Source organism: Lithobates pipiens, unplaced genomic scaffold (assembly GCF_037356315.1).
Source record: "Lithobates pipiens isolate NorthernLeopardFrog02 unplaced genomic scaffold, aLitPip1_a1.2 Scaffold_13, whole genome shotgun sequence".
NCBI classification, from domain to species: Eukaryota; Metazoa; Chordata; class Amphibia; order Anura; family Ranidae; genus Lithobates; species Lithobates pipiens.
Window position 1 is genome coordinate 546,693,694 of NW_027507718.1, and position 63,658 is coordinate 546,757,351.

The 63,658-nt window shown below is 46.2% G+C and overlaps 1 protein-coding gene across 1 annotated transcript; it reads left to right on the forward strand.

The window, feature by feature from the left end:
* The first annotated feature begins 15,356 nt into the window (after positions 1 to 15,356).
* Positions 15,357 to 58,270, forward strand: LOC143975808 (uncharacterized). The gene is made up of 4 exons (XM_077478359.1): positions 15,357 to 15,539; positions 48,409 to 48,723; positions 53,531 to 53,800; positions 55,569 to 58,270. The coding sequence occupies exons 1-4, from the start codon at positions 15,488 to 15,490 to the stop codon at positions 55,697 to 55,699; spliced, it is 768 nt and encodes a 255-aa protein (XP_077334485.1). The 5' UTR covers positions 15,357 to 15,487; the 3' UTR covers positions 55,700 to 58,270.
* The last annotated feature ends 5,388 nt before the right edge of the window (positions 58,271 to 63,658 follow it).

Below are 63,658 nucleotides of genomic sequence, written 5' to 3' on the forward strand. Positions count from 1 at the left end.
TGTTGACATCACAGGGGCGGACTGACAACTCATGGGGCCCCCGGGCAATAGGAGATTATGGGGCCCCCAGGCAATCAGAGATTATGGGGCCACACAGTATACACAAACACAGTATACAATCACACAGTATATACAGACATGTTTCTATTGACTTAGAAGGTACTGGAGAGGTGGGACAGCTATAATCTCAGGATTTTTAGACCAAAAGGATGTCGGTAAAGGGACATTTCAGAGACAGATGTAAAAAAAACACAGATTTTTATATACTGTCCCTGGTTTTACTGAGGCTGGCAACCCTGATGGGGCCCTCGGGCACTGCCCGAGTGGCCGAATGGTCAGTCCTCCCCTGGACATCCAACAGTGTCCCAATGAGATCAAAATGTCTATTTGGACAAAAGTTAAGTTCTCTTGAAAAGTAGGTTTGTTTCATCATCATTCAAGATCCTTTTAGAAATATTAATGACATTGGAAATTATCGCTGGTCTTTGCCTCGCAACGAATAGTGATTGTTCCTTGGTGTATTTATGCCCTTCTTCCTCCTCTCCTCGTCTTTTTGTGGGTTGTTTCTTTTTTGTTTTTCTTTGGTGAATCCACAAGGGTTTCCTCAGTTGCGGCCATTGCTGGGCCGATCCGAGCTTGCCGATGTTGAGGGCCGTTCTGGTGATGAGTCTGAGGCCGTGGTGGCTAAAGTGTCATTAACTGGTTCACTTTCCTGGTCAGAAAAACTGACCTGTTTTCTTTGATACTTCCAGTACCGACCCGAGAACAATTGTTTTTTTTTCCATGTGTAGACATTGTTATTTTCATAGTCTGTACCAGGGGTCTTCAAACTATGGCTGTCCAGTTGTTCAGAAACTACAATTCCCATCATGCCTGGTCATGTCTGTGAACATGTTGACAGTGTATCGGTCCACTCTTTTTTCAGACTTTCATCAAACAGGTCCGATGGGGGGAATTTTTTAATCCTTAAGCCCCGTGGAATCTGCATCAAAGAGATGTATTCTGTCAAAAAGCTTAATTCCCAAAAAGACCTTATTTGCCTGACCATCAGATTTTCCAATTTTCTAAAAAAGACGTATTAAAGACACTTCTTTATCGTCAGAGGGTTGAAGGGTATGCGTCCGCATATTCAGTCGCAGAGGATTGTCTGATGGCACAGTTTTCTGCTGAATCTAGGTTCTCCTGTGGCTGGGGTGGATGCAATGTTCTTCATATTTGTCATGGTTTTGCAATAGAGTTTGTCTGCTTACCTGTTTCCATGTGTTCATCTAGAGACCAGCCGACCCTCACCTGACTGCTTTTGTAATCTATCCTCTGGCATGGCTCCACCCTAGCTCCTATCGGAGAACTCTATATTAACCTGTGCACTGCAGGCCAGCCCTGCTGATCAACCTTTGTGTGTTTGGCTTCCTGTTACCTGCTGTGTGCTCTGCTGTTGTTCCGTTACTGACTTTGGCGTGTCCTTGACTATCCCTGTTTTCCTGTGATCCTGACCTTTTGGCGTGTCCCTGACTATTCCTGTTTGCTTGTGGCCCCGACCTTGGCTTTGTCCCTCACCATCCCTATCCTCCTGTTGCCTACTGGGGGTGTGAGCTGGGGGACCCTGGGGGTCGCGACCTGGAGCCAGTTGCAGCCAAGTCCATCCTCACCACTAGAGGCTCTGGTGAACACCTTCTGGCTCTTAGACTCCGCGCCCCAGGGAATCTTACGCTCTAACCCCGGTGGGATCCATATTGGTGTTCTGGCAGCCCTGCCTTCCTATCACCTTGACCCCCGTCCGCAGCAGTCAGCCGTAGGGTCCACAACCTTGCGATGCACTCCTGATCCCTACGGTGTGCATCTGTCACCTGGCCTCAAGGTGACCTGACAATATTTAGGCAAGCTTCCACGAGGATAAAGACCAAAAAATGGTGGTTATATATAAGAGTTGAGATCCAAACAGCCTCCGGGCAGGCAAAATAAATGGGCAAAGTCCAGGAACAAGGGGAAGAGAGATGCGGCTCTAGGAAGGGTGTCTGGAAACGTACCTCTCCTCAGGAACAGGAACAGCAGGTGCTGGCCAAGCATAGGTAATTGGATGAAGGGAAGATTCTGGACAGCCACACTCAAAATAAAACGCCTTTATTAAAAAAAAAAAAAGGAGGTAATAATCCAAAAAGTACAAGCCACAGCAAACAACGGATCACAGGAGCTGACGCGTTTCACACTTTCAGAAGTGCTTATTCATATCTAAAGTAACCACAAACAAATAGGGTGGCACAGCGGTGTAACTGCCTGGAGTTTGCATGTTCTCCCTGTGCCTGCGTGGGTTTCCTCCGGGTACTCTGATTTCCTCCTACACTCCAAAGAGATGCTGGTAGGTTAATTGGCTTCTGTTCAAAATTGGCCCTAATATATGAATGGGGACCTTGGATTGTAGGCAACTTGAGGGTAGGGAATGATGTTAGACATGGGCGCCGTCAATAAATTCACTTCGTTCCGTTCCGTTATGGTTCATATTAGAATTAATTCGTACTTCGTATTTCGTGTCCGAAATTCAATTTTAATTCGTACGAAATACGAATTGTCGTTAGGTTCGTTAACTTGTACGAACGTTCTTTACGATGAATTTAAAGGAAAAAATATATACCTCAATATGATGTGACATCATCTGGGATGGACAAGAAGAGAGGAGGGGCCGCCAAGGAGCAGCAGAGAGAGAACTTATTACACACGCTTCCTGCGCTACTCTGCATGCTGGCTGGTAAACGCTGTGCCCTGATGTTCCCCAATGTGTCCCAATGTGCTCCAATATGCCCCGATGTGCCCCAATGTGCTCCAATATGCCCCGATGTGCCCTGATGTGTCCCAATGTGCTCCAATATGCCCTGATGTGCCCCGATGTGCCCTGATGTGCCCCAATGTGCTCCAATATGCCCTGATGTGCTCCAATATGCCCTGATGTGCCCTGATGTGCCCCAATGTGCTCCAATATGCCCTGATGTGCCCCAGTGTGCCCTGATGTTCCCTAATGTGTCCCAATGTGCTCCAATATGCCCTGATGTGCCCCAATGTGCTCCAATATGCCCTGATGTGCCCTGATGTGCCCTGATGTGCTCCAATGTGCCCTGATGTGCTCCAAAGTGCCCTGATGTGCCCCCACCATTCTTCTCATTTACACATATGACTGCTAGAACAGATAAAAAGACATTTAGGGAAATTGATCAAAATTGGAGCGAACAGAATCTGGAGCAGTTGCCCATGGCAACCAATCAGCTTCTCTTCAGTTCGTTCCGTTAAGATTTGAAAATGAAAGAAAGAAGCAGATTGTCTGCCATGCACCGCTGGTCCAGTTTTCCCCTGCTCCAGTTTTTGATAGATCCCCCACACTGTTTGGGGTCACCGGGGATGTGCGGAGAGCACATGCTTGGTAACACCAAACAATTTCCAGTGACCCCGCACATCCCTGGTGACCCCGTGCAGTGCGGGGGATCAAAACTGGAGCAGCTGTGCATGGCAGCCATGTGCTCATTATGAGGGGCTCCCACCATCCCTGTGCTGTGCTAACTTCCTCCTGGGGCTGTACCCCTGCTGTGCTCAGTATGTCATTACAGGGATGGTGGAAACCCCTCATAATGAGCACAGCAGAGGTACAGCCCCAGGAGGAAGTCAGCACAGCACGGGGATGGTGAGAGCCCCTCATAATGAGCACAGCAGAGGTACAGCCCCAGAAGGAAGTCAGCATAGCACAGGGATGGTGGGAGCCCCTCATAATGAGCACAGCAGAGGTACAGCCCCAGGAGGAAGTCAGCACAGCACAGGGATGGTGGGAGCCCCTCATAATGAGCACAGCAGAGCTACAGCCCCAGGAGAAAGTCAGCATAGCACAGGGATGGTGGGAGCCCCTCATAATGAGCACAGCAGAGCTACAGCCCCAGGAGAAAGTCAGCATAGCACAGGGATGGTGGGAGCCCCTCATAATGAGCACAGCAGAGGTACAGCCCCAGGAGGAAGTCAGCATAGCACAGGGATGGTGGGAGCCCCTCATAATGAGCACAGCAGAGGTACAGCCCCAGGAGGAAGTCAGCACAGCACAGGGATGGTGGGAGCCCCTCATAATGAGCTTAATGAGTCGTCGATGCGACGACAACTGATTCAAAATTCGTAAACAAAAGTTCGTATTGCGTACAAAATTCGGACGCATGGCAATTCGTATTTTCGGATCCTCCCGAACGTTCGAATTTAGGGAAATTCGTACGAATGTGAGATTCGTACGAAAATAATCGCACATGTCTAAATGATGTGAGTGTGCAATGTACAGGGATAGGGACAACTGTAGACACTCAGGTTGAACTGGATGGACTTGTGTCTTTATTCAACCTTACTAACTATGTAACAAACATTAACTGCAATATATATACACACTGATATCTATTGAACATGTGACCCAAACCTGTGAATACTTTACTCTAATTAGAGTTAGTTGATAGGTGAAGTGGGTTGATTAATGTAGAGATAACATGTGGTTAAATGTGAGAGCACCACTAAGTATTGTAAAAGATAAAAACAAAATGTGTAAAAGCGGATGTACATAAAAAATATATATGGATATATATAATAAAAAATATTGGAAGATGCTACCTGCAAAGACCCAAAAACATTAAGGCCCCATGCACACTATCAGTTTTTCTGCTGAGTATTTCCTTCAGATTTACCAAAACCACATAATATGAGGTCAAACCTTAGGACTTTCGCTGTGTATGCAATCAGGCCGGCCCTTCTACTACATGGTTTTGGTAAATCTGAAGGAAAAAATCATCAGATAATCTGATAGTGTGTACGGAATGAAACATCCATTGAATATAATCAAAAAAATGAAAAATACTTAACGTTGGATATTAAACAAAAGTTCATATGTGTTGGAATAAACATACTCGATATAAAACATATCCATATAGACCTTTATATAGCGTAGAATATGAAAATGAGGATATGTATTATAAATAAAGAAGTGAACTACCGTAAAGAAAAAAAAAAAAGGTGAAAAATGTGAAGTGGAATGATATAATGATAAGCGAACATCCGTGTCCATATAAACATGCGTATATCCCGGTAGGGAACACCAAGCATGTGAGTATAGACATACATGTGCGTGATTATATAACAAAAAATCTGAAAATATAGGAGCATGAAAATGCCAATGACCACACATCTACAAAGACATCTACTAAACAAAGGATGCAAATGAATTGAAGAAGTTGTCTTGTGTCTGTGGCCTATAAATCTGAAAAATTTGTTAGTAAAATTATTACTGAAAATGAGTATATATATATATATATATGTATATATATAAAAAAAAAAATATATATATATATATATATATATATATATATATATATATATGTATGTATGTATATATATATATATATATATGTATATATATATATATATATATATATATATATATATATATATATATATATATATAAATAAATAAAAGTGGCTTCTAGATGTAAACTATTCAGAAAATGGCTACTACCTATAAAATTATTATACTATTTCATACATAATTGACCGAGAGTTGACCGCTTCTTAGCCCTTGTGCACACGGTCGGAGAATCCGTCGGAATGGGTCCTATCGGACCGTGTCGTCGGATAATCCGACTGTGTGTGGTCTGCATCGGACTGATTCCGTCGGACCCAATTTTCCAACATGTTGGAAATATTTCCCGACCAACTGGGCCGATCGGACATACTCCGATCATGTGTAGAGAATTTTGATCGGACCAAGTGCCACGCATGCTCAGATCAAATTCCTACATCAAAGCTATTGGCTACTAGCCTGAATGTAGTCCCGTCGTAATGAAATTACGTCATCACGTTTTGAATGATCGGATTTTTCGACAACTTTGTCCAACCGTGTGTATGCAACAGTTTCGGACAAGATCCGACGGACAAAATCCGACAGGCAACATCCAACAGATTTGGTTGTGGAAATCTCCGACCGCGTGTACAGGGGCTTAGAGAAATTATACCGTAGTGGAGCGAGAATGCCTGGCCATTAAGTGGGCTCTAAACTCCCTATGCAAGACGTTTCGCCTGTTGTTGGACCAGGCTGGGCACCACTGGGCTGGATGAGACAGAACATACACACAAATTCCATGGAAACGAGATAGTTCTTGGCATTACAAGAGTTCAAATTTGTGGTGGAACACAGACCAGGAAAACAATACCAGAATGCGGATGCCCTATCACATGCAGGGTGACCCACAGTGCCTCTGGCACCTCAGTGTCGAGGCAGGGGGGGGTGGTGGTGGTGGTTATGCACAGCACACAAGGGATGGGTGCTGGATGGAAAATTTTTGTCCCAGTTATTTGAGTTAGGGTTCTTTGAATGCAATGTTTGAGTATTCAGAGATGTTCCCCTATGCAAGGTTGGGGGTTACGGGGTAGTCCGGTTGGAGAAGAGAGGACTGATTTACAGCGCTCTAAAGATTGATAGGTCCTCATTTGGGAACCAGACTTTGGAGGCTTTGGATGGAAAGGAGCCTACAACCCTACAAAGGGCAGTCAGGGACTTTAAAAAAAAAAAACCCTGCCAAAAGGACAAGTGTTACTATCAGTGAGCCATAAATAATTTTTGATGTACCAGAAGTTGATGGACTATTTTGTTTGTTTTTTTCCCATGCCGAGGATATCCTGTTTTCTGTTTGGCTGTTTTTGAAAATAAAAGGACTGTTTGCTTCTACCAAATTGGCTGGCTGGTGATCCCGGGCTTCCACTCATTACAACATGTACACCAACCAGGAGAATTGCTTATGGTTAAATTTGGTTAGGATAGGTTTTTTTTTTTTTTTTTGCAATAATATCAAATGGTTTATAGAAATAACAGTTGTGAGATGTCAGAAGGGATTTGGATCTCTTGGTATTTGAGGCAGGTGAAAGAAAACATGATATTTTCTTCCCGGAGAGCCGCCCTGGGATGGTGTCACGGAGATCTGTGAAGAACACAGATGTAGCCTTATTATCTTTGAAATTTCTCAGAGTTAAAACATCTGAATTTGTTAATCATGAATGGCAAAGAAATACATGTATGTGGTTGTGTTACACATAACAGGAGATCGTCTACAAACAAGGATAGTTTATTACTACTTGGTCCAGTCTGGATTTCAGAGATTGATGAATTTCGCTTCAATGCAACTGTGATGTGTTCTGTAGATATTAAGAGTGGTGGCTGGTGCTAAATATTTCCACTGCTGGGACTTCCATCTTCCATGGCCAGATGTGGAGACCAGCTTGGTCTCCCTCCCCAGAAACCCACAGTGTACCCAGCGAAGAGGGCTGATCGGCGGCTGCATGCATTAAAGAGGAAGTAAACCCTGATGAGTTTACTTCCTCTTTCATTCCCTGCAAAGGCAAAGCATAATGGACTACTATGCATCGCATCGCATCGCATAGTAGTCCATTATGTGTCACTTACCTGACACAGGAGCCAGCGAAGTCACCGCTGTCCCCTGTAGTCCGGCGCATCCATCTTCTCGGTGGGGTCTCGCAGCTCCGCCGCTGTCATTCGGCAAAGCCGCGATGACGTCCCTCCCGCGCATGCGCACGGGAGCCGACACGCGCGGCATCTCCGTCGTGGACGGTGCCGCGCTCAGTGCGCCTGCGCGCTGCTGTCTACGGCGCATGCACCGTAGACAGCGGTGCCTGTCTTCAGGCAAATATCTCCTAAACCGTATACGTTTAGGAGATATTTCTTGGACCTACAGGTAAGTCTTAATCTAGGCTTACTTGTAGGTCAAAGTGCAGGCATGTACTGGCCATTGGGACCACCGGGAGTTTCCCGGTGGGCCGATGGCTCAGTGGGCCACTCTGATGTAAGGGGGCTGGTGATGGGACACTGATGTAAGGGGGTGCTCATGGGACATTCTGATGTAAGGGGCTGCTGATGGGACACTCTGATGTAAGGGGGCTGCTGATGGGACACTCTGATGAAAGGGGGTGCTGATGAGACATTCTGTTGTAAGGGGGCTGGTGATGGGACTCTCAAAATGTAAGTGGGCCGGTCTGGATGAAGTCCAGGGCCAAATTTCTGTCCCAGTCCAGCCCTGTCAAAGTGTGTTGTAAGGGTTTACAACCACTTTAACATTGATCTGCTGCCTGAAACAGGTCCTCCTCCAGCTACAGTCTGAACACCATCCGGTAAGAGTGGCGGACGGAGGCTCCGGGAAAGTCCATGAGTAGCCCGGAAGCAGGACGACCTCTAATCAATCAGCACTCCCTCTCCTCCCCTCTGTCTATCCTCCTTTTGGCCAATCAGGTGACGGGTCTCAGGAGCGGCTTCCTAATTGGCCCGGGAAGAGAATCAGGAAGCCTGACGTTTTGGCCAATACCTGCTTCCCGATTGGCCAGGAGGAAGATCAGTGTTGCAACAGTGAAATTTGATTCGCTGTTGCAACACACCTGGATGGGCTGCAGACGAAATGCTCTGCTCCCCGAGTCCACCCAATTTTGAAGCCTATTAGAGCCTATGGCTCTAATCAGATTCTTCAAAAAAAAGAAAAAGAGCTGGCAACTCTAATTCATATGCCCGGTGACACATGAATAGGGGCGGCCTCCACGGCCGTGGCTAGATTCATGCAATGCATGAATCTATCCACTGCATATAGGGGGGTGGCGAGGAGAGAGGGGGAAGCGCCCGGGCGCCTCTAGGGCCGCCACTGATAAAATGACTCCTTTTTTAAGACATGTGCAAAAAAATGCAAAAAACGGCTCTGGCAGCAAAAGCGTCATAGTCTGGGTTACTGTAGGCGTGGCGGGAAGCATACCTTCTGCTATGATGTGTCCCTTTTTTTCTTATCTTAAAAAGTTGGGAGCTATGACATCATCTAAGGACTAGTCATATATTAACCACTTCCCGACCGGCGCACGCCGATGTACGCTGGCAGAATGGCACGGGCAGGCAAATGGGTGTACCTGTACGTCCCTTTAAATTTGCCGCTCGCGTGCTGGTCGCGACCCCCGTGAGTCCGGTCGCGAGTCCCGTGGACTCGTTCACCGCGGACATACCCGCGATCGTCTCACGGGGCGGCTGAACTGGGAGATGCCGTTGTAAACAGCATCTCCCCGTTCTGCCTAGCAACAAGTGACGCTGATCTCTGCTCCATGTGATTGGAGAAGAGATCAGTGTTTACTAAATGAAAGCCCAGCCCCCAACAGTTAGTAACACACCCCTAGGAACACTTAACCCCTACATTGCCACCCACTGGTTACCCCCTTCACTGCCAGTGTCATTTACACAGGAATCAATGCATTTGTATAGCACTGATTGCTGTATAAATGACAATGGTTCCAAAAATGTGTCAAAAATGTCCGATGTGTCCGCCACAATGTTGCAGTCACAATAAAAATCGCTGATCGCCGCCATTACTAGTGAAAAAAAAAAAGATTAATAAAAATGCCATAAAACTTTCCCCTATTTTGTAAACGCTATAACTTTTGCGCAAACCAATCAATTAAACGCTTATGGAGATTTTTTTTACCAAAAATATGTAGAAGAATACGTATCGGCCTAAACTGAGGGGAAATTTTTTTTTTATATATTTTTGGGGGATATTTATTATAACAAAAAGTAAAAAATAATGCGTTTTTTTCAAAATTGTCGCTCTATTTTTGTTTATAGCGCAAAAAATAAAAACCGCAGAGGGGATCAAATACCACCAAAAGAAAGCTCTATTTGTGGGAAAAAAAAGGACGTCAATTTTGTTTGGGAGCCACGTCGCCACGACCGCGCAATTGTCAATTAAAGCGACACAGTGCCGTATTGCAAAAAAAATGCCCCGGTCATTGAGCAGCCAAATCTTCCGGGCCATTTTTTGCGATTCGGCACTGCGTCGCTTTAATTGACAATTGCACGGTCGTGCGACGCCGTGCCCAAAACAAAATTGATGTCCTTTTTTCCCCCCACAAATAGAGCTTTCTTTTGGTGGCATTTGATCCCCTCTGCCGTTTTTATTTTTTGCACTATAAACAAAAAAAGCCACAATTTTGAAAAAAACTACAATTTTTTTAATTTCTGCTCTAATAAATATCCCCCCCCCCCCAAAAAAAAGTAAAAAAATAACGAATTCTTCATCAATTTAGGGCGATATTTATTCTACATATTTTTGGTAAAAAAAAACAAAAAAAACAATAAGCGTCTATTGATTGGTTTGTGCAAAAGTTATAGCGTCTACAAAATAGGGGACAGATTTGCGGAATTTTTAATTTTTACCCTTTTTGGAGACCAGTAACACCAATACAGTGATCAGTGCTATAAAAACGCACTGATTACTGAATAAATACACTAACAAGGAAGGGGTTAACACTAGGGGGCGATCAAGTGACAATACATGCTCATCTCCAAAAGGACGAGAGGACCACCCCATGGACAGTGAAGCCTATGTCGAGTGATATCGGACAACGACCGACCGGCTCGGAGGCTTGGCTCTACAAATGAATCGTATGTTTGTAGTAGACATGGGCGCCGTCAATACATTCGTTTTGTTCTGTTCCATTACGATTCGTATTAAAATTAATTCGTACTTCGTATTTCGTGTCCGAGATTCCGTTTAGTTTCGTACGAAATATACGTTAATATACGTTAATTTGTATGAACAACGTTCGTTACGATGAATTTAAAGGCAAAAATATACCTCAATATGACAGTCGATGCTGATGGAAGTTTGGTTTTTATCCGAAATACGAAATTCCGTCGAAGAATTTCCTATCCGAAATACGAAGTTTCATTAGATGAGAAAGAGAGAAGCGGATTGTCTGCCATGCACTGCTGGTCCAGTTTGCGCCTGCTCCTCCTGGGGCTGCTTATTATGAGGGGCTCCCACCATCCCTGTGCTATGCTGACTTCCTCCTGGGGGTTCTTATTATGAGGGGCTCCCACCATCCCTGTGCTGTGCTGACTTCCTCCTGGGGCTGCTTATTATGAGGAAGTCAGCATAGCACATGGATGGTGGGAGCCCCTCATAATAAGCAGCCCCAGGAGGAAGTCAGCATAGCACAGGGATGGTGGGAGCCCCTCATAATAAGCAGCCCCAGGAGGAAGTCAGCATAGCACAGGGATGGTGGGAGCCCCTCATAATATGCAGCCCCAGGAGGAAGTCAGCATAGCACAGGGATGGTGGGAGCCCCTCATAATAAGCAGCCCCAGGAGGAAGTCAGCACAGCACAGGGATGGTGGGAGCCCCTCATAATATGCAGCCCCAGGAGGAAGTCAGCATAGCACAGGGATGGTGGGAGCCCCTCATAATAAGCAGCCCCAGGAGGAAGTCAGCACAGCACAGGGATGGTGGGAGCCCCTCATAATGAGCACAGCAGAGGTACAGCCCCAAGAGGAGGTCAGCATAGCACAGGGATGGTGGGAGCCCCTCATAATAAGCATAATGACTGAGTCGTTGTCGATGCGACGACAACTGATCCGAAATTCGTAAACAAAAATTCGTATTGCGTACAGAATTCGGACGCACGACAATTCGTATCCTCCCGAACGTACGAATTTTGGGAAATTCGTACGAATTTGAGATTCGTACGAAACGAATCGCACATGTCTAGTTTGAAGATGGGAAGACAAACAAGGCAGAAGGAACCTACGAATGTACTACGCCTGTGCTGAATGAAGTTGGGACATGACCGACAGCAACTCGGAGGCAGGTTTTTAACGAAAGGGATGCGGGACAGGAGGCATAGCGAGTCGCAAGATTGCACATGATACGAAAAGGTTTGAATCCTATCTGCAACAGTGAGCGGGAACCGCAGACGAAGACCATGAATGGAGAAACCGCAACACACTTGCGATCGATTGCACAGACTCACGAACACGGGGTGAGCTGGGAAGAGTGTATTATCGCACACTGGAACCGACAAAGAGCATGGACGAGTGGGCTGCTTAACCTCCTCGCGCCCGCCGGCCATCGAATGACGGCTCAGCGGTTCGGCTGTCGTTCTGGACGGGCGTCGTATGATGTCCTCCCAAAAGGACCGCTCTCGCGCTCCCCTGGGGGCGTGTGCATCGCAGCGATCGGTGGTGTGGGGTGTCAGTCTGATCTCGGTAAAGAGTCTCTGACTGAGGCTCTTTACCACGTGATCAGCAATGTCCAATCACGGCTGATCACGATCTAAACAGTAAGAGCCGTTGATCGGCTCTTCCTCGCTCGCGTCTGACAGCCGATCGGTTGCTCTCCTGACAGGGGGGTCTGTGCTGATTGATTATCAGCACAACCTCCCCTTGAGTGCCCACCCAAGACCACCAGGATGCCGCCAGGACCACCAGGGATTGGCACCACCCTGGACCACCAGGTATACCACCCTAGACCACCAGGGAGATCAATCAATGCCCAGGCAGCTGCCAAACAGTGCCCATCCCAAATGCCTGACAGTGCCGCCTATCAGTGCCCAGCAGTGCTGCCTATCAGTGCTACCCATACGTACCCATCAGTGCAGCCTTTCAGTGCCCATCAGTGTCGCCTATCAGTGCCCACCAGTGCCACCCATGAGTGCCACCTATAAATGCCCATCAGTGCTGCATATCAGTGCCACTCATCAGTGCTGCCTACCAGTGCTCATCAGTACCGCCTATCAGTGCCCATTGTCAGTGCCCATCAGTGCCCCCTCATTGATGCCACCTCATCGGTGCCCATCAGTTAAGGAGAAAACATACTTATTAACAAAATTTTATAACAGAAACAAAAGAAAAAAATATTTTTTTTTTTCAAAATTATAGGACTTTTTTTTATTTGTTTAGCAAAAAATAAAAACCACAGAGGTGATCAAATACCACCAAAAGAAAACTCTATTTCTGGGAACAAAATGACAAAAATTCTGTTTGGGTACAGCGCCGTATGACCGCGCAATTGTCATTGAAACGGCGACAGCGCTGAAAGGTAAAAATTGGCTTGGGCAGGAAGGGGGTGCCTGGTATTGAGGTGGTTAGATACCCTCCAGGCTCCTCCCATAATTTCAGGCCACCATACTGGCTATATATATAATGAAATACAAAAATTATTTACAAAACTATATATTCTACCTTTCTAGTCTCTTCGGAGAAGGTGCATGCACAGGACTCTATAAACAACTTCTAATGTTCAGAATAGCTTGCAATGGGCGATTAAAGATACAAACCAAGGACAATTATTTTATTTTTTAGAAGAGCCTTAACATACTCTGTACCAGCCAAGCCTTGAGATCTTTAGCCCTAGGTACAGACAGTGCACACACCTAGTTTCCAGCTGATAAGGAAATCTGCCAGCAGAGCACAGACCGGGTTAGGTATGCTTGATAGAACTTTCCCACCCCCTCGGTAAAGTTTTTTTTTTCATTTTGGATAGAGTGGTCCCATTGGGGAAAATTCCCTTTCACTTTCTGTCCCATAGCCAAAACAGGAAGTGAGGCAATCTGGTGTCCCCCGTTGAAAGACTTCCCCTCTATTCCTGTGCTGGTGACAATTTGTTATCTGTGCTCGATTAGCTGCAGTGGGGGGCATGGGAGATATCGGGGGGGGGGGTTAATAGGACTTGTCACCTGTAGACATGTGCATTTCATTTCGTTCCGAATCGAAATTCGGATGAATTTTCATTATTCGGACATTCGGATGCATCTGAATTACCGAATTACAATGCTAACGCATTCAAACAAAATTTGAATCAAATTCGAACATTTTTCGACCCGAATTTGGGGCCACGTATCTCGGGGCCACATGCAGCTAGAAACCCCAAATTTGGTATGCAAACACAATAGAACTAGCACTACAACATCTCCAAATTTGGGGTTTCTAGCTCCAAGTGACCCCGAGTTACGGGCCCCAAAGTTCGGATCGCAAAATGTCAAGCACTTTTCTGCAGCAGAGAATGACATTTTGTGACCCGACTTTGGGGCCTCATGTCTCGGGGTCACTTATAGCTAGAAACTCCAAATTTAGTATACAAACACAATAGAACTAGCACTACATCATCCAAAAATGGAAAGAGTATGGGACAACTGCAAACCTACCAAGACATGGCCGTCCACCTAAACTGACCGGGCCGGGCAAGGAGAGCATTCATCAGAGAAGAGCCAAGAGGTCCATGGAAACTCTGGAGGAGCTGCAGAGATCCACAGCTCAGGGGGGAGAATCTGTCCACAGGACAACTATTAGTCGTCTCTCCACAAATCTGCCCTTTATGGAAGAGTGACAAGAAGAAAGACATTGGAGAAAGAAAGTCATAAGAAGTCCTGTTTGTAGTTTGTGAGAAGCCATGTGGGGGAGGGGGCAGCAATATGTGGAAGAAGGTGATCTGGTCAGATGAGACCAAAATGTAATTTTTGTCCTAAAAGCAAAACGCTATGTGTGGGGAAAACTAACACTGCCCATCCCCCTGAACACACCATCCCCACCGTGAGCCATGGTGGTGACAGCATCATGTGGTGGGGATGGTTTTCTTCAGCAGGGACAGGGAAGCTGGTCAGAGTTGATGGGAAGATGGATGGAGCCAAATACAGGACAATCTTAGAAGAGAACCTGTTAGAGTCTGCAAAAGACTTGAGACCGGGGCGGAGGTTCACCTTCCAGCAGGACAACGACCCGAAACATCCAGCCAGAGCTACAATGGAATGGTTTAGATCAAAGCATATTCATGTGTTAGAATGGCCCCAGTCACAGTCCAGACCCAAATCCAATTGAGAATCTGTGGCAAGGCTTGAAAATTGCTGCTCACAGACGCTCTCCATCCAATCTGACAGAGCTTGAGATATTTTACAAAGAAGAAGAATGGGCAGAAATGTCCTCTCTAGATGTGCAAAGCTGGTAGAGACACCCCCAAAAAGACTTGCAGCTGTAATTGCAGAGAAAGGCGGTTCTACAAAGTATTGACTCCGGGGGGCGCCATACAAATGTACCCCCCCACACTTTTTCACTTATTTATTTGTAAAAAATGTTGAAAAACATTTATCATTTCGTGCCACTTTGTGTTGGTCCATCACATCAAATCCCAATAAAATACATTTACGTTTTTTGGTTGTAACATGACAAAATGTGGAACATTTCAAGGGGTATGAATACTTTTTTTCAAAGCGCAGTATATTGTGTTTGTGTGCACTAAAAGTGTACTTTTTCCTGAAAATATGCAGTGACAAGGGACGTGCAAATATAGTTTGGTTTGACATAATAAACCCCAACTGCCACTATTTTATTCTCAGGGGCCTCTGCTATCAGGAAATATATAATGTTTGGGGGTTGTAAATAATTATTGATATTAAAAAAAAAATGCTGATTTTAACAAGTGTACCAAAAAAGAAACAAAAAAGTATGTGGTTAAAAATTGCAATAATCCAATGTCTGTAAAGGTCACTCCTGGAGCCAAGCCTTGAGAAACCCCCTGGGAAATGCCACAACATCACATGAAGATGACAAAACAGGAGCCATCAATGTATAGAGATCCACATATCTTCACACCTCTCAGAAGGAAGGTGAGATTCAACAATGACCCCTCTGGTCTTCTGCACCGTCTTCCTCTGTGTGGCCATCTCCGCAGGTCAGTGTCATATTTATTAATAAAATGATGATTATTATAGCTTAGAAGGCAATAAGGTCAGACCCAAATATAATTATCAGACTATATGTTACTCTTTTTTTATTTTTATCCACCTTTATTTTCTGTATGTGTTTATTTGTTTTCTTATACGTTTATTTCTTTCCTTATATGTTTAGTTTTATCCCCCCCCGTGTGTTTATTTTATTTTTTTCCTTATATGTTTAGTTTTATTTTTCCCCAGTGTGTTTATTTTTTTCCTCTTTATTTTTATTTTTTTTACATATGTGTTTATTTTAATTTTTAGTGTATATGTTTACTTATTTTATATATGCTTATTTTTATTCCTTATGTTTTTATTTTTATTTTTCCATAAAAGTTTATTTATTTACTTTTCCTTTTTTGTGTTTATTTTTATTTTCTCCCATCAGTGATTCTCAAACCAGGGTTCAGTGAAACTCTAGGGTTCCTCCAGCTATTGCTAGGAGTTCCTTGAGCTTTTTCCTGGTTTGACCTCCTATTTAATGGTGCCTGCGTAGTTCCAGGCCCAAATGCCACTTGGTAGAGCCAGCAGCATGGCACCAAAGATCTTTTTAGCTGCCTGTAAAGGTGGCATTCTGACCACCACGGAAGGGGGTTCAAACCTCCTACTGACCATTTGTGTATTGAGCTTCGGTGGGTTAGTTTTAGTTAGGGCTTCCCAAGACCTGCAAATTGTTTTAGGGGTTCCTCTGGGGTAAAAAGGTTGAGAAAGGCTGTCCTATGTGTTTACATTTTTTCCCCCCTTATGTTTAATTTTTATTTTTCCCCTTATTTGTAATTTTTATTCCCCCCTCTTATTTGTAATTTTTATTTCCCCCCTTATTTGTAATTTTTATTTTCCCCTTATGTGTAATTTTTATTTTTCCCATTTTAGTTTTAGTTAGGGTTTCCAGAGACCTGAAAACTATTTTAGGGGTTCCTCTGAGGTAAAAAGGTTGAGAAAGACTGTCCTATGTGTTTAAATTTTTTCCCCCCTTATGTTTCATTTTTATTTTTCCCCTTATTTGTAATTTTTATTTCCCCCCTTATGTGTTATTTTTATTTTTTCCCCTTTTCGTATTAGTTGGGGTTTCCAGAGACCTGAAAATTATTTTAGGGGTTCCTCTGGGGTAAAAGGGTTGAGAAAAGCTGTCCTATGTGTCTAATTTTTATTTTTTCCCCTTTTCGTATTAGTTGGGGTTTCCCGAGACCTGAAAACTATTTTAGGTGTTCCTCTGGGGTAAAAAAGTTGAGAAAGGCTGTCCTATGTGTTTACATCCCCCCCCCCCCCCCCTTATGTTTAATTTTTATTTTCCCCTTATGCTTAATTTTTATTTTTCCCCTTATGTTTAATTTTTATTTTTCCCCTTATGTGTAATTTTTATTTTTTCCCCTTTTCGTATTAGTTAGGGTTTCCAGAGACCTGAAAACTATTTTAGGTGTTCCCCTGGGGTAAAAAGCTTGAGAAAGACTGTCCTATGTGTTTAATTTTTTTTTTCCCCCCTTATGTTTAATTTTTATTTTTTCCCCTTATGTGTAATTTTAATTTTTCCTCTTATGTGTTATTTTTATTTTTCCCCCTTTTAGTTTTAGTTAGGGTTTCCCGAGACCTGAAAACTATTTTAGGTGTTCCTCTGGGGTAAAAAGGTTGAGAAAGGCTGTCCTATGTGTTTCATTTTTTTCCCCCCCCTTATGTGTAATTTTTATTTTTCCCCTTATGTTTAATTTTTATTTTTCCCCTTATATGTTATTTTTATTTTTTCCCCTTTTAGTTTTAGTTAGGGTTTCCCGAGACCTGAAAACTATTTTAGGTGTTCCCCTGGGGTAAAAAGCTTGAAAAAGACTGTCCTATGTGTTTACATTTTTTTTCCCCTTATGTTTAATTTTTATTTTTCCCCTTATGTTTCATTTTTATTTTTCCCCTTATGTGTTATTTTTATTTTTCCCCTTTTAGTTTTAGTTAGGGTTTCCCGAGACCTGAAAACTATTTTAGGGGTTCCCCTGGGGTAAAAAGGTTGCGAAAAGCTGTCCTATGTGTTTAATTTTTATTTTCCCCCCTTAGGTGTAATTTTTATTTTTCCCCTTGTGTGTTATTTTTTATTTTTCGCCTATTAGTTTTAGTTAGGGTTTCCCCCGAGACCTGAAAACTATTTTAGGGGTTCCCCTGGGGTAAAAAAAAAGTTGAGAAAGGCTGCCCTTTGGGGGTTATTTAGGAAAGGCAAATCCACTTTGCACTACAAGTGCACTTGGAAGTGCAGTGGCTGTAGATCTGAGGGGAAGCTCTGAAATGAGGGGAAGCTCTGCTGATTTTATCATCCAATCATGTGCAAGCTAAAATGCTGTCTTTTATTTTCCTTGCACGCCCCCCCCCCCCCCCCCCCCTCAGACCTACAGTGAATGCACTTCCAAGTGCACTTTGCACCTGTAGTTTTACATTTGTAGTGCAAAGTGGATTTGCCTTTCATAAATAACCCCCCCCCCCCCCCCCCGTGCGTTTATGTTCTTGTAATGTTTACTGGAACAGTTCAAAGGGGACGTTGTCACAAAGAGGAGGTAATAGATCTGCTGAGTTTTGGGCAACAGCGCCAACTCAGCAAAGAGATTCCTCCGAATAACACAAACTTATGTGTTATTTTTTATTTTTCCCCCTTATGTATTTATTTATTTATTTGTCCTTATTTCTTTATTTTCAATTTTTTCCCTTATGTGTTTATGTATTTATAATTTTTTTTGTCCTTATTAATTTATTTTCTATTTTTTCCTTAGGTGTTTATTTATTTATTTATTTTATTGTTATATTTTTTTCTATTTCTCTTCTTTTCTTTTTTTTTTTTATACCTCTTGTTTTATTTGATTTCTTTTTTTTTCTTTTTTTCTTTTTTTTTTATTATTTCTTTTTTTTTTTTTCTGTAGGACGTTATTATGCCCAATAAAATCACATGCTAGAGTTGTATTTGGCTTTCAGAAGTTATCACTTAAAAAATAAAAATAAAAAAATAAGTACTCGGTGTAAAAGAGAAGGGCTATTACTAACATCTGCCGCTGATCTTCAACATCCAACACTGCTTAAGCCGGCCATATACACCTATAGATTGTATGCAGATTTTCTATGGTTAGATTCCTCCATCCACACAGTTTAGCGAACATGGAGAAATCTGTTGCACTTTTTCCATCAAACCATAGAAAATCTGCAGATAATCTATAGGTGTATGGCCAGCTTTAGGGTGCTGTTGCAGCACTGAGACCAAGCATCCAAGCATTGGGACCAAGCATCCAAGCACTGGGACCAAGCATGCAAGCATTGGGAACAAGCTTCCAAGCATTGGGAACAAGCATGCAAGCATTGGGACCAAGCATCCAAGCACTGGGACCAAGCATCCAAGCACTGGGACCAAGCATCCAAGCATTGGGACCAAGCTTCCAAGCATTGGGGCCAAGCATCCAAGCATTGGGACCAAGCTTCCAAGCATTGGGACTAAGCATCCAAGCATTGGGACCAAGCATCTAAGCATTGGGACCAAGCTTCCAAGCATTGGGACTAAGCATCCAAGCATTGGGACCATGCATCTAAGCATTGGGACCAAGCTTCCAAGCATTGGGACCACGCATCCAAGCATTGGGACCAAGCTTCCAAGCATTGGGAATAAGCATCCAAGCATTGGGACCAAGAATCCAAGCATTGGGACCAAGCTTCCAAGCATTGGGACCAAGCTTCTAAGCATTGGGAATAAGCATTCAAGCATTGGGACCAAGCTTCCAAGCATTGGAACCAAGCTTCCAAGCATTGGGAATAAGCATCCAAGCATTGGGACCAAGCATCCAAGCATTGGGACCAAGCTTCCAAGCATTGGGACTAAGCATCCAAGCATTGGGACCAAGCTTCCAAGCATTGGGAATAAGCATCCAAGTATTGGGACCAAGCTTCCAAGCATTGGGACCAAGCTTCCAAGCATTGGGAATAAGCATCCAAGCATTGGGACCAAGCATCCAAGCATTGGGACCAAGCTTCCAAGCATTGGGACTAAGCATCCAAGCATTGGGACCAAGCTTCCAAGCATTGGGAATAAGCATCCAAGTATTGGGACCAAGCTTCCAAGCATTGGGACCAAGCTTCCAAGCATTGGGACTAAGCATCCAAGCATTGGGACCAAGCTTCCAAGCATTGGAACTAAGCATCCAAGCATTGGGACCAAGCTTCCAAGCATTGGAACTAAGCATTCAAGCATTGGGACCAAGCATCCAAGCACTGGGACCAAGCATCCAAGCATTGGGACCAAGCATCCAAGCACTGGGACCAAGCATCCAACCATTGGGACCAAGCATCCAAGCACTGGGACCAAGCATCCAAGCATTGGGACCAAGCATCCAAGCACTGGGACCAAGCATGGGGTGTTTTGCATGCTTGGTCCCAGTGCTGTAACAGCACCCTAAGCAGTCCATGCTACTGCTATGGGGCCTGGGATAGGAAGGGGGCCCCCTATTAGAGAGGCCGGTGCAGGAATACTAAGCTGTGAAGTCTCCAGTGTAAAAGGGAGGAAGTCAGACCTCGGGATCATGGCTAGTCACAGACCTGTGCAGTAGGAAGCATGTGATTGGCTGCCTTACTAGTGCAGATTTAGGGTACATATATTTGGAGAATTTTCCATGCACAGTAGAAATTCTCAGCACTTATGCCTCCCCCTCATCCCTGGGTGTGGGAAAGTACTGGGAACTTACGCTAGGCATGGGGAATGCCTGAAAAAAATCCCCATGTGCACCAACCCTTGTTGTCCTCTGAGCTTCTTCTACAGGCGACATTAACCCCATATGTCCAACCTTGTCAATACGAGCAAAGTCTCTCCTGATAGGACAGCGGAGGATTGGAATTCTTTTTATTGTATTAGGGATCTAGAATCATTGTGTGCGAGAGCATTATTATTATTATTATTATTATTATTATTATTATTCAGAATTTATATAGGAGGGCCATGGTCCTAAGAGCTTACAATCTAAAAGGGAAGAAGAAGTGATACAAAAGGTAATAACTGGGAGGGATGAGTGTTGATGAAGAAAATAAAAGTACTAGCGATGTGCGCGAAGGAAAAATGTGTTTCTTTTCGGATTCGTTCGTTAAGTTAATCATTTCGTTTCATCGTATTTGTTATGTTAGAATGATTGATTCATTTTCAAAATTAATTTAGTATATTCAGAATCGGTTAGTATATTCCTTATTTTCCAATCAATTCGGTTTTCGGAAGACGGCTATATTTGTTCTATTTTATTTTATTCTATTATTTTAATTTTGTATTCTATTCTATTATATCCTATTCTATTCTTTTCTTTTCTGTTTTATGTTATTCTTTTCTTTTATTTTATATTCTATTTATTCTATTCTAGTGTTTTATTTTCTATAATATTCTGTTTTATTCTATCCTATAAAGCAGCCTAAGCAGGCATCATCATCTTTTTTCACTTTTATACCTTACTGTATTTATTGCAATTTTCAAATTAATTTGTTAAGTTAATAATTTAGTTTCATCATATTCGTTACGTTAGAATGATTTGTTTTTTAATTCATTTGGTATATTTGGATTCAGTTTAGTATATTTGTTATTTTCTAATCGATTTGAATTTTGGAAGACGGTTATATTTGTTCTATTTTATTTTATTCTATTCTAATCTAGTCTATTTTTTTCCTATTCTATTCTTTTATATTTTACTCAAATCAGTTCAAATATTGAGCTTTATTCTTTTCTTTTCTATTCTATTCTAGTGTTTTATTTTCTATAATATTCTGTTTTATTCTTTCCTATGAAGCAGCCTAAGCAGGCATCATCATCTTATTTCACTTACTTCTATATCTTACTGTATTTATTGCCACTTTCAAAATCATGACTTAAGTTAATAATTTAGTTTCATCATATTCCTTATGTTAGAATGATTTGTTTTTTAATTAATTTGATATATATTTGGATTCAGTTTAGTATATTTGTTTATTTTCTAAACGATTCGAATTTTGGAAGACGGCTATATTTTTTCTATTTTATTTTATTAAATGTTAATCTATTCTATTTTTTCCTATTCTATTCTTTTCTATTTTACTCAAATCAGTTGGAATTTCGGAAGACAACTACATTTGTTCTATTTTATTCTAATCTTTTTTTTCTCATCAGAAATTTAGATTTATTTTAGTTACACAAATAGTATGAATATTCTATTCTAATCTATTTAATTTTTTTCTATTTAATTTTATTCTAGTATTTTAATTTTGTATTCTATTCTATTATGTCCTGTTCTATTTTTTCCTATACTGTTTTATTTTATTCTATTCCATTCTTTTCTTTTCTATTTTATTTATTCTATTCTCTTGTTTTATTTTCTATTATATTCTCTTCCTATAAACAAAAATAGAGCGCCAATTTTGAAAAAAACGCATAATTTTTTACTTTTTGTTATAATAAATATACCCCAAAAATATATAAAAAAACATTTTTTTCCTCAGTTTAGGCTGATACGTATTCTTCTACATATTTTTGGTAAAAAAAATCTCAATGAGCGATTATTGATTGGTTTGCGCAAAAGTTATAGCGTTTAAAAAATAGGGGATAGTTTTACGGCATTTTTATTACAAATTTTTTTTTTTTACTAGTAATGGCGGCGATCAGCAGGATGCCTGTGGCCAATTATAGCTCAGGCTGTGTAGTACACGCCCCACACTATATAAGGCCGCCAGCGCGGCGGCCTTGTGTAGTGTGTTGGCGTCTGAAGCAGTTAGTGGGTGTTCTGTGTACCTTCAACACAGTATACACCGATCGTTATCGGCCGATTTCCTATCTTGCTCTTGTGTAGTGGTTATTGTCTGTGTGCCCTGACCGCAGTATACACCGCTATATTCACCTCACCTATATAGCTAGTAATCTATCTTTTATAATAGAGCTTGCAGTCAGTAGTGTTAGGAGATAGTGCGTGCTGTCTGCGTGCTCTGTACTCAGTACATACCGCTATATCCACCTACATAGCTCTTCTCTATTTGAGCCCACTTGCCATCTGCAGGAGTTATTGGAAGTTGTGTGTGCCTCCAGCACAGCACAGTATACATCTGTATATACCCCTTTATCTCTGGTGTTCTATAAAAAAGGCATCTGCAGGAGTTAGTGGGTGTTGTGTGCCTCCAGCACAATATACACTACCCAACTGCTGTTTTACCCAACTCCCTTCAGGCCATTACCATGTCTGGAAGGCCAGCAAGGAGAGGCAGACAGGCGCGAGCCGATAAAAGAGGGCAAGCAGGCTCTGTGTCTAGAGACAACAGTGCTGGTCGTGGACACGGTGCATTGTCATCAGCACGTGGCCATGGGACATGCTTGTCCTTCTTTTCGGCAGCTGGACATGTTGAGCCGCAACATGCCAACGACTTGGTAGAGTGGATGAGCAAGCCCTCTTCATCCTCCTCATCCTCTCTCACCCAGGCTCAGGGTACTAGCAAAGCAGCTGCCAACGCATCGTCTTCCCTCCTCTCAATGTCATCATCAGTGGCTCCTTCCCTAGATCCACCACGTCCTCCTGAGGAGTCTCCTGAACTCTTTGAGCACAGTGTTGGGTACATGCTCCAGGAGGATGCCCAGTGTTTTGTAGGCTCTGATGATGACACTCAGCTAGAGGAAGGCAGTAGCGTGAGCACAGAGAGAGGAGATGCTCAAGAAGGACAGCAATCTGGCAGTCATGTTCCACAAGCTGCAGCATACTGCCAGGTTTGCTACAGCGATGAAGAGGGAGGGAATGATGAGGGCACTGACTCCACGTGGGTGCCTGGTAGGAGAGAGGAGGAGGAGGAGGAGGCACATGTCCAACGAGGCAGGATGCCCTCCAGGGGCCAGCTTAGGGGCAGCACACCGACTGAATCACACCGCAGAGCTCCGCCTGTGCAGGGCGCTGCCTCTGCGCGTTATTCTAAAAGTTCTTTGGTGTGACCTTTTTTGAGACGAGTGCATCAGATCGCACCGCTGCTATTTGCAACATATGTCTCAAGCGTATCTCACGTGGCCAAAACATCAGCCGCTTGGGCACCACATGCTTGACCAGACATATGTTGACCTGCCATGCAGCTCGTTGGCAAGCGTACCTCAAAGACCCACACCAAAGAACAAAGCGGACCTCTCCTTGCTCCTCATCAGCTGGCATCTCCAACCCCACTAGACCTTCAGTCCTCTCTGAAACCTGCTCTGAGAGGAATGAAGGTGTAGAATTAGGTGTGTCACAGCCAAGTGCTTCCGGGAACTCTGCTAGCAGTACACCCACGTCCGATTATAGCAGGCAAATGTCCATGCCCCAGCTGCTGGACCGGCGGAAGAAGTTCACTCCCAGCCATCCACATGCCCAGCGGTTGAATGCTAGCTTGGCTAAATTGCTAACACTTCAACTGCTGCCTTTTCAGTTGGTAGACTCGGCCCCCTTCCGTGAGTTTGTACAATGTGCGGTTCCTCAGTGGCAGGTCCCCAAACGCCACTTTTTCTCACGGAAGGGGATTCCGGCTCTCTACCGGCATGTGGAAGGCAATGTCCTTGCCTCGCTGGACAGGGCGGTCAGCGGTAAGGTGCATACTACCGCTGGCTCATGGTCCAGCAGGCATGGACAGGGACGTTACCTGTCTTTCACGGCCCATTGGGTCACTCTTCTGGCAGCTGGGAAGGATGCAGGACAAGGTGCAGTAGTGTTGGAGGTTGTTCCGCCACCACGCCTCCAAAATGCTACTATTGGTTGTGACACACCTCTCTCCTCCACCCCCTCCTCTTCTTCTTCCTCCATGGCCTCTTCCAGTGCTCTGTCCTCAGAACCAGCGGTGCTCCGTAGGCGTTCCAGGGGCTACGCAAGTACGCAGGCAAAACGATGCCATGCTGTGCTTGCGCTGGTTTGTTTGGGGGACAGGAGCCACACTGGGGCGGATGTTTTGTCAGCTCTGCAGGGGCAGGCAGAGAGGTGGTTGATGCCACGCCAGCTTAAGCCAGGAATGGTGGTTTGCGACAATGGCACCAACCTCCTCTCCGCCCTCCGACAGGGACAACTGACCCATGTGCCCTGTGTAGCTCACGTCCTTAACCTGGTGGTGCAGCGGTTCTTGGGCAGGTACCCCGGCTTACAGGATGTCCTGAAGCAGGCCAGGAAAGTCTGTGTGCATTTCCACCGATCATTTAATGCCTGTGCTCGGCTGGCTGAGCTCCAAAAGGAGTTGAACCTGCCCAAGAACCGCCTTATATGTGACATGCCCACCAGGTGGAACTCAACGTTGGCCATGCTGCAGTGGCTGCACACGCAGCAGAGGGCCATCAATGAGTACCTGTGTGACCAAGGCACCAGGACAGGGTTAGGGGAGCTCGTTTTTTTCTCACCACGCCAGTGGGGCATGATCAGGGATGCATGCACTGTCCTGTCACCGTTTGAGGAGGCCACAAGGATGGTGAGCAGTGACAGTGCATGCATCAGTGACACTGTACCTCTTGTCCACCTCTTGGAGCATACGCTGCATGGAATAATGGACAGGGCACTTGAGGCAGAACAGAGGCAGGAAGAGGAGGACTTCCTTGCCTCTCAAGGCCCCCTTTATCCAGACAGTGTTCCTGCTGTGCCACCCATCACACAGGAAGAGGATGAGGAGGAGGAAGAGGAGGAGGAGGATGATTGTGTCAGCATGGAGGTGGAGGCTGGCACTCAGCATCAGCAGCAGCAGTCTTGTAGGGATGATTTACAGTCCCAAGAAACACATGGACTTGTACGTGGCTGGGAGGAGGTAGCTGCGGATCATGTTGTCCTTAGTGACCCAGAGGACTCCGGACCGAATGCCTCAGCTAACCTACGCTGCATGGCCTCCCTGATCCTGCAAAGCCTGCGGAAGGATCCTCGTATTCTTCGGATCAAGGAGAGGGACCATTACTGGCTGGCCCCTCTCCTTGATCCACGGTACAAGGGTAAGGTTACCGACCTTATCTTGCCATCGCAGAGGGAGCAGAGGATGAGACATCTCCGGGAGGCCTTGCAGAAAGGTCTGTGCAACGCATTCCCAGAGACTGGGAGGTTACAAACTCCTGGTCCTGGACAACGTGTTGCTGAGGCATCGGTCAGAAGGAGCGGTGGAGAAGGTGGCCGTCTGACTGATGCTTTCAGACAATTTTTTAGTCCGCAGCCCCAAGGTATGATCGGTTCCAGCAACCATCACCAGCGTCTGATTTACATGGTGCAGGAATACCTAGGGGCAAGGTCAGACTTGGACACCTTTCCCACCGAAAATCCTCTGGCTTACTGGGTCTTGAGGATGGATCACTGGCCAGAGCTTGCACAGTATGCAATTGAGCTACTGGCTTGTCCTGCATCCAGCGTTCTTTCGGAACGCACCTTCAGTGCTGCTGGTGGCTTTGTAACCGATCACAGGGTGCGCCTGTCCACCGACTCGGTTGATCGACTGACCTTCATAAAGATGAATCAATCAGTCTTGGATCACCACCAGCTACCAAGCCCCTGAAGCTGATGTAACCGAATATTTTGTTTTTTAAATGTCACATCCCTTCAAGACTGCCTATGCTGATGCTGAGTGACTGTCCTGTTATGTTGACTGACTATCCTCTTCCTCCTCAATGATCCTGCTTATATCTTGGAAGAACATTTTTGGTTCTAGGTGATACCACCAGACCAATTTTTCAGCCCCTGTTTAACAGGGGTATGTAATACAATTTTTGATGCAATGCTTTGCAGCAGGGCTCATTCCTGTATTCCAACTAGAGTATATGGGAGAGGTTGCAGTGTCGTGGCACCAGCACCAGTGCCTAAGGCCCATTTTTTCTGCCCCTGTTTAACAGGGACATGTAATTACAATTTTCGATATAATATTTCACAGGAGGGCCCCTCCCTGTGTCCACCCAGAGTAACTGTGAGGACTTATAGTGTTGTGGCACCAGCACCACAACCACCAAAGGTAATTTTTTTTACCACTGTTCAACAATGGCATGTAATTACAATTCTTGATATAATCGTTCACAGCAGGGCGCTCCAGCGCCCACCAAGAGTCACTTTCAGGGCTTACAATGTTGTGGCAAAACCAACACCTTGTTCCGCCATTTCGGCAGAGCATATAGGGCAGGCCCCTACTTTCAAACATCCAATTTACAAACATCTACTTGCAAACGGAAGGAGACAACAGCAAGTGAGATGAAAAAAGATGGACGACAAAACAAATTATACAGGGCTGATAACCCTTCCCTATGTTTTCCAAAAAGCTTAAAAATAGTTTTTTTGACTGGAGCTACACTTTAAAAATGTACCAGTTGAAAATTACAAACAGATTCAACTTAACACAACAAACCTACACAGTCCCTGTCTTGTTTGCACCGCCTGTATACTGCTGTTCTGAGTATATAGGGCCTGGGGGCCACACGTATTTCCTTTTTTTAATATGGGTACAGGGTTCCCCTTAATATGCGTACAAGACCCAAAGGGGCTGGTAATGGGCAGGGAGGGCTACCCATGCCATTTTTCTCAATGATTTTCAACCATATTGCAGGAACCAGATAATAACATTAAAACCGCAAGCAGTTTTCAATGATGTTATTTCCGTTAAATGTCATTTTGTGCAGGGACTGTTCTAAACACGGGAAATACGTGGCACTTCACAGGCATACTACAGACACCCCCCAGGAACCATATTTAAAGGAATATTTCACTTTTTTTTTCACTTTAATCGTCATTAAAATCAGTGCTCCCGCCAAAACGGCCATTTTTAAAAACATTTTAGGCATTGACCCATGTCCCCTGGGGCAGGAGCCAGGCCCCCAAACCCTTTTTAGGACAGTATCTTGCATATTGGCCGTTAAAATTAGCACTTTTCATTTCGAATGTTCGAGTCCCATAGACTTCAATGGGGTTCTAAAGTTCGTACGAATTTGGGGTCCGTTCGAAAGTTCTGGTGCGAACCGAACCGGGGGGTGTTCGGCTCATCCCTAGTCACCGCTTTATTAGTTTCACTCTCTCCTTGTCTACCTCCTCCTTGCCTTCCAACTACCAAACTATTACCCGCCATCTTAACCCTTCTCTTCTTTTCTCTGCTACAGATTGTCTCTATGACAAAATCTCATCCTTGTCCTGCCCCAACTTGGCTACTTCTGTCTACAACAGTTCATTGTCATCGACCCTGGATACCTTGACCCCCCCCCCCCTCACTACGCACAGAATCAGGCCCCCCGACCGCTAAAACCCTGGCAGACAGACAATACCAGAAGCCTCAAAAAAACGTAGTCGCGCTCTTGAGCGTCTGTGGCGTAAAACTAAGTCACAGCAAGATTTCAGCCAATATAAATCTGCCCTCCAAAAATACCATTCCGGCCTCCACGATGCCAAACAGACCTACGTTATCACTCTCGTTAACACCCTCTCACACAGTCCCCATCAACTCTTTTCTACCTTTACCACTCTACTTTGTCCTCCATTACCCCCACCCGCTAACTTACTCACTGCCCAGGAGATTGCTTATCTCTTCAAAAATAAGATTGAGACGATTCGTCTCGAGATCTCCGTTCTACAGACATCTCCCCCACTTTACACTCCTTGTCCTTACTGCACAATCAATACTTCTCTCTTTTAACCCGGCTACTACAGAGGAAGTCACTAAACTTTTTTCTAATGCCCACTTAACCTCCTGCCCCCCTGGACCCCGTTCCTTCTCAAATACTACGGTAACCATCTGACTCAATCCTAGACTCCTTAACTCATATCTTCAACCTCTCTCTCTCTACTGGCATCTTCCCCAACCCTCTAAAACATGCGTTAGTCACTCCGATACCAAAAAAGGCCTCCGACCCCGCCAATCTTAACAACTTAAGACCCATCTCTTTACTCCCTTTTGCCTCCAAACTCCTTGAACGTTTAGTCTACAACCGACTGGGCCAGTGGCGTAACTAGAACCTTCAGGGCCCCGATGCAAGAAACCCTGAAGGGCCCCCCTGAACCTCAGCCAGGGCCCTTCCCTCTGAGTCCGGCGGTGGAACTCCAGGGCGTGGTCACAGGTATGACCTTTGTGAGCCCTGTAGTTCCACCACTGGTATCAGTAGTTTTTTTTATTATTTCTATTTTTTATTTTTAGGTGCCCCATTGGGGGACTGTCCCTAGCAGGATGGGGTCCCTGTCCCCAGAAGAGATGAGGTCTTTTTCTCCAGGGCAGATGAAGTTACTGCCCCCAGGTGAGAAGGGGTCCTTGTCCCCAAGGGGAGGTGGGGGTCCCTGTCCCCACGTGGGAAGGGGTCCCTGTCCCCAGGGGGAGATGGAGGGAGTATGTAATGGTGTGTGGGGGATGGGGTCCTCTCACTCACCATGACCAAGCTGTAGGCCGCGCACTCATCCATGTTGGCCTGGGCTCCATCCAGTGTGCTGGACGGGCGATCAGCATATCTCCCAGAAAGACCTTTCATCATCTGTGTATGACGGGGGAGGAGGGGGGCTGGCAGACAAGCCTGCAGTGTCCTCCGGGTGGCTCTCATAGGGCTGCACTGCATCTGTGTGCTTAAAGTTTGTTTACCAGGGTGAAGTATGCAGTGCAGTGTGGGCCGGACTGGGGGGGGGGGGGCGTGACTCTGGCTGGGGAGAACAGACATCGGACTGAGTGGCAATGCATGGAGCAGGAGAGGGGTACTCTGAGGAGCCGGCCGAGGACACAGGTCATGCGGGGAATGCACAATTAAAGAGCAGCCAGTGCGGTAGTCGAGCATGGAGCTCTGCTAGTCACCCTCCACCTCCAGCCACCCGTGTCCATGGTGCACTGGTACCCCTAGCTGCCTATGCTGCTGCCGGCCATATGTAGAGGGGGCTGTGTGGGCCCCCTGCATCACAGGGCCCGGTTGCGGTCACGACTGCTGCACCCCTATAGTTACGCCCCTGGACTGGGCGACCACCTCATTGAGAATAACCTTCTTGATGCCCTTAAGTCTGGATTTCTCTCCCACAGCACTCCACAGAAACTGCCCTGCTAAAACTCCCAAACGATTAACTAACAGCCAAAACCAACGGTCATTATTCCATACTCTTACTCTTGGACCTTTTTGCTGCCTTTGATACAGTTGACCACTAGACATGTGCGACTCGTTTCGTACGATTCTCAAATTCGGACGAATTTCCCTAAATTCGTACATTCAGGAGGATCCGAAATAGGAATTGCCATGCGTCCGAATTTTCTACGAAATACGAACTTTTGTTTTACGAATCCTCAGGAGGAAGTCAGCACAGCACAGGGATGGTGGGAGCCCCTCATCTAACGAAAATTCGTATTTCGGATAGGAAATTCTTCAACGGAATTTCGTATTTTGGATAAAAACCAAACTTCCATCAGCATCGACTGCCATATTGAGGTATATATTTTTGCCTTTAAATTCATCGTAAAGAACGTTCGTACAAGTTAACAAACCTAACGACAATTCGTATTTCGTACGAATTGAAATTGAATTTCGGACACGAAATACGAAGTACGAATTAATTTTAATAAGAACCGTAACAGAACAGAACGAAACAAATTTATTGACGGCTCCCATGTCTATTGACCACCCCCTTCCTCCTCAAAAAAATACATTTTCTTGGTCTCCATGGCTGCACTCTCCATTGGTTTGAATCTTACCTATCTCATCGCATCTTCAGTGTCACTTACAACTCCACTTCTTCTTCTCCAACTCCCCTTTCCATTGGAGTCCCCTAAGGTTCTGTCCTTGGACCTCTACTATTCTCGATCTACACGTCCTCCCTAGGTCAGCTGATAGCGTCCCATGGCTTTCACTGCCATTTATATGCTGATGACACCCAAATCTATCTCTCTGCCCCTCAGCTCACCCCATCAATCTCCTCACGCATCACTAATCTACTAACAGACAGGGCTGGACTGGGACAGAAATTTGGACCTGGACTTCTTGCAGACCAGGCCCACTTACATTTTGAGTGTCCCATCAGCAGCCCCCTTACAACAGAGTGTCCCATCAGCGCCCCCTTACATCAGAGTGTCCCATCAGCACCCCCTTACATCAGAGTGTCCCATCACCAGCCCCCTTACATCAGAGTGCCCCATCAGCACCCCCTTACATCAGAATGTCCCATCAGCACCCCTTTACATCAGAGTGTCCCATCAGCAGCCCCCTTACATCAGAGTGTCCCATCACCAGCCCCCTTACATCAGAGTGTGCCATTACCAGCCCCCTTACATCAGAGTGTCCCATCAGTAGCCCCCTTACATCAGAGTGTCCCATCACCAGCCCCCTTACATCAGAGTGGCCCACTGAGCCATCGGCCCACCGGGAAACTCCCGGTAGTCCCAATGGCCAGTACATGCCTGCTAACAGACGTATCAGCCTGGATGTCACACCACTTCCTCAAACTTTAATCTATCTAAAACCGAGCTCTTAATATTTCCTCCCCCACGTGCCCCTTCCCCTGACTTCTCTGTCAAGATCAAGGGCACATCTATTCCCCGGACCACAGTACTCCAGACAATTCGATCGTGTGTGGGCTACGGGCTTTTCACCGTAAAGTCCGTCGGACTTAGAAAGTAGTTTTGACTCAAAATTTGTCCGCCGGACTTGGTTTTCAGCGTACAATCCGTTCGTCAGTGTGCTAGTCCGGCGGACTAAGAATGACGCATGCTCTGAAGCAAGTAAGAGATGGAGGCTATTGGCTACCGGCTATTGAACTTCCTTTTTCTTGTCCCGTTGTACGTGCTGTACGTCATCGAGCTAGAAATCGCTGGACTTTTGGAGCGTCCGTGTGTGGCCAAGTCCGTTCGTTATAAAGTCCGGCGGATTGTTTGCCGGACCAATTCCGCCGGACAATTCGATTGTGTGTACGCGGCATTAGGCCGCGTACACACGGGCGGATTGTCCGCCCAACTAGGTTCGTCAGACAATCTACAGACAGTCCGTTCAAAATTTGCATGAACGGACTTGACCACACACGATGAGCAGACAGTCCGCTGAAAGCGTGCGCGATGACGTGTACAGCACGTACGACGGGACTAGAAAAACGACGTCCTATACACTGCAATGCAAACTTCGGCCGTGTAAATCCGTTCTGAGCATGCACCATACTTAGTCCGTCCAACTTGCCTACACACGAGCGGACTGTCCACTGAAACCAAGTTTGAACGGACGGTCTTACGGAAATTCCGTAAGACTTTGTTCGTCAGACTGTCCGCTGAAAAAGTCCGCTGAAGCCCACACACGAGCGGATTGTCCGCTGAAACACTGTTCAGCGGACTAAGTTGGACAGACAGTCCGCCCGTGTGTGTACGCGGCCTTACACTCTGAACTGTCCTTTCAGGCCCACATACAAGCCCTGTCCAAATAATGCCGCCTTAGCCTCCGCAACATTTCCAGAATTCGCCCCTTTTGAACTAATGACACCACCAAGCTTCTAATTCACTCCCTGGTCATCTCTCGCCTCGACTACTGTCCTCCACCCCTCTCTGCCAATCCCTCCACTGGCCTCCATTCAATGTCCTCCACCTCTCTCTGCCAATCCCTCCACTGGCTTCCACTCACCCAACGAATAAAATTCAAAGTACTACCAATAATTTCCAAAGCCATCTGTGACAGACCTAGCTGGGACCGGGGCTCTTGGAGGGGACTGAATGTGAGCCTCTTGCCTTGTGATTATGGGCCCTCGCATTTGGGGGAACGGTGCTCTTTGGGAGCTGTATGCCTGGGGACCCCTGAGGTGGTGTTACTTGGATTCAGATCCATGTCCCGCCCCCCCCCCCCCCCCCTACCAAGACACACAGACTCTGGATATGTAAATTCCATGTTAGCAATAGACTGAATCACACTATTGGGACACAAACTCTTAGATGCTAATGTCATCAACTCCAGCCACCTGTCTGTCTTGTATAATGTAAGTGAGTCTAGTCTGGCTTGACACAGATTCTAAAGACTATTTCACCTATTGTTGTTTGTGCTAATTAACCTGCAATTGAATGAAGGAGTCCAGTGTTGATTAGATAATTAGCTCACGCTAATTAGGTTAGGTTTTAGTCACCCCGCTGTATATATTTTGTGTGAGATCTCAAATAAAGGTCATTCCTGATGTCCTCCAAGACTGGTGTCGTCTAGTTCTTGGAGGTTCCTATAGCCAGATCCATTGGACTCGTGTTCCGGGACTTAGGAAGCGGTATATAGACGGAAGCACTCAATCGGAGTGTGGGATTGGTTCCGTCACACCATCCATAACTCTGCCCCTAGTTACATCACTGACCTAGTCGCAAAATACCAACCAAGCCGCTCTCTTCGGTCATCCCAAGACCTCCTGCTCTCTAGCTCCCTTGTCACCGCCTCCCATGCTCGCCTCCAGGATTTCTCCAGAGCTTCTCCCATCCTTTGGAACTCCCTACCCCCAATCTGTCCGACTGTCCCCTAATCTATCCATCTTTAGACGATCCCTGAAAACCCTTCTCTTCAAAGAAGCCTATCCTGCTTCTAACTAACACTGTTTTACTTCCACCATTAGCTCAAACAGCTATTACCTTTTGTATCAATTGACCCTTCCTTTTTAGATTGTAAGCTCTAACGAGCAGGGCCCTCTGATTCCTCTTGTACCAAATTGTAATGTAGCTGTACTGTCCGCCCTCATGTTGTAAAGCGCTGAGCAAACTGTTGGCGCTATATAAAACCTGTATAATAATAATAATAATAATTAGACCCTCCAGCACCGGCCACACCCCTTCCTACTACATATATTCCGTGCTAAAGGTACCCTAACTCGGTTCCCCTGCTTCTCCCGCTAAAAAAAAAGCCCTGCTCCCACTGATACCAACAATGGGGCAGAATTCTCCCCTCGAATATCAAAGATGATGCTGGACGTCCTCAAGCCAGAAAATGAGGCGGAGCTCTATCTGACTTGCTGCAGCTTCTAATGCACAATGTGAGACGCTCACAGTGTGCAGTTAAATCAGAGTTCAAGAGAGGAGCCGGTATAACTGTGCAAGACTGAGGGGGGGGGGGGGGGGCTGGAGGTCAGATGTAAATATCGCGGTGCAGCCCCTGTTTAATTTTCAGGGAGGATCACATGGTTAGGTGGTTACCCCCCCCCCCCTCCCCCCATAGGTGACAATAAGTTTACTTAGCGGGTTTTTTGCTTTAGCAGCATGTCAATCCTTCACACCACTTCTCCAGAAAAAATCCCCGGGAGGCTGACATGCTCAGACATGTTAACCCAATGTGGAAAATCTTACAGAAGCTTTAACATGCTAATGTCATTATAAAAGTAATTTTTAAAAATATTTTATTTATTCTGCAGCTTTCATTAAAATAATCCCTGGTGATCCGGCCCTTAAAGGGTCCTTTATCCAGGCACTTCCTGTTGTAAGGTGACAACACCTTGTCCTCCAATTGTTCTTTGCCCTGCGTTGTCCCAGTGGGAACTACAGTGGGTGAACCAAGGCACATTTTGCAGACAAGGTCCACTGATGTTACCGATAGACTGGGCTCCCGATCATATGACCACTGTGGCAGCCAATCACATTGGTCACGTGATCAGGAACTCTGCCCCGCCCATTTAAAGGGATGCCAGGGCTGGGTAGGAAGAGGTTAAGACACACGGTGCTTTAGCAATCTAGCTGAAGCAAAAGTCTAACAGCCACCCACAGCAGGTAGCACCCCCCCCTTGTGGTAGGTTGTTATGCTGGGGTACGCCAACTGTACAATGTTTCCAGTGGTGGAGGGTCCAATATACCCTGGTTCCATCACTCTGGCTCTACAATCCTTGACCCATTTACTTACAAGGGGACCTTCTATTGAGGGGGGGGGGGGGGGGTCACGCAGAATACCCAGACCCAAAAATAACTAGGGTGACAACTCACCCCTGGCAAGACCACCACCCATTCCCCAACAGAGCCGGCCTCGTGCTTTTGCTCCCCAGGTACAGGATGACCCTCCATCTCATGTAATTAAAGAGGTGTTATCAAACAAATAGTGTAGCGCTGGACGAGTATGACCCAGTGAAAGAAAACAAAAAGGCCACCTCAAATAAACTAGGGTCAAAGTGAAATGAATCAAAGTGACCTGTGAACAAAAAACAAATATATATATAACATAGAATCAAAGTCATATAATAGGGATGGACACTAATCAACTGGCCAATGCCCACTTGTACAATGCCCAAAGAATAGAGGACTTTCTCTTTAATCCTGAACTGAAGCAGAAAACATGTGGTCAGGGTAGACTAGGATGGTGCTGGTAAACATATTCAGATGAGAGGCTGGCTACTCTTACCGAAACAGGTGGACGCACATACCATACCATAGTGCGTCAAAAAGTCTTATAATACTGGATTCCCGGTGATGAGATGATACCAGGCTGGATGGTAACACAAGGACTGCAACACCAATCCACTCTAGGTCAGATGATGGTTCCAAAGCGATGGTTCCAAAACAGTCAACGACTGGACCGATCCAAAAATGGTGGTAATCAGAGGATGGTCATCAGTGCTCAATCATGGGGGAAAAAAAGAGGAAAGAAGCTCCACATGGCGCAGGTCAACCACGAGGACTTTCTCTTTTAATCCTGAACTGAAGCAGAAAATACGTGGTCAGGGTAGACTAGGATGGTACTGGTAAACATATTCAGGTGAGAGGCTGGCTACTCTTACCGAAACAGGTGGACGCACATACCATACCATAGTGCGTCAAAAAGTCTTATAATACTGGATTCCCGGTGATGAGATGATACCAGGCTGGATGGTAACACAAGGACTGCAACACCAATCCACTCTAGGTCAGATGATGGTTCCAAAGCGATGGTTCCAAAACAGTCAACGACTGGACCGATCCAAAAATGGTGGTAATCAGAGGATGGTCATCAGTGCTCAATCATGGGGGAAAAAAAGAGGAAAGAAGCTCCACATGGCGCAGGTCAACCACGAGGACGTTCCCTTTTAATCCTGAACTGAAGCAGAAAACATGTGGTCAGGGTAGACTAGGATGGTACTGGTAAACAGATGAGAGGCTGGCTACTCTTACCGAAACAGGTGGACACACATACCGTAGGGCAGTGCATCAAAAAGTCTTGTAATACTGGATTCTCAGTGATGAGATGATACCAGGCTGGATGGTAACACAAGGACTGCAACTCCAATCCACTTTAGGTCAGATGATGGTTCCAAAGCGATGGTTCCAAAACAGTCAACAGCCGGACCGATCCAAAAATGGTGGTAATCAGAGGATGGTCAACCACGAGAACTTTCTCTTTTAATCCTAAACTGAAGCAGAAAACATGTGGTCAGGGTAGACTAGGATGGTACTGGTAAACATATTCAGATGAGAGGGTGGGTACTCTTACCGAAACAGGTGGACGCACATACCATATGGCAGTGTGTCAAAAAGCCATATGCACCAGTTGAAGACTAGTTAGTCGAAACACGTCGGTTCCATTGGATGGTACTTTTTATCTTCAATAAACCAAATTGTGGTTGACCTGTGCCATGTGGAGCTTCTTTCCTCTTTTTTTCCCCCATGATTGAGCACTGATGACCATCCTCTGATTACCACCACTTTTGGATTGGTGCGGTCGTCGACTGTTTTGGAACTATCGCTTTGGAACCATCATCCGACCGTGAGTGGATTGGAGTTGCAGTCCTTGTGCTACCATCCAGCCTGGTATCATCTCATCACCGAGAATCCAGTATTACAAGACTTTTTGATGCACTGCCGTATGGTATGTGCGTCCAGCTGTTTCGGTAAGAGTACCCACCCTCTCATCTGAATATGTTTACCAGTACCATCGTAGTCTACCCTTACCACGTTTTCTGCTTCAGTTCAGGATTAAAAGAGAAAGTCGTCTATTCTTCGGACATTTTACATGTGGACATTGGCCGCTTGATTCGTTTCCATCACTATTATATCACTTTGATTCTTTGTTATATATATTTGTTTTTTGTTCATGGGTCACTTTGATTCATTTCACTTTGACCCTAGTTTATTTGAGGTGGGCTTTTTGTTTTCTTTCACTGGGTCATACTCGTCCAGCGCTACACTATTTGTTTGATATTGCTGTTTGGACTTCGTTTGTTTGTGTGTTAGAAGCTTATTATTTGTACACTTCCTTTTTTTTTTTCACGTTCATTTTTGGGTTTAGCAAGGTATTTTTCCCTTTATTTACACAATTAAAGAGGTGTTAACTATGATGTTAGTTTGCATGTTCTCCCTGTGCCTGTGTGGGTTTCCTCCGGGTACTCCGATTTTCTCCACACGCCAAAGACATGTTGGGAGGTTAATTGGCTCCTGTGTAAATTGTCCCTAGTATGTGTATGTATGAATGTGGGTTAGGAACCTTGGATTGTAAGCTCCTTGGGGGCAGGGACTGGTTTGAATGTAAAATATTAATTGAAATTGCTGAGTAAAGTGAGTGTGCTATGTACTGGAACGTACCTGTAATAAATAAATAAATAAATATTAAACTCAAAACCAAAAATGACTATACAGTATATTGCAACCATTAACCCTTTCACTGCCAGGGCCATTTTTACACATGTTAAAATGCACGTTTTAGGCCTGCAGATTAGCTACCCCCCCCCCCCCCCCCTCGAAATATGAAAGCAAAGACCCTGGAGAATAAAATGGTGGTTGTTCCAATTTTTTATGTTGCAATGTTAGTGCAAGTTAAGATAAGTAAAGTTAGTTTTAAAGCATACAAATACAAAACTGCCTAATATTTGGAACGATATAAAAGATTAGGTTGCATCGAGTAAATAGATACCCAACATATCAAGTCTTAAAATCGTTTGTGCCCGTTAAATGGATCAAAACATTGCTACACAAAATTATCCACGGATGATTCTGTAAACGCCTTTACAGGTCATAAAATTAGAGTTAGTCATAAATGATGGCCCTAGAATTATTGCCCCCTAGCCGCAATATATATGACGTGCAGCTGATGTTTTCATACTTAGCACATGTGACTTTAAAAAGGCACAGGATAGGGTCAACAGTTTGTAGGGCAGTGTACAGGGGGTCAGCAGGGCAGAGAATATGGTCAACAGTTTGTAGGAGAGTGTACAGGGGGGTCAGCAGGGCAGAGGATGGGGTAAGCAGTTTGTAGGACAGTCTACAGGGGTCAGCAGGGCACAGGATAGGGTCAGTAGTTTGTAGGGCAGTGTACAGGGTTCAGCAGGGCAGTGGATAAGGTCAGTAGTTTGTAGGGCAGTGTACAGGGTTCAACAGGGCAGTGGATAAGGTCAGTAGTTTGTAGGGCAGTGTACAGGGGTCAGCAGGGCACAGTATAGGGTCGGTAGTTTGTAGGACAGTGTACAGGGATCAGCAGGGCACAGTATAGGGTCGGTAGTTTGTAGGACAGTGTACAGGGGTCATCAGGGCACAGTATAGGGTCGGTAGTTTGTAGGACAGTGTGCAGGGGGTCATCAGGGCACAGTATAGGGTCGGTAGTTTGTAGGACAGTGTACAGGGGTCATCAGGGCACAGTATAGGGTCGGTAGTTTGTAGGACAGTGTACAAGGGTCATCAGGGCACAGTATAGGGTCGGTAGTTTGTAGGGCAGTGTAAAGGGGATCAGCAGGGCAGAGGATATGGCCAGCGGTTTGTAGGGGAATGTACAGGGGTCAGCAGGGCAGATGATAGGGTCAGTAGTTTGTAGGGCAGTGTACAGGGGTCAGCAGGGCACAGTATAGGGTCGGTAGTTTGTAGGGCAGTGTACAGGGGTCAGCAGGGCAGAGGATATGGCCAGCGGTTTGTAGGGGAATGTACAGGGGTCAGAAGGGCAGGGGATAGGGTCAGTAGTTTGTAGGGCAGTGTACAGGGGTCAGCAGGGCAGGGGATAGGGTCAGTAGTTTGTAGGGGAATGTACAGGGGTCATCAGGGCAGGGGATAGGGTCAGTAGTTTGTAGGGGAATGTACAGGGGTCAGCAGGGCAGGGGATAGGGTCAGTAGTTTGTAGGGGAATGTACAGGGGTCAGCAGGGCAGGGGATAGGGTCAGTAGTTTGTAGGGGAATGTACAGGGGTCATCAGGGCAGGGGATAGGGTCAGTAGTTTGTAGGGGAATGTACAGGGGTCAGCAGGGCAGGGGATAGGGTCAGTAGTTTGTAGGGGAATGTACAGGGGTCATCAGGGCAGGGGATAGGGTCAGTAGTTTGTAGGGGAATGTACAGGGGTCAGCAGGGCAGGGGATAGGGTCAGTAGTTTGTAGGGGAATGTACAGGGGTCATCAGGGCAGAGGATTTGTCAGTTCCCTCCCCACAGCATCCGTTAGTTTCAGATTACACTATCGCTCTTCCATTATAAATCCCTGATCACTGCTATCAGTAGTAAAAAAAAAAAAATCCAGTATATAAACCATAGTTTGCAGATGCTATAATTGTCATACAAAGCAATCAATATACAGTTATTGGGATTTTTTTTTTTTTTTTTAACAAAGGCAAGTAGCAGAATGCATTTTGGCCAAAATTTATTAAGGATTTTTTTTTCCTTATTGGGTATATTGTATAGCAGACAGTAAATATTGTTTCATTTTTTTTTCCAAAATGTTCTCTTTTTTCATTTTTTTTATCAACAACAACAACAAAAAAAAAAAACTAACGAAAAAAACAAAAAAAAAAAAAACAGTGATGATCAAATACCACCAAAAGAAAGCTCTATGTGTGTGGGAAAAAAATGAATGATATCAATTTAATTTGGGTACAGTGTTGCATTACCGCGCAATTTCCAGCTAAAGTAGCGCAGTGCTGAATAGCAAAAAAAAAAAAAAATGGCCCGGTCATGGTGGGGGTAAAAATGAGGCAATAATGTATTTGAGGAAAATGCATGAGTGTTTTCTAATGCGATGGTGTAAATGGGGCTTATTGTAACACACACGCCGCGCAAAGATTTTTTTACAGATTCTATTGTAGCACACACCAAATGCGATTGGTGAGAACGGCGAGGAAAGTCCTTCTTCATAAAGTCACGTGGTAACTTCGGGAAAGCCGTTTGTTTCATTTTCTAAATGAAAATACATTTTATGCTAATTAGTTGATGCATTTACTGGCAACGGTTGGGTAATTCTGGACTTTCCTAAAGGAACTTCCACCACAGGAAAAAAAAAAAAAAAGTCACTTTCCATTACAACATACATCTACACCTTAATGTGTGTGTGTGCGAGGGTCAGGAGGACTGTGGACTTTACTGACAATCGGGATTCTGCTTTGATGCCAAACGATCGTCCTAATCATCCTGTTAATTGTTAATGGAGAACTCAGATCTAAATAATGATTTCTGCATGGACTGCACTAAAGAAAATTGTTACAATGAAACTCCAACCATACTTCTTCTTAACAACTTCAGCCCCGGAAGGATTTACCCCCCTTCCTGACCAGAGCACTTTCTGCGATTCGGCACTGTGTCGCTTTAACTGACAATTGCGCGGTCGTGCGACGTGGCACCCAAACAAAATTGACGTCCTTTTTTCCCCACAAATAGAGCTTTCTTTTGGTGGTATTTGATCACCTCTGCGGTTTTTATTTTTTGCGCTATAAACAAAAAAAGAGCTACAATTTTGAACAAAAAAAAAAAAACAATATTTTTTACCTTTTGCTATAATAAATATCCCCAAAAAAACATATTAACCACTTGCCGACCAGCGCACGTCGATGTACGTCAACAGAATGGCACGGGCAGGCAAATAGGCGTACATTTACGTCCCTTTAAATTTGCCGCCCTGCCATCAGGAGCGCGCCGCCGGCGACACGCTCTCCCGCGCTGGTCGGGACCCCCGTGAGTCCGGTCGCGGGACCCGCGGACTCGATCGCCGCGGGCATACCCGCGATCGTATCACGGAGCGGCCGAATGAAGAAATGCCGTTGTAAACAGCATTTCTCCATCCTGCCTAGCAACTAGTGACGCTGATCTCTGCTCCATGTGATTGGAGCAGAGATCAGTGTTCACTAAATGAAAGCCCAACCCCCCCCCACAGTTAGTAACACACCCCTAGGAACACTTAACCCCTACACTGCCACCCACTGGTTAACCCTTTCACTGCCAGTGTCATTTACACAGGAATCACTGCATTTATATAGCAGTGATTACTGTATAAATGACAATGGTCCCAAAAATGTGTCAAAAATGTCCGATGGGTCCCCCACAATGTCGCAGTCACAATAAAAATCGCTGATCGCCGCCATTACTAGTAAAAAAAAAAATAATAAAAAATTATTAATAAAAATGCCATAAAACTATCCCCTATTTTGTAAACGCTATAACTTTTGCGCAAACCAATCAATAATCGCTTATTGCGATTTTTTTTACCAAAAATATGTAGAAGAATACGTATCGGCCTAAACTGAGGGAAAAAAATGTTTTTTTATATATTTTTGGGGGGTATTTATTATAACAAAAAGTAAAAAATAATGCGTTTTTTTTCAAAATTGTCGCTCTATTTTTGTTTATAGCGCAAAAAATAAAAACCGCAGGGGTGATCAAATACCACCAAAAGAAAGCTCTATTTGTGGGGAAAAAAAGGACGTCAATTTTGTTTGGGAGCCACGTCGCACGACCGCGCAATTGTCAGTTAAAGCAAAGCAGTGCCGAATCGCAAAAAGTGGTCTGGTCTTTGACCAGCAAAATGGTCCGGTCTGTAAGTGGTTAAAAAAAAAAAATTATTTCTCAGTTTAGGCCGATACGTATTCTTCTTCATATTTTTGGTAAAAAAAAAATCGGAATAAGCGTATATTGATTGGTTTGTGCAAAAGTTATAGCGCCTACAAAATAGGGGATAGATTTATGGCATTTTTATTATTCATTTTTTTTATTAGTAATGGCGACATTCTGCTATTTTTATCATGAATGCGACATTATGGAGGACACATCGGACACTTTTGACACCATTTTGAGACCATTGTCATTTATACAGCGATCAGCGCTATAAAAATGCACTGATTACTGTGTAAATGGCACTGGCAGGGAAGGGGTTGACCGCTAGGGGGCGATCAAGGGGTTACATGTGTCCTAGGGAGTGATTCTAACTGTGGGGGGGGGGGATGGGCTACCTAGGACATGACAGCGATCACTGCTCCCGATCACAGGGAGCAGTAGATTTCTCTCATGTCCCTGTTCCTATGCTCTGGCGGACATCGAGTCTACAGGAACCGCCGGCACGGTCATGGTGTACACAGCGGCAAGCCCGCGTCTACAATGCAGCAATTTAAAGGGGTCGTACCTGTACGCCCATTTGCCCAGCCGTGCCACAGTGACAATGCCAGCGCCGCAGAGAGGAGGGGGGAGACGAGTTGGGCTTCGCGTTCCCCCGCATCGCTGGGACAGGTAAGTACCCGATTATTAAAAGTCAGCAGCTGCAGTATTTGTAGCTGCTGACTTTTAATTGTTTTATTTTTTTTATTTTCGGAACTCCATTTTAAGCTGTGCTTTCAGCCCATTAATTCGAATGGAAGTTGCATCCAAAAAAAAAATGGCGTGGGGTTCTCCCCCCCCCCCGATCCATACCAGGGCCTTTGAGTCTGGTATGGATCTTGAAATGGACCCACCAAAATGAAAAAAAAAAAATGACCAAGGGTCTGGAATGGATTTTGAGCGGAAAGCCCACGCCAAAAAAAAAAAAATGTTGTGGGGTCCCCCCCAAAATCCATACCAGACCCTTATCTGAGCATGCAGCCCGGCAGGTCAGGAAGACCATAGCAAGGCACACGCCCTTAACATGGGGTGTGCGGGTGCTTTGGGGCAGGGGGGACTCTGCGCCCTCCCAACCCAAAACACCTTGTCCCCATGATGGACAAGGGCCTCTTCCCTACAACACTTGCCGGTGGTTGTAGGGGTCTGCGGCAGGGGGGCTTATTGGAATCTGGAAGCCCCCTTTAAGAAAGAGGTTCCCAGGATCCCATCCCCCTCTATGTGAATGAGTATGGGGTACATTGTACCCCTACCCATTCACTACAAAAAAAAGGCAGTGTAGTGTAAATAAAAACAAGAAACGGTTTCAATAAAAATCTTCCTCTGGGCTTCTCTATCCGGTGTTCTCCCTCCGGTGTTCTTCCTCCGGTGTTCTTCCTCCAGTGTTCTCCCTCCAGTCTTCTTCCTTCAGTCTTCTCTGCCGCTGCTGACTTCTCTACCGCTGCTGACTTCTCCATTGCTGACTTCTCTACTGCCGACCCGGTCCTCCTCCAACGATGTCCCCCCTTTGTCCCAGCTCTGCTCTCTGCCTGTTCTTATACAGCCATGGGGCATGGCCATCCGGTGATGTCACATGGAGAGTCGCGCTCTTGTGACAGCACGTGACATCCCAAGGGGCGGGGTCAAGGGCCTCTTCCCTACAACACTTGCCGGTGGTTGTAGGGGTCTGCGGCAGGGGGCTTATTGGAATCTGGAAGCCCCCTTTAAGAAAGAGGTTCCCAGGATCCCATCCCCCTCCATGTGAATGAGTATGGGGTACATTGTACCCCTACCCGTTCACTCCAAAAAAAAGGCAGTGTAGTGTAAATAAAAACAAGAGACGGTTTCAATAAAAATCTTCCTCTGGGCTTCTCCCTCCGGTGTTCTTCCTCCGATGTTCTTCCTCCGGTGTTCTCCCTCCAGTCTTCTTCCTTCAGTCTTCTCTACCGCTGCTGACTTCTCTACTGCTGCTGACTTCTCTGCCACTGCTGACTTCTCTACCGCTGCTGACTTCTCTGCCGCTGCTGACTTCTCTGCCACTGCTGACTTCTCTGCCGCTGCTGACTTCTCCACTGCTGACTTCTCTACTGCCGACCCGGTCCTCCTCCAAAGATGTCTCCCGTTTGTCCCAGCTCTGCTCTCTGCCTGTTCTTATACAGCCACGGGGCATGGCCATCCGGTGATGTCACATGGAGACTCACGCTCTTGTGACAGCACGTGACATCCCAAGGGGCGGGGTCAAGGGCCTCTTCCCTACAACACTTGCCGGTGGTTGTAGGGGTCTGCAGCAGGGGGCTTATTGGAATCTGGAAGCCCCCTTTAAGAAAGAGGTTCCCAGGATCCCATCCCCCTCCATGTGAATGAGTATGGGGTACATTGTACCCCTACCCGTTCACTCCAAAAAAAAAGGCAGTGTAGTGTAAATAAAAACAAGAGACGGTTTCAATAAAAATCTTCCTCTGGGCTTCTTCCTCCGATGTTCTTCCTCCGGTGTTCTCCCTCCAGTCTTCTTCCTTCAGTCTTCTCTGCCGCTGCTGACTTCTCCACTGCTGACCCGGTCCTCCTCCAACGATGTCTCCCGTTTGTCCCAGCTCTGCTCTCTGCCGGTTCTTATACAGACATGGGGCATGGCCATCCGGTGATGTCACATGGAGACTCACGCTCTTGTGGCAGCACGTGATGTCCCAAGGGGCGGGGTCTCATTGTGATGTCACCAGATGGCCATGCCCCATGGATAATATAAGAACCGGCAGAGAGTGGAGCTGGGAGAAAGACAGGAGACGGCGGCAGAAAAGACCAGAGGAAGATTTTTTAATAAAGGACTTGACAAAAACAATATCTTGTTTTTATTTACAGTACACTGCCTTTTTTTTGGGGTGAATGGGTAGGGGTACAATGCATACTCATTTACATGGGGGGGGCAGGGTCTTGGGGGGCCCTTTTCTTAAATTCCATATTTTACGATAAGCCCCTTGCCCGGCGAGACCCCCGCAACCTCGGCCTAGGGTTGTGGGGAAGAGGCCCTTGTCCCCATCAACATAGAGACAAGGTGCTTTTGGGTGGGGGGGGGGGGGCAAAGAGCCCGCCATGCCCCCAAGCTCCCATACTTCCTCCATGTCAAGAGAGTGTGGCCTGGTATGGTTCAGGAAGGGGGGGCTCTTGCTTGTCACCCCCCCCCCCCCCTTCCTGACCTGCGGGGCTGCATGCTTGGATAAGGGTTTGGTATGTCTTTTGTTTTCTATTTTGGTGTGGGGTTCCTTTTCAAGACCCATACCAGACGCAACAGACCTGGTATGGATCTTGGGGGGGGGGAACTCTTCAAGATCCTCAAAGCACGAGTTGCACCACAAGTCGGATCATGATGATACGACTTGGATTCAACTTCAATCCAATTAATGGGCTGAAAGTCGTATCAGTAGATAGACAGCTCTCATAGGGAATCATTCATTTTGAATAGAGTCCGAGAAACACTGCTAAAAGCTAACGTGGCCAAATGAGCATTGACGCCAATGCAAAAAGCTACTAAAAGTGGATTTTTACAGCAGCTTTTTCTGGAGTTGGTAGTGGCTTTGCAGCTCATTTTTTCTAATGCCCCCGTGTACACCAGGCCTTCGATTGTCTGCCAGAATTTTCATATTCAATATATGATAATACACTATACCTCCCGCTGACATCAATATTAGGCGCATTATTCCTCCCACTGATTCCAATGATGGGGCAATATTCCTCCCACTGATACCAATGATGGGGCAATATTCCTCCCACTGATACCAATGATGGGGCACTATTCCTCCCACTGATACCAATGATGTGGCAATATTCCTCCCACTAATACAAATGATGAGACACTATTCCTCCCACTGATACCAATGATGGGGCACTATTCCTCCCACTGATACCAATGATGGGGCACTATTCCTCCCACTGATACCAATGATGGGGCACTATTCCTCCCACTGATACCAATGATGGGGCACTATTCCTCCCACTGACACCAATGATGGGGCACTATTCCTCCCACTAATACCAATGATGGGACACTAATCCTCCCACTGATACCTATGATGGGGCACTATTCCTCCCACTGACACCAATGATGGGGCACTATTCCTCCCACTGATACCAATGATGGAGCACTATTCCTCCCACTGAGACCAATGACGGGACACTATTCCTCCCACTGATACCAATGATGGGGCACTATTCCTCCCACTGACACCAATGATGGGGCACTATTCCTTCCAGGGGTTTACCAGTGAAGAGGCAGAGGATGGGGGATTAGCTATGGAGGGGCAGAGGACAGGGGGATTACCTGTGGAGGAGCAGAGGATGAGGGGTCACTAGTGGAGAGGTAGAGGATAGGGGGTCACGAGCGGAGAGGCAGAGGGTGGGGGATTACCTATGGAGAGGCAGAGGGCAGGGGGATCACCTGTGGAGAGGCAGAGGATGTGGGGTCACTAGTGGAGAGGTAGAGGACGGGGGATTACCTGTGGAGGGGCAGAGGGCAGGGGGATCACCCGTGGAGAGGCAAAGGACGGAGATTACCTGTGGAGAGGCAGAGGACGGGGGGATTACCTGTGGAGGGGCAGAGGATAGGGGGTCACCAGTGGAGAGGTAGAGGACAGGGGGTCATCAGTGGAGAGGCAGAGGATGGGGGATTACCTATGGAGGGGCAGAGAACGGGGGGATTACCTATGGAGGGGCAGAGGACAGGGGATTACATGTGGAGGGGCAGAGGATGGGGGGATTACCTGTGGAGGGGCAGAGAACAGGGGGATTACCTATGGAGAGACAGAGGATGGAGGATTACCTATAGAGGGGCAGAGGACGGGGGATTACCTGTGGAGAGGCAGAGGACAGGGGGTCACCAGTGGAGAGGCAGAGGACAGGGGGTCACCAGTGAAGAGGCAGAGGACAGGGGGTCACCAGTGAAGAGGCAGAGGACAGGGGGTCACCAGTGGAGAGGCAGAGGACAGGGGGTCACCAGTGGAGAGGCAGAGGACAGGGGGTCACCAGTGAAGAGGCAGAGGACAGGGGGTCACCAGTGAAGAGGCAGAGGACAGGGGGTCACCAGTGAAGAGGCAGAGGACAGGGGGTCACCAGTGAAGAGGCAGAGGACAGGGGGTCACCAGTGAAGAGGCAGAGGACAGGGGGTCACCAGTGAAGAGGCAGAGGACAGGGGGTCACCAGTGAAGAGGCAGAGGACAGGGGGTCACCAGTGAAGAGGCAGAGGATGGGGGGGATTACCAGTGAAGAGGCAGAGGATGGGGGGGATTACCAGTGGAGAGGCAGAAGACGGGGGGATTACCTGTGGAGAGGCAGAGGACGGGGGGATTACCTGTGGAGAGGCAGAGGACGGGGGGATTACCTGTGGAGAGGCAGAGGACGGGGGGTTCACCAGTGGGGAGGCAGAGGATGGGGGGGGATTACCAGTGGAGAGGCAGAGGATGGGGGGATTACCAGTGACAGGTCTCTTGGCAGAGCCACTTTCCCTTCCCTGCACTGCACACAGCTCTTCCTCCTCTCTCTCTGCACCTAGCTGAGATTGCATTCCTTTACACACAGCCACGATCCGCACAGTGTGTAACTGGCTGCTATGTTGCAGTGCTGACTTGTGATTTTCCCTGGTCAGATGGGCAGCACAGCTCCAGTAGCCACGTAAATATCCCAGCACCCTCCTAGATCCGGCCATGGATGAAAGGCCGGTGTTTGAAGAGAAGAGCGAGTGGTCCGGTGTGCCCATATTTTTGGCGGGTGAGCAAATATATCTTTGAGTTTGGCGGCCAGTTTTCCAAACCATGGTTTGCGTAAAAACAGAACTAAACTCTCTTAATCAACCTTAACTGTTTGTAATCCTTATGCTGCTATCCTTAGTAAATAGATAGGAAGGTTTATTATATTTACTTGCTTTCTTTTTGTTTAACATTTCTTCACTTACTTTCTGGTTTCTGGCCAAGGCCAAAATTATATCATACATTCCAGGAGCCTCCAGGTGTATTTGTTGGGTCTAGAGCTTCAGATGGATTTTTGTAGTGGTGCAGTTACGGCTGATTTCTCGGCTGCACATCCATGATGCGAGTCTCCTGTTCCACCACATCCCAAAGGTGCTCTATTGGATGAGATGTGGTGACTGTGGAGACCATTGGAGGACAGGGACCTCATTGTCCAGTGGTGAGATCTGGTGAGTGTGGAGGCTCATTGTCCAGTGGTGAGATCTGGTGAGTGTGGAGGCTCATTGTCCAGTGGTGAGATCTGGTGAGTGTGGAGGCTCATTGTCCAGTGGTGAGATCTGGTGAGTGTGGAGGCTCATTGTCCAGTGGTGAGATCTGGTGAGTGTGGAGGCTCATTGTCCAGTGGTGAGATCTGGTGAGTGTGGAGGCTCATTGTCCAGTGGTGAGATCTGGTGAGTGTGGAGGCTCATTGTCCAGTGGTGAGATCTGGTGAGTGTGGAGGCTCATTGTCCAGTGGTGAGATGATTGGAGCTTTGTGACATGGGGCATTATCCTGCTGAAAGGAGCCATCAGAAGATGGGGACACTGTAGTTATAAAGGGATGGACATGGTCAGCAACAATACTGAGGTAGGTCGTGGTGTTTAAATGATTCTCAATTGGTACTCAGGGGCCCAAAGTGTGCCAAGAAAATATCCCCCCACACCATTACACCCCCACCACCAGCCTGAACCGGTGATACAAGGCAGGATGGATTCATGCTTTCATGTTCTTTACACCAAATTCTGACCCCATCATTGGACCAGGCAATCCAGTCTTCTATTGTCCAATTTTGGTGACCCTGTGTGAATTGTAGCCTCAGTTTCCTGTTCTTAGCTGACAGGAGTGGCACCCGGTGTGGTCTTCTGCTGCTGTTGCCCATCTGCTTCAAGGTTCGATGTGTTGTGAGTTCACAGATGGTATTCTGACTTTTGTGAGATACTGTACATCATTGAAAGTATTTGAAATCATCTGATGGGGATGAATGAGTGTGATATCGTGACATATATTCACCAGATGGGGGTGGTTGAGAGATATAACTAATGTCGAGCTTTTATCAAAAGTTTTTTTTTTTTTTTTTAAACTGTTGGCAATATATAAATCTAGCTGGACGATTAGGTGAAAACCCTAAAAAAAAAAACTAATACAGTCACCACATCTAAGTTCATGCAGTCATGTGGATTTATAGGCCTGTATAACCTTTCTCTAACTTGTGTCCATTCTGTGGGTTGCAGTGGGACGTACGGAGGTGACCACGTACCATATCTATCGCTCGGCCGGCTCATCCGTGCTGTTCCCGGGACTGGAGTCCGGGACGGTGAAGTTCAAAGAGGATATGATACACGAGCTGAGGAAGATCGACGAGCCCGGGAACTGGCTGGCCCAGTTCCACGGAGGGGCCATGACCCGCAGTGCCTACGCCACGCGTGGCCGCTTCTTCCACCAAAATAAGTCTTTTCTGCTGGAACGTCTGACAAAGGAGGACAGCGGGGTGTACGAGCAACGGGTGAATCATGTGACTCTGATCCAAGTCTTCCTCAGCGTGATTGGTGAGTGACAACATGTATTATAATAAAAGAGATGGGTTATTCCAACTTTTTTCTCTGCAAAGAACTAACACTATCCGAGGCAACGTGACTGTTATTGGTGGCCGTCTCGCTAGGACTCAACTAACTAGCATTAGACGGAGAGGTAGAGATCGGGCTCGGGGGGCGTGTGTTCGGAATCCCACACGCCCGATCCTGCCAGGAAGCTGACGCTGCACGCGGCCACACCTCCCAACCTTCTGGGGTGGGACACCTATTAGCAAAAGTATGTAGCGAAAGGACACACCCCCTGCCACGCCCCCTTAACTACTTGCCGCCCACGCTATAGCCCCCGAAAGACGGCTGCAGCAGGGGCCTTAATTGCCGGCAGGGCGTCCATGGACATCCATCCGACCCTGCGGGTCACGCGCGGCGCGCTCTGTGATCACTGAAGTCTATGAGACTCGTCTGATCACAGATCTGAGTAAGGGGTGGATCCCGGCCCCTTACCACGTGATCACACTGTCGGCCAATGATGGCTGACCACCTGATGTAAACAGAAGCTCGCTAATCGGTATCTTTTTTTCCTCACACTGGGAAAAAAAAAGCCGATCACAGGCTTCTGTCAGAGGGACATCGGTCCCTCACTCAGAAAGCTGTGGCTGTGCCCACCAGTGTCACTTGCCAGTGCCCACTGTGCCACCTACCAGTGCCACCTATCAGTACCCCCCGGTACCACCTACCAGTGCCACCTATCAGTACCCCCCAGTACCACCTACCAGTGCCACCAATCAGTACCCCCCTGGTACCACCTACCAGTGCCACCTATCAGTACCCCCCGGTACCACCTACCAGTGCCCACAGTGCCACCTATCAGTGCCCTCAGTGCCACCAATCAATGCCCACCAGTGCTGCCAATCAATGCCCATCATTGTCTAATAATCAGTGCTGCCTATCAGTGTCACCTACCAGTGCCCATCAGTGATCATTGAGGAGATTCAGTTTGCGTTGTGCGCTATACAAATATTTAATTAATTAATTCATTCATTCATCATCATCAGTGCCACCTATCAGTGCCCTTCAGTGCCACCCATCAGTGCCACCCATCAGTGCCACCCATCAGTGCCCTTCAGTGCCACCCATCAGTGCCACCTATCAGTGCCCTTCAGTGCCACCTATCAGTGCCCTTCAAAGCCACCCATCAGTGCCACCCATCAGTGCCCATCAGTGCCACCTATCAGTGCCACCTATCAGTGCCCTTCAGAGCCACCCATCAGTGCCAACTATCAGTGCCCATCAGTGCCACCTATCAGTGCCGCCTTATCAGTGCCCATCAGTGCCACCTCATTTGCGCACATCAGTGAAGGAGAAAAATGACTTGTTTTCAAAATTTTATAACAAACTATGAAACAGTTTTGTTTTTGTTTTTTCAAAATTTCGGTCTCTTTTTGTTTTATTTATTTAAAAAAAAAAACAAAAAAAAAAAACCCGGCAGCGATTAAATGCCACCGAAAAAAAAAAGCTCAATCTGTGTGAAAGAAAAAATGATGAAGATTTAATTTGGGTGAACTGTAGCATGACCGCGTATTTGTCATTCAAAGTGCATCAGCGCTGAAAGCTAAAAATTGGTCTGGGCAGGAGGGGGGTTTAAGTGCCCGGTAAGCAAGTGGTTAAAAAAAAATAAAAAAAAATAATTATACAAAAAAAAAAAATGATTAGTGAAACCCACAAGTGATTTTATTTTATTTTTTACTACTATTATTCCTTTATATCAGCTTTTGAAATTTACAAATGCAGCAATTTAGTAATTGGATGAAAGGTTCAGCGCTGGGATAACAGTTTTTGATGGATAGATAAATAGTGCATTTTATATACAACTATATGGATCAGACCAAAATGAGGGACAGATGAGGAGGAAAGAGGGACAGAGGGACATTTCTCCAGATCAGGGACAGTCCCTCGAAATCTGGGATGGTCCCTCGAAATCCAGGACAGTCCTCGAAATCCGGGACAGTCCTCGAAAATCCGGGACGGTCCCTCGAAATCCGGGACAGTCCCTCGAAATCCGGGACAGTCCTTGAAAATCCGGGACGGTCCCTCGAAATCCGGGACAGTCCCTCGAAATCCGGGACAGTTCTCGAAAATCCAGGACGGTCCCTCGAAATCCGGGACAGTTGGGAGCTATGATCTCGGCTAATCACAGGCTGTGAGACATTTCCTGATCTGTGCAGCTGCGGACCGGGAAATGTCTCACGGCCTGTGATTAGCCGCGTGCAATGATGGGTTCTTGGCGGGATCGGGCACGTGGGGCTTCAAATATGCCTGAGCCCATCTCTAACAGACAGGGAGGAGATATCAAATAAATAAACAAGTTGTAGTGTCGCTAAACCACCACCGGATGTCAGCATACACAAGAACATACACAAGAACAATAGTAACCTGATACAAACAGTGCAATACAAAAACAGAAAAAAGTTCATATAGGCATACAGAGTATATATATATATATATATATATATATATATATATATATATATATACACACACACACATACATACACTATATTGTCAAAAATATTGGGACACCTGCCTTTACACTAGGGTTGCCACCTTACCTGCCACCCAAAACACTTTAGCGGCACACATCAATTTTATTTTTAAGGGGGAACACCGTGAATTCTGGTGTAAAGGAGTTACTGCTCACCAAAGTTCCCAGCATTCCCCTTAAATTAGGGACCTTAAAGCCCCCTTTACATCAGAGTCCACAGGGCACCCCTTACATCTGAGTCCCCCTTACCTTTGTTTACTCACTTGCTTCGAGGCAGGAAAGAAAAGGGGGGGGGGACTTCAGTTAGAGACATTGGATGGTGAGCTCTCTCGCCCAAGGATGGAGGCTTAAGCATCAACACCTTCCATCCACCATGTATCTGAGCTGAGTTGCTGAGCTTCAAACTTCCAGACTGCACATTTCTTTCCTGAGGTGCAGAACACCGGGGATTGGAGTGTGGGTGGGCAGTAAGAGGGGGAAGGGTGGGAAGGGGAGGAGCAGCTCAAGTCCTCCCTCCTGTCTGTGTATGGGGGTGGGACCGGTGTGCACAGCTGTGCACTTGGCATTTGTGGTACTTGATTACTTGGGGATCCACAGTCCATTCTGAATATTGTGTCTGGGTTTCAGATGATCTGAAACCTCGACACTGTCCGGGTGAATCCCAGACAGGTGGCAACCCTACTTTACACACACACATGAACTTTAATAACATCCTAGTCTTAGTCCGTAGGGTTCAATATTGAGTTGGCTCCGCCCTTTGCAGCTATAACAGCTTCAACTCTTCTGGGAAGGTCCGTCCGCAAGGTTTAGGAGGGTGTCTATAGGAATGTTTGACCGTTCTTCTGGAAGTGCATTTGTGGGGTCCATCACAAGAAGGCCTGGCTCGCGGTCTCTAATTCATCCCCAAGGCGTTCTATTGGGTTGAGGTCAGGACTCTGTGCAGGCCAGTCAAGTTCCTCCACCCCAAACTCGCTCAACCATGTCTTTATGGACCTTGCTTTGTGCACTGGTGGGCAGTCACGTTGGAACAGGAAGTGGCCGTCCCCAAACTGTTCCCACAAAGTTGGGAGCATGAAATTGTCTGAAATGTCTTGGTATGATGACGCCTTAAGAGTTCCCTTCACTGGAACTAAGGAGCCAAGCCCAACCTCTGAAAAGCAACCCCCACAACATAATCCCCCCTCCCCCCACTCCATAATCCCCCTGACACCATAATCCCCCCTCCCCCACTCCATAATCCCCCCTCTGAAACCATAATCCCCCTTCCTCCCACTCCATAATCCCTCCTGACACCATAAACCCCCCTCTGACAACATAATCCTCCCTCTGACACCATAATCCCTCCTGACACCATAAACCCCCCCCCTCTGACACCATAATCCTCCCTCTGACACCATAATCCCCCCTCCCCCACTCCATAATCCCATCTCTGACACCATAATCCCCCTTCCCCCCACTCCATAATCCCTCCTGACACCATAACCCCCCCTCTGACACCATAATCCTCCCTCTGACACCATAATCCACCTTCCCCCCACTCCATAATCCCCCCTGACACCATAAACCCCCCCTCTAAAACCATAATCCTCCCTCTGACACCATAATCCCCCCTCCCCCACTCCATAATCCCCCCTGACACCATAAACCCCCCCTCTGACACCATAATCCTCCCTCTGACACCATAATCCCCCCCCCCCCACTCCATAATCACATCTCTGACACCATAATCCCCCCTCCACCAATTGGTTTGGACCAGTGCACAAAGGCATTAATGGCTGTGTGTTGCGTTGTAAATTTACACTGGTATACAAGCTGTACACTCACTACTTTACATTGTAGACAAGTGTCATTTCTTCAGAAAAACAACACCGCACCATAAATCCCCCCCCCCCCCCCCCTCCACTAAATGATTTGGACCAGTACACAAAGCAAGGTCCATAAAGACATGGATAAGCCAGTTTGGGGTGGAGGAACTTGACTGGCCTGTGCAGACTCCTGACCTTAACCCGAGAAAACCCTATTAGTGTCACCTATCAGTCCCGCCTATCAGTGCCCATCAGTGAAGGAGAAATTTTTTTTTTCAAAATTTTATAACAAACTACTATATGAAAACGTTTATTTTTTATTTTTTTGGAGCATTTGCACGAGTACCTGTGCAAATACTCTGTAACTATCAGCACCGATACCTTTATTGATATTGGTGCAGCCCTACTAACTAGTGATCAGACGGGGACAGAAAGGTGTCCAGTGAGCAGAGATGACTTCTCCTTGTTCCTTTACCAGATCCTGTGCCGCGGCCAACGCTGAGAAGACAAGAAGATGACACCGGAAGTTGCCTCCTACTCCTGCAGTGTTTGCACTCTGGCGGGGATCAGTATAACGTCACCTTCCTGATTAATGGAGAAACAATGGATGGAAATGTCTCCAAGAATTCCAATTTCAGCACTCTGGTCCTGAATGGCACCAACCCCCAGCACTGGGGCAACTACACCTGTAATGTCAGCAACCTTATCGACTGGAAAGTATCCGGAGAGCTGCTGGTGGATCCACGAGGTGAAATATTAACCCTTTCATGGCTAAGCCTATTTTTGGAATTTGGTGTTTACAAGTTAAAATCCATATTTTTTGCTAGAAAATTACTTGGAATCCCCAAACATTATATATATATATTTTTTTTTTAGCAGAGACTCTAGAGAATAAAACGGCGATTGTTGCAATATTTTATGTCACACGGTATTTGCGCAGCGGTGTTTTAAACGCAACTTTTTGGGAAAAGGGACACTTTCATGAATAAAAAAAAAAAACTGTAAAATTAGCCCAATTTTTTTGCGTAATGTGAAAGATAATGTTACGCCGAGTAAATAGATACCAAACATGTCGCACTTTATAATCGCACGCACTTGTAGATTGACGACAAAGTACGGTACCTAAAAATCTCTATAGGCGACGCTTTAAAAATTTTTTACGGTTACCAGGTTAGCGTTACAGAGGAGGTCTAGTGCTAGAATTATTGCTCTCGCTCTGACGATCGCGGCGATACCTCACATGTGTGATTTGAACACCGTTTACATACGCGGGTGCGACTTCCGTATGCGTTTTCTTTGCTTCGCGAGCTCACGGGGACGGCGGGCGCTTTAAAAAATTTTTTTTTTATTTTTTTATTTATTTTATTTATTTTAAAATGACTAAATTGTTTAAAAAAAAAAAAAAAAATTGATCACTTTTATTGCTGTCACAAGGAATGTAAACATCCCTTGTGACAGTAATAGGTGGTGACAGGTCCTCTTTATGGAGGGATCGGGGGTCTAAAAGACCCCCCCATCCCTCCTTTACACTTCAATGTATTCAGATCGCCGAAAATGGCGATTCTGAATACCGGATATTTTTTTAAAACCGGCGCCATTGGCAGCCGAGTAAACGGGAAGTGACGTCATGACGTCGCTTCCGTGTTTACGATGAGGAGACTGGAACGAAGCCGATTACAGCTTCGTTCCAGTTCCTCCCCAGCGGCCGGAGGCGTCGCACACGGAATCGGTGCTCCCGATCGAACGGGAGCACCGGTAACAGCGGCGGGAGGCGGCGGGATGGGGGGACGTCCCCTCCCGCTCCTCCGGCATAACAGCCGAGCGGCTTTTAGCCACATCGGTTGTTATGGCTGGAAAGCCAATTCGCCTGCTGAAGAAAACGGTACCAGGATCATGCCTGCAGGTGCGGGCATCATCCCGGTATACCCCCCGGAAGCCGAGTACGCAGATCTGCGTACGCTCGGCGGGAAAGGGTTAAAGTGGTGTTGCCACCAAAAAATAAAAAATCATTTAAAATTCTTAAAAAAATATGAAAAAAAAATTATTGGAAACATTTTCTTTTTACTCACCTCTAAATACCTGTTGCTAGGGGGTCCCTCGTAGTCTGCCTTCTTCCTTGCCCGGGCTGGTGACATCACTTCCCCTCATGCCGCACAGTCACCTGGGACCTGCCACGTGTCCCAGGTGACTGTGCGGCGTATCACGTCGCCCTGCGCCGCTCGCGCATGCGCAGTGGGTGCCCGGCTGTGCAGCCACAGCCCGGGTGCCCACAGTATAAATGACGGCGCTGCGAGCGGAGCGGGGAACGAGGGGGGGCTTCGTTCCTCCGCATCGCTGGACCCTGGGACATGTAAGTGTCCGATTATTAAAAGTCAGCAGCTACAGTATTTGTAGCTGCTGACTTTTAATTTTTTTTTTTTTAGGGGGCACCCCACTTTAAGCACTTATTTTCTTTAATATATTTTACTTCAGATCTGTGAATTACCACCATACACTGATTACATTTCCTTCTGCAGGAATTCGGGAAGAAGAGCTGCCTATCTACCTCTTTGTTGCTGGGCTGGGCATCTACGGGGCCTTTCTCATCGCTCAGGTTCTGTGGAGCCTAGAACAACTTAATGGCAAGTACTATAGAGCTAATTCATGAATTTTAATGGACTTTCAGCCTAAAATTGATATTCTGAATGCAGTTTGGTTAGCCTCTAACGTATTTTGGGGACCGATCAACTACGACGCCACCATCCTGGGTTGCCAGTCCTCCCGCTACATTTGTATGCATCATAGTCCACTCAATAGAGTTGCCACCTCATCCATTTAAACCCGAACACATAAGAATTACACGGGTTCTGAGGCTAATTTAATGCAGATAAGGCAAGTGAGTTTAATTACCACCTTAATTAACCACAGAACCTGAGTAATTAATATGTGTTTGGTTTTAAAGGGACGAGGTGGCAACCCTACCACTCAATGAGTGAAGACCACTCATGATGATTGCAGCATCTCAGATCTCTCCACCAGTATCTCTGAGAGGTAGAACAAGTTGGTTCTAAATTATCATGTTGTAGCGCCGGCTCCTGAAGAGCATGTGTTTTGTTCAATTTAATATTCCTAAAATCACAGTTGGGTTTTAGGGTTGATTATGCCATATTATGATTTCAGTACCAGTCTGGCTGGATTGCACTGGGTTCTCCTTGACCACAGGTGTCGCTGTCACTGCTGGCAAGCGTGAGAATGCAGTTTAGCTAGGTGTATTGAGTGCCATTCTTTCTCGGGAACCAGCCCAGTGGGTGTGTCAGCCTGCTGTGCATTCTGGGAAAGGGTATTTAAGGTACTGAGATCACGTGCTTCTGGGTTCCAGTCCAGAAGATCTTTTCTGTCTGTTTGGTCCTGGTCCTCCTGACAAGCCCCCATGGCCCTCATGGCCTGGGGTGCGGATCCACCCAATTTCGAGTCTCGGGGCTGGACAGCCCGAGGCAAAGTAACTGAGAGGAGGATTCAAAGGTGGTCCGGTGCCGTCTCATCTGTGGAGAGGCCCAGCAACTGGAGAAGCACCCAGGGGAGGACTCTTCGGGAGAAGGCCATGCATAAGGCTGGCTTCTCAGAAGGAGCCTGGAGGCTCAGTTGAAGGACACTAAAGGATCTACACTCATACGGTATCGCCGGTACGGCTGCGAGATACTGGTACCGTATGATAGCTCTCTAAATTTTACCTACGTCCCTCAGTTACATTCAAGTCTGTGGCAGAGACTTTATTCACAAGTGTTCGACTTTCAAGTCTATGGCAGAGACTTTGTTCAAATGATCTACATCCAAGTCTGTGGCAGAGGCTTTGCTTTACTTAAACACTCTGTTGACTGCTAGGCCTAGTGAGAGGAGGTCTATCCGGTGGCTGTGAGAATCCAGTTGGGAACGGTGATTCTCTTGATTTCTATAGTGAGAGACTTTATATTTTTTGCAGTTCCAAGAGTACCTGGACTTCTTACCTAAACCCTCTACCCTTCATTGAGAGACTGTTTGTCTACCTGTTCAAATAAATATCCCAAAAAGTGGATCCAGTGTCAGTTTCTACAATTCTTTGGGCCATCTACCTCGGGAAACCCCTAGACGCACACGAGGTCAAGAAGGTAACGGTAAGCCCAATAAAACCAGCAGCTCCTTTGGGGGTTAGTGATACATGTGGGGGTTCGTAGTCCGGGATTTACCATTACCCCTTGCAACGGAAAAAGGAAAAAGAGAACTGTACACCTGGTAACTACATGGTAGAGGGTTCATTTTTTTTTGGACTGCGCCATTTCTAAAGAAATGATTGACATCCACTGTTGGAGCGTAAACTGTGGGTGGAGTTGGATAAGCCTGCGAGTTGCGTGACCAGAGGAGCCAGTGGGAGTGGCCTTGCCTGTTTCTTTTCCCTACACGAGTCACCACGTGAGAGTGTCGTAGGAGAGAGAGGAAGGAGGTTGTATCTCAAAAGAAGCAAAAGAAGTGAATGTTTCGGATTCCAGGGATATCGTCTACCATGGGACCCAGGATGCCTTCTGTGGGAAACCCATCGAGTGTGAGACTGCCTGGGACTGTGTTAATGGATACGGGAATTCGCCTGGCACCTCAGGAGCGTTTTATCCTGTATACGTCGGGAGATGTTGAGGCCCTTGGAATGCTTTGTGGCAAGTGTGAGGGACTGGTCACAAGTCCCCGGCCATTTGTTCGTTGTCTCCGGTGTGGAGAATACCTATTCAAGGTGGAGCAACCCATTGCGCCACAGAGGGCCTACCATATGGACTAGCCCACGGGCGTTGCCACTGAGAAGTCCATTATCTATACTCCTATGGTGAGGCCTACAACTTCTACATTGACATCCTGGAGGGAGATGCTACTACTGCTGTTACTGGAGGAACTACTCCGGATGTCATGGACACTAGACATGTGCAGAGTAAAATATTTCGTTTCGGAATTTCGTTTTCGTCCGAAAACTTAATTTATTTAGTTACTCCCGAAATTCGTTTTTATTTATTTCGTTTTTCGTTCAAAAATTGCATTCGTCCGAAAATCCACATGAATTACGATCGAATCTGTCTTTGAAGGCTTATGGTGTCTGTCGAATGTATAAAGAAGATTCGACGGAGCTAGTATATAGCATACTTTAGAACCCTATTAAAGTCTATGGGACTCCAACGTTCAAAATCTAAAGTGCTAATTGTAAAGACTAATTTGCAAGTTACTGTCCTAAAAAGTGTTTGGGGACCCGGGTCCTGCCCCAGGGGACATGTATCAATGCAAAAAAAAGTTTTAAAAACGGCCGTTTTTTCGGGAGCAGTGATTTTAATAATGATTAAAGTGAAACAATAAAAGTGTAATATTCCTTTAAATTTCGTAGGGGGGGGGGCGGGTGTCTATAGTATGCCTGTGAAGGGGCTCATGTTTCTGGTGCTTAGAACTGTCCCTGCATAAAGTGTCATTTATGCAGGAAAAAAAGTCCTTTAAAATCACTCGCAGCTATTATGAATTGTCGGCTCCGTAATACAGAGAACACTCATTGAAAGTCATTGATAAAAAAATAAATAAATAAATTTAAAAAAAAGCAGGGGGGTCCCCCAAATTCAATTACCAGGCCCTTCAGGTCTGGTATGGATATTAAGGGGAACCCTGCCTCAAATTTAAGAAAAAATTTGATGTGGGGCCCCCTAAAAATCCATACCAGACCCTTTATCCGAGCACGCAACCTGGCAGGCCGCAGGAAAAGAGGGGGGGACGAGAGAGCGCCCCCCCCCTCCTGAACCGTACCAGGCCACATGCCCTCAACATTGGGAGGATGCTTTGGGGGTCTGTGACCCCTCAAAGCACCTTGTCCCCATGTTGATGAGGACAAGGGCCTCATCCTCACAACCCTGGCCGGTGGTTGTGGGGGTCTGCAGGCAGGGGGCTTATCAGAATCTTGAACATGATCGTCCGTCGCTGGATAGCAAGAGTGGATTAGCACCGCTGGAATCTTTTTTTTTTTTTTTTTTTTTTTTAATAAAGGAATTTTTCAAAAGTGTGTTTGTCTTATTTAACTATTTTTTACACTTTCTTTGTGAAATGGTAGGGGTACAAGTACCCCCTTACCATTTCAAACAGGGGGGGGGCCGGGATCTGGGGGTCCCCTTGTTAAAGGGGGCTTCCAGATTCTGATAAGCCCCCCGCCCGCAGACCCTAACAACCACCGGCCAGGGTTGTGAGGATGAGGCCCTTGTCCTCATCAACATGGGGACAAGGTGCTTTGAGGGGTCACAGACCCATGTGGCCTGGTACGGTTCAGGAGGGGGGGGGGCGCTCTCTCGTCTCCCCCTCTTTTCCTGCGGCCTGCCAGGTTGCGTGCTCGGATAAAGGGTCTGGTATGGATTTTTAGGGGGCCCCCCCACGTCAATTTTTTTTTAATTTGATGCGGGGTTCCCCTTAATATCCATACCAGACCTGAAGGGTCTGGTTATGGATATTTAGGGGGAACCCCACGTCAAATTTTTTCTTAAATTTGAGGCAGGGTTCCCCTTAATATCCATACCAGACCTGAAGGGCCTGGTAATTGAATTTGGGGGACCCCCACGCTTTTTTTTTTTTTTTTTTTTTTTTTTTTTTTTATCAATGACTTTCAGTGAGTGTTCTCTGTATTACGGAGCCGACAATTCATTATAGCTGCGAGTGATTTTAAAGGACTTTTTTTCCTGCATAAATGACACTTTGTGCAGGGACAGTTCTAAGCACCAGAAACATGCGCCCCTTCACAGGCATACTATAGACACCCCCCCCCCCCCCCACGAAATTTAAAGGAATATTACACTTTTATTGTTTCACTTTAATCATTATTAAAATCACTGCTCCCGAAAAAACGGCCGTTTTTAAAACTTTTTTTTGCATTGATCCATGTCCCCTGGGGCAGGACCCGGGTCCCCAAACACTTTTTAGGACAGTAAATTGCAGAATCTTTTCTCTCTGTCAAATCTTTTTTCTCTGTCGAATATTTTCTCTATATAATCTTGGACTAATAGAGGTAAGGTTAGGCACATTCGACCACAGGTTCTATAGACACAGATTGTTATTGTCAGAGTCATGTCGAATCTCCTATTCTATATCGAACTGTTGTAACAATGAAAACGAAAATAAAGCATTTATTTATGTCGGATCTTTCGTTTTTCGGATTTTGTGCTTTCGTTATCGTTTGTCAAAACGAAAATGAAAATAGCTGAAATTCGGACGAAAATGCATTCGGACGAAAACGAATGCACATGTCTAATGGACACCGCTTCGTCCATAGTCACCACAACTACCACGCCCGCTCCGAAGAAAGCGGGTCATGTCAAGGCCTCCTGTGGCCGCAGTCGAGGACCATCTCAGAGTTCACCCGAACCGGATCGGAGGAAGGAGATCGTTCCGGAGAAGTCTGCCAACACTACTGGTGAGAAATCTGGGGCCATTTTTTCTATTGAAAAAGCCCATGGCGTGCAAACACACCCAAAAAACTTCCACCCGGTGCATAAAAAAAGTGCACACACATAAAGAGTGACACACTAAAAAGTGCAGACGGGTGTCTGATGTCCTTCAAAAGAAGGACCATACCCTGATCCCCCGGGGCGTTAGGCTCCAGACAGGGACTGGGGTACCAGACTCAACAAGTGGGCCCCGGACGAAACCGGAAGCCCTCCTTTCCCCGGGAGGACTGCCGAAACAGAACCTCCTAGGTACTTGGTACTGTGGGGGCTTCCCCGAAGGAAGACCCCCCCTCATGGAGATTGGACCAAGCCAGAAGGCCTATGTCCGCTCTCCCACAAGACGTTCAGGATTGGTCCGAGGATCGACACCCTACTAATCAAACGTGAAGTGACATACAGTGACAAACACACACAAATAAAATAAATAAAAAGTGAGGAAGGGATAGTGGAGAGGAGAGTGAAAAGTGAGCATTGTGCAATACAACGGCCGGCCCTCCGGCCAGGAATCAAAAATTCCTCTGGTCCTAGCCAAAAGGCCGGGCCCTAGAGGCAGGTGTGAAAAAGCGTGTTAATGGTGACGTGACCTAGGTGCCTAAATCAAAGTGCAGGACGCACAGTGAAAGAAGGCACCCCTGGACTGCCACTCCAGGGGCACATCACCATGGGCTTTCCAACAAAAGCATCCCTGGCCCCCCAGCCCAGACCACAACAGCCCCCACCCTAGTCAGGAAGGTATGGAGATCCAGGAGCTTAGTGAGACCCTTTACCATCAGGTCCACCCTCACTCCCATCACTCCTACCTAATTACATTCGGGACGTACTGGCCGCTCCCCCCCCACCCTACAAAGGGGAACAAGCGTTCCAGTCCCGAAAAACTGACCGGAGCTAAAGCTGCCACAATCCAGGCCAAAAGGCCAGGGTCCCCTCCCCTGGCTTCGACCAGTGGTTCTCCATCCCCATCAGAAGGCTTCCCTTTCGGCTACGAACCGCGCCAGGTCACCTTTACACCAGCAGGCTTTGCATAGCAACCGCCAACCCTGCTCCACCTCGCCGTAGAACAGGGACGGAAGCAAGCGCCACCTCCTGGTAACTGATAAGAACAGATACTACACTTGATCTTAGCCAAAATGTTGGGTGGGACTATGACTAATTATCTGCCAGCAGGGAAGTTGGGAGATTCAGAGCTAGATTCCCTTTCTAATGCAGGGGATGATGACCTTTTTGAGACCATGACCCAGGCAGGGCCGTTTTTAAGGCAGGGCAAAAGGGGCAGCTGCCCTGGGCCCTGTCATTGTTGTGGGGCCCAAAGCAGCTGCCTCATACTTGCCAACTATCCCAGTGTAAATTCCCTTGTCCCTTGAAGTTTTAGTGCTGTATTGTGTCCTGATCTCAATGTGAAGTGCTGCTACTAATGCTGCCCAGCTCTGCCCTATTATTGTGTACAGATGACTCACCTGCAAATCCTGTGTTTACATGTAAATAACCGGCATTCATATGTAAATAGTGGCGGCGTTACTAAGTAAATAGATGCGGCTGGCAGCATTGATATGTAAATAAAGGTGGCATTCATATGTGTATCATGCTCCCCTGCAGTGAGGAGATGATGTGCTGTAACCTCTAGCAACCAATCAGTGAGCAGTATTACTTAACAGTAATCTCTAGCAACCAATTAACAAGCAGAAACCATTTGCTGTAACCTCTAGCAACTAATCAGTGAGCCGTAATGTGTGCTGTAACCTCTAGTAACCAGTCATTAAGCAGTTATAATATGCTGTAACCACTGGCAACCAATCGCAATTGCTGCCTTATCTGATACAGTAAACTGATTTTAAGTCTAGCTGCGATGTATTGTATGTCTCAGAGCAGGTGGAGAGCAAAATTGCATGGGGGGGGGGGGGCCAAGAAAATTTTTGCCCAGGGTCCAATCAATATTAAAGACGGCCCTGGACCCAGGAGATGCTATGGGCCAACGCAGATGATGTGGCCGCAACTTGTAGTATCTCTGGCTGGCTGGCTCTTAATTCGGGGAGTGTATCGCCTCGAGGGCGGAAACCCCTACTACCATAGACTTGACTCTACCAAAACCTGTAAATTTACCCGAGCCAAAGAAAACCTTTCTTGCCATGGTGCGCAAGTCTCCAAATTCCTGTGTGCCTCCCGGGGATGGAAGTGTTAGAGCTCTGCCTAGACTCGCACGGTCCCAACAGCTGCTTAACAAGAGGGTGGCAACAGAATATGGACTGGAGTTTCCTTATGTGCCCAAGGAGATTATGAAAGTGATTGAGAAAAACCACGAGGAATTATATGCTAGTGATGTTTGGGACTACCTCAAAGTTCCAAAACCCTTTCGAAAGAAAGTGTGTGCCCCGGACATGTATGAGCGATTCACCGGCTGCCTCCAACACTGGAGCTTTGGGAAGCATATTTACGTGGACAAAGTTGTGATTTGCCGGCCAGGAAGAGACAATGTGGTTTACTTTGTAACTACAGTGGACGCTCAGGGGAAAACACTGACTTTGCCGGACCCAAGGTTCTACTGGTAAAATAACTACCAGAACTGTTTCTTTTACCTCAAAAGAGTTTTTTTCTTCTTTTCTTGAATTCAAGGACTGTGGGGTAGCTATTTAGAGTTTAGGTTTCTAAAGAAGCTCCATGTCAAGATTTTCCAGGGGACACAGCCTTTATTTCAAAGAAAGACTCCCACTTGGTGGTGTGGGTCTGCACAAAACGTTTGGTCTTCTTGCTTGCTAGCTTGTAGATTTTTAGTTAAGAAGAGAGAGTCTCATTATCTATGGGAATGAGACCCTGCCTTCTAACAACATATGAACAGTGTGTGGTTTGTTGTTTTGTGTGTTTCTTTCTTTTTTTTTTAGGAGTCAACAAGAGTCGTCTATCAAGCTACCGCAGAGTGGGTGATGTAGATAGCCAGGAATTGGGTTGTATAGCATGTAACCTGCCTGTGTCAACTGTTAAATATATTACATTGTTAAATGTTTCTGTTGTTTTTCCTTCCTTTCCCCGTTCCAACCTTAAAGTTCAGGTACTAAAATTTTTCTAGGATTAGAAGGTTTTTTTTCCTTTCTTTCCCAGACGATGAGGACATCGTCTAAATGGGAGGAGGGGAGTATGTAGCGCCAGCTCCT

Coding starts and splice junctions, on each gene's coding strand:
- LOC143975808 (XM_077478359.1), top strand. CDS start 15,488: ATGACCCCTCTGGTCTTCTGCACCGTCTTCCTCTGTGTGGCCATCTCC. Junction 15,540..48,408: donor CTGTGTGGCCATCTCCGCAG/GTCAGTGTCATA, acceptor TGTGGGTTGCAG/TGGGACGTACGGAGGTGACC. Junction 53,801..55,568: donor GCTGCTGGTGGATCCACGAG/GTGAAATATTAA, acceptor TTCCTTCTGCAG/GAATTCGGGAAGAAGAGCTG.